The sequence below is a fragment of the Bidens hawaiensis genome, unplaced genomic scaffold, assembly GCF_021521415.1.
Source record: "Bidens hawaiensis isolate Kalapana, Puna unplaced genomic scaffold, B.hawaiensis_p1.1 tig00043639_1, whole genome shotgun sequence".
Lineage (NCBI taxonomy): Eukaryota > Viridiplantae > Streptophyta > Magnoliopsida > Asterales > Asteraceae > Bidens > Bidens hawaiensis.
Window position 1 is genome coordinate 96,856 of NW_027505851.1, and position 66,913 is coordinate 163,768.

The 66,913-nt window shown below is 37.0% G+C and overlaps 3 protein-coding genes and 5 pseudogenes across 5 annotated transcripts; 2 read left to right on the forward strand and 6 right to left on the reverse strand.

Annotated features, from left to right (window-relative positions):
• Positions 1-13,338: 13,338 nt before the first annotated feature.
• On the forward strand, positions 13,339-24,266 carry LOC143615623 (acetyl-CoA carboxylase 1-like; annotated as a pseudogene). The gene is made up of 31 exons (XR_013150507.1): positions 13,339-13,716; positions 13,786-13,992; positions 14,709-14,870; positions 14,978-15,070; positions 15,163-15,258; positions 15,341-15,514; positions 15,611-15,704; positions 15,900-16,087; positions 16,380-16,430; positions 16,508-16,547; positions 16,633-16,757; positions 16,986-17,102; positions 17,189-17,263; positions 17,334-17,390; positions 17,468-17,572; positions 17,803-17,889; positions 18,131-18,322; positions 18,413-18,601; positions 18,677-18,787; positions 18,885-18,971; positions 19,072-19,248; positions 19,396-19,473; positions 19,684-19,806; positions 19,892-20,164; positions 20,239-20,534; positions 20,612-20,848; positions 20,927-21,286; positions 21,360-21,570; positions 21,661-21,839; positions 21,928-24,042; positions 24,125-24,266. The product of XR_013150507.1 is annotated as an acetyl-CoA carboxylase 1-like (transcript).
• Positions 24,267-27,821: 3,555 nt separating this feature from the next.
• LOC143615615 (transcription factor MYB1 pseudogene) lies at positions 27,822-28,904 on the reverse strand (annotated as a pseudogene).
• Positions 28,905-40,699: 11,795 nt separating this feature from the next.
• Positions 40,700-41,011, reverse strand: LOC143615616 (protein ELF4-LIKE 3 pseudogene; annotated as a pseudogene).
• Positions 41,012-46,187: 5,176 nt separating this feature from the next.
• Positions 46,188-46,583, reverse strand: LOC143615617 (RING-H2 finger protein ATL52-like). Its single transcript, XM_077088705.1, has one exon. It carries the CDS (start codon positions 46,581-46,583, stop codon positions 46,188-46,190), a length of 396 nt encoding a protein of 131 aa, XP_076944820.1.
• Positions 46,584-50,128: 3,545 nt separating this feature from the next.
• On the forward strand, positions 50,129-50,498 carry LOC143615625 (uncharacterized). The gene has a single exon (XM_077088710.1). The coding sequence runs from the start codon at positions 50,133-50,135 to the stop codon at positions 50,472-50,474; it is 342 nt and encodes a 113-aa protein (XP_076944825.1). The 5' UTR covers positions 50,129-50,132; the 3' UTR covers positions 50,475-50,498.
• Positions 50,499-55,948: 5,450 nt separating this feature from the next.
• Positions 55,949-58,614, reverse strand: LOC143615619 (ribosomal RNA-processing protein 12-like; annotated as a pseudogene). Its single transcript, XR_013150506.1, has 6 exons — positions 58,601-58,614; positions 58,036-58,126; positions 57,744-57,952; positions 57,261-57,662; positions 56,995-57,173; positions 55,949-56,309 (listed from the first exon to the last, which is right to left on the reverse strand). The product of XR_013150506.1 is annotated as a ribosomal RNA-processing protein 12-like (transcript).
• A 2-nt stretch (positions 58,615-58,616) lies between these two features.
• LOC143615620 (kelch repeat-containing protein At3g27220-like) lies at positions 58,617-60,641 on the reverse strand. The gene is made up of 7 exons (XM_077088706.1): positions 60,459-60,641; positions 59,987-60,187; positions 59,661-59,890; positions 59,417-59,587; positions 59,225-59,330; positions 58,930-59,136; positions 58,617-58,831 (listed from the first exon to the last, which is right to left on the reverse strand). Exons 1-7 carry the CDS (start codon positions 60,639-60,641, stop codon positions 58,658-58,660), a joined length of 1,272 nt encoding a protein of 423 aa, XP_076944821.1. The 3' UTR covers positions 58,617-58,657.
• Positions 60,642-65,812: 5,171 nt separating this feature from the next.
• LOC143615621 (protein ELF4-LIKE 3 pseudogene) lies at positions 65,813-66,124 on the reverse strand (annotated as a pseudogene).
• Positions 66,125-66,913: the final 789 nt, after the last annotated feature.

Here is a 66,913-nt window from a genome sequence, read left to right on the forward strand (position 1 = left end):
TAGTCTGATTCTCACGCCGGAGGGTGGTCACAAGGAGGAACCCCCCCTTCTCAGTGACGAGCTTACGGTGTCTGTTTTGCAGGTCCCTTGAAGAACAACCTTCTCTACTGGACCTCATCCTCGTGAGAAACATTACTTAAACCCCAGATTATCTATAATCTACCCAGGGTTCACTTAGTGTTTCTTCATTGGCGCCATCCGTGCATAAAGGCTAGAACTAATTTAGTTTTTTCAAAATTTCTGAAGAAATGGTTAACGTTACTCCGGTCCCAAGGCCAGTAACCGACCAAGAAACCCCGGTAACCACAACCCCAGCAACTGGGGGGAACACCGGCGGTTATACAAATCTTACGAACACTACCCCGACTACCCAAGCCGGGGCAAGTGCAGTAAATATTCCACTGGGGTTCACTGATGCCCAGTTGGAAAAACGAACGAGGGTCCCTCGCCAAACACTAGATCAAGTGAAGGCGTGGGCCGAAGCACGTCAGAGAGAGTTCCAAGCTGAATTGGATGAACGCTTGCGTTCAGTTCAACAGGCTGACGAATTCGGAAGTACTCGCCAACATCTCAATATGAACAGTGAGTGCGAGTACTCAGACGACGAGAGGGAAGAATCCGATACCGACGCAAACCCTCGCCATAAGGCGAAAGGGAAGCGTAAGGAAACGGACTTCCAACCGAAAAGGAATTTTGGGGAAGCTTTTAAACCAACAAACGCGGAGAGAAACCCGCGTGACTTCTCCAAAACCTTTAGACCAACTGCTACAAATGCAGGAAAGTCAAAATTCGCAAGGGACATTGCGGAAGCAATCGCCCCAAGAAGTGCCAAACAAATGTCCAACATTGGCACTTATGGTCTATCCGACCCAGACGACCACTTGAACAGATTCATTGCGGGGGCAACCGTCAGTAACTGGACGGAACCCACGTGGTGCTATATGTTCCAGATGACTCTGGTTGGAGCGGCCAGGGCATGGTTCGACCGTTTACCGGTCCACCACATTTATGATTGGGCGGACTTTCAGAACAAGTTCAGCCAGCACTTCAGCCAGCAGAGAAAATATACTGAAGAACAGTGGACGATCCTCAACTGCGTTAGAGAGGAGGATGAATCTTTACTAGACTTCATCACTCGCTTCAACTCCAAAAAGCTAAGTCTCGGCAACATAAGTGAAGATCTTGTTCGCGCCGCTTTCATCCAGGGCGCCGAATACCCAGAGCTTATCCGCACATTGACGGGTAAGGATGGCATGCCATCAACATGGGATGCCATCATGACGGCGGCCAAGCGCTTTGCCGAGACGGATAAGCAACTGGGAAAGGATCTTCCCCAGAGTACACACCTCTACACGCAGAGGACAAGAGAGAACAATGTTCGGATCGCCCGGCAGAACAAAAAGAGGAAGCTAGGTATCTGGCAGTCAAGGGTAAACTTTGACACCTCATCCAGCTCTCACCCTCTTGTTGGCGGAAGAAATCACACACACCCTTCAAGCAAAAAGCACCGGTGGACGCCACTCACCAAAAGCGTCACAGAGATATTTGCCACTGAAAAGCTACCATGGCCAAAAGCTCCAATGATCCGACAGCGACCTAATGCGGATCAGAGTAAATCCTGTGACTTCCACGGGACAAAAGGTCATAGTACGGAAGAGTGTACATCCTTGAAGGATATTATTGAAGCATTCGTCAAGGATGGAAGACTGGCACACCTGGTGGCATCAATCAAGAAGGGAGGAAGAAACGACAACCGGTACCGAGGCAACGGACGAAAGCCCGTTGACATCAGCATCGACATGGTTCATGGTAAGTTCAGAGGAAGAAAAAGGCGAACGCCAGAACCATGTGCGTGGAAGGAAGCTGAGGTGCGCTTCCCGCGAGTGCCAGGAGGACCCAGCAAAGAAGGCCCTATCGTCATCAAAAGCCAGCTGGGGCACTACATCACTTCCCGCACTCTTGCTGACAACGGCGCCTCGTCAACGGTGATGTACAGGCAGTTCTTTGACAAGCTAGATGACGAAGACAAGGAACGCCTGGAAACGATCTGCGCCTCGATGGAAGGGTTTGATGGCAGCACAAACACCCCCCTGGGTATCCTATCTTTCCCCGTCACTCTTACGGATGGGAAACACTCCCGCACAGAAGATGTGGACTTTGTCGTGATGAGGAAGCCACACCACACATACGACATCCTCTTCGGGAGAGACGGGATGGCAAGATTCAACGCCGTGGTATCCTCAGTCCACGGCATGATGGGATGGCCAACAGCTGAGGGTGTAGCGATGATCACCGGCATTCCCCAGGTATGCATCGCATCTGTCTCATCTAAACCCAAACCAAAGATGGCTAAACCAACCATCACTGAACCAGAAAGATGGACCTTCAATGGCAAGTACCCTGACCAGGCCGTCACCATTGGCCCGACAATTGTTGATCCCACACGCACCCTACTCAAGCGCTTATTACAAAAAAACGCTGACATCTTCGCGTGGACACCAGCTGACATGACTGGTGTACCCCGAAGTAAGGCAGAGCATAAGCTCAAATGCGATCCGGCTGTTACGCCGATCGTACAAAAACGCAGAGTAATGGGGCCAGAACAAACTAACGCGTGTAGAACCCAAGTCAAGGAACTCCTTGACGCAGGCATCGTACGCGTTAGTAGATATCAAACTTGGGTTGCAAATCCCGTTATGGTACCGAAGAATAACAAACAATGGCGCATGTGCATAGATTTCAAAGACTTGAACAAAGCATGCCCCAAAGATTGTTATCCGTTACCTGAAATTGATCTTAAGGTGGACTCGTTGGCACCATTCCGCCTTAAATGCTTCCTGGACGCGTATAAGGGGTACCATCAAATACACATGGCCGTTGATGATCAGGACAAAACCGCTTTTCGGACGCCCGATGGCACATTTTGTTACCAAATGATACCATTCGGACTTAAGAATGCCGGGTCCACATACCAACGCCTGATGGACAGCCAGTTTCATGCCCAAATTGGGAGGAACTTGGAGGTCTACATGGATGACTTGGTCATCAAAAGCCCTGACCCAGAAGCGATGTTGAAAGACATCGAAGAAACTTTCAACACGCTCAGGAAGAAAAACATGAAGCTCAACCCGAGCAAGTGTGCCTTTGGAATGGAAGAAGGGAAGTTCTTGAGGGTCATCGTCACTAAATATGGCTTCAGAGCGAACCCTGAAAAGGTCGAAGCCATTATCAAAATGGAATCACCTACTACCATCAAACAGGCTCAGACACTGAATGGACGACTGGTGGCACTTAATCGCTTTTTGGCAAACCACGCGGATAAGTCGTTTCCCTTCGTGTCAACATTGAGAAACTGTTTAAAGAAAACGCACTTCCGCTGGACACCAGAAGCGGAAGCAGCTTTTCAGGAGATTCGGTCACGCTTGATCGAACTCCCAACGCTGACAGCACCAAAAGCGGGAGAGGAGTTAATCCTATACCTTTCCGCAACTGATAGAGCAACCGGGGCAGTCCTGCTAGTAGAACGAAAAGGCATCCAGATGCCAATCTATTATGTCAGCCGTATCCTAACAGACGTAGAAACCCGGTACTCTACCCTCGAAAAATTAGTCTTAGCACTTATACACGCTTCACGCAGGTTAAGACGATATTTCCAGGGTCACCCAATCACCATTCTCTCCAACTTCAAACTTGCAAACGTTCTAGGCAAACCCGAGTTATCGGGACGCCTAGCCAAATGGGCAATTGAGTTGGGGGAATACGCGATAAAGTATAAGCCAAGACCAGCCATAAAAGGCCAGGTTCTAGCCGACTTTATTGCAGAAGTGCCTGCATCGCGGGAAAAAGAGTGCCAGGAAGAGGCTCAACCCTCTCCAGCACAAGACATCAATGATGTCTGGCGACTCTACACTGATGGAGCAGCCAGTAACGAGGGTTCAGGCGCAGGGCTGAAACTAACCAACCCAGCGGGCCAAGAATACACTTACGCTATTCGACTGGATTTTCCAAGTACGAATAACGAAGCCGAGTATGAGGCATTCTTGGCTGGGCTGAGAATTGCGCGTAAGATGAGAGTGAAAAACTTGGAAGCCCACGTGGATTCCATGTTAGTAGCCAATCAAATCAACGGGACGTACACGGCCGTGAACGACACAATGGCCCTGTACCTCGCACAAGCAAAATCCCTTATGCGCGATTTCAACGACTGCAAAGTCATACACGTCAAGCGAAGTGAAAACAAATCTGCGGATGCGTTAAGCAAGCTTGCATCATTAGCCTTCACCCACTTAGGAAAGGATATCCGCATTGAACTCCTCGAGACACCTTCGGTCCCGCACAAGGAAATTTGTGTCATCCAAACCGGCACGGAAACGTGGATGACACCAATAATAAAATACCTTGCGGCAGGTACACTACCAGAATCCAAAACACAGGCAAGAAAACTACGCTGTAAAGCACTGAATTATCAACTCATCGATGACATCCTTTACAGACGTAACTTTCTTGGCCCACTCTTAAGATGCGTGGACAACTAAGATGCTGACTACCTCCTAAGGGAAGTACACGAAGGCATCTGTGGAGTACACGCAGGTCCCCGCGCTGTTGTAGCTAAGCTAAACAACGCGGGATACTTTTGGCCGGGGATGCATACGGATGCACTGGCATACATCAGAAAATGCAGGTCTTGCCAGCTTTACGCACCCAACACGCACCGCCCGAAGAATGAACTTGTTCCAGTCACTTCTTCATGGCCATTTCAGAAGTGGGCCATTGATGTGACAGGCCCATTTCCTACAGCAGCAGGAAATGTTCAATTCCTAGTGGTAGCCATCGACTACTTCACCAAGTGGATAGAAGCAAAACCCTTAGCCCAAACAACCGCGAAACATATCAAAAAATTTATTTGGGAATTTATTATTTGTCGTTTTGGACTTCCACAGAATTTGGTGAGCGATAACGGCACCAACTTTGCTGACAAGAAGCTACAACAGTGGCTGAAAGAACTTCAAATCACCCACACCTTTACCTCAGTGGCACACCCGCAAGGTAATGGTGAGGTGGAAAGCGCAAATAAGAGCATCGTCGAAGGCATAAAGAAAAGACTCTTGGAACACAGATCCGGCTGGGTGGACGAGCTTCCGCATGTCCTTTGGGCAAACAGAACGCTGAAGAAGGCCAGTACGAGAGAAACCCCGTTCAGTCTCACTTATGGCACTGAAGCCATGGTCCCGGTCGAAATTGGTTTACCCTCACCAAGGGTCTTGATTCAGCCAGAAGACAATGATGCGGAAAGACGGTTGGACCTTATGCTAACCGAGGAACGCAGAGATTTAGCCGCAGTGCGTGAAGAGAACTACAAGCGACAAATGCAAAAGTACTACAACACGCGGGTAAAACTCTGCAACTTCAATGTAGGAGACTACATACTGCGTAACAACGAGGCTTCGAACCAAGAACGCCTAGGAAAGCTGGCCCCGGTCTGGGAAGGGCCATACATTATCAAAGAAGTCCTGGGAAAGGGCGCATACCGGCTCGAAAGGCTCGATGGCACTCCCATCCCAAGAACATGGAACGGAGCTCAATTACGCAAATGTTATATGTAGATCAATTCCAAACTTGTAAAGAAAAGGCCTAGAGCCACTTCTAATGGAAATGATTCTCCTTTCACAATGTGTTGATAGCCTTACCTTTATACTTATGAACTTCCCACACTGGTGCCGGTATTCACCGCATAAATGGGGGAAGAAGTAAGTCGTTACGTGTGGAAGGCGGCAAAACCCGCATAAACACAACGCTAAAAATAAGGAAAACCTACACGCAGGTCAGATGTAAGTAAAGTTTAGCCATCCTTGTAAGTGCAAGTGACGGTCTTACCCGCACAATCACGAACAAGGAAGCAAAACTTCAACCTATCATCTACCACGTTCAAAGCTTAACTTATTCTGAACACTTAGAAAATTTCAAAGGAAAAGATGAGGAAAACTTCCACGCAGGTCAGATATAAGTAAAGTTAAGCCATCCTACTAAGTGTAAGTGACGGTCATACCCGCACAATCATGAAAGAGGAAGCGAAACAAACTTATAATTTACCACGTTAAAAAGGTAACTTATCCAAGTACTAAAGAAATTACTAAGTTAGATCAAAACATGCGTAAAATAAACAAGGCAAAGAACAAACACAATCTTTATTTCATTAAATTCAAATATTACAAAGATAGCTATACAAAAGCAAAAATCTACGCTAATGGTGGAAAGGGATCTTCAGAATCAGGCTTCAGGACCACTTCCACTTGGACCCGCTCCATCAGTAGAGCGTGGTGGTTCAAGGAAGGCTTTAAGAATAGCTAGCCCATCATCAGCGGCAGCGACTTCGTTCACCTTCTCCACCACAGGATGCGGGAAGGCGGCATACTGGTTCACTGCTTAGTCATAAATAGCTTCAGTATCCACATCGTACAAAGGGAAGTTGGAAGGCGGGATGCCTTTCTCAACAAACCCTAGACCAAGCAGGAAGCCGGCCTTTTCCCCATCCTCATGAGAAGCGTTGAGGGCTGCGCTCATAGCATCGTCATAAGACGTCTCTGAGAAGACCCGATGCACAACCTACAAAAAAAAAAAAAAAATACAAGTATCAGAACCTTTTCTATTTAAAAAGAAAAGCGTGAAGACATGAAGCTAGACTTACCCGAGACAACGCTTCTCGAAGAAGCCATTCCTTGGCAACCAGAGCTTTTTGGAGGGCGGCTTGAGCTTGGGTACAGGAGCGTTCGGCTTCACTTTTATTAAGGTTGGCAAGCAACACTTCTTTAGCCGCAGCCTCTTCGACGCCCTTTAGCTTACGCTCGGTATGGTCAAGCACCCCCCTCTGGTCCAGGATTTCTTGAAGCTTCTTAGCGTCCTCCATCGCCAAGGCATCATGAGCCTGCTGGAGAGCCTCTAATTTGGCTTTAAGCTCTTCATTCTCCAGGCGTAGAGGCTCAGCAACAGCTTCAGCCTTGGTGGCCCTTTCAGTCGCGTTCCTAGCAGTCTCCTTAGCCAGCCGAAGCTGTTCATTAACAGCTTGGGCAGCCTTGGAGCGAGCCTCGAGACGGGCCTGAACCTCGAATTCAAGGGCCTTGAACGCCTTCTCCTTCTCCGCCGCCGCGGCGGAAAGCCTCCTATTCTCCTCCCGGACAGCCCGCGCCTGAGCTACTTCCTGAAGGCGAGCTGCTTTTAACTTGTCGTTTTCACGACAAAGTAGCTCGACGCGCGGCTGCATCCGGGCAAGGAGAACCCGAAGCTCATTGCTTAGCCTACCCTCCTGGTAGCTAGCCATGGCTTCCCCCAACGCACCACTGGGAGCAGCGTGACGAGCCCACTCCACGCACTCCACAGGTGTGCGAAGGGTTGTTCCTCGGCGAATGTTCCATCGTGGAACATACACTTCATTGGAATCCGACACTGCAAAAAACAAAGAGCAGTTAGGAAAAGATGATTGACAAATCTAAAATAGGCCAAAAGAACCCTACGCACCTATAGGGTCAATAACAGGCCGATAGCCGCCGAACCCATCACCTGAACCCAAGGGAAATCCATCCAAGAGGTCAGGCAGATGGGAAGGTGGCAGAGTTTGGCGATACGCCCCATGCATACCTGAAGGATCGGCCGTCGTTGCCGATGACGGAGGAGGCACGGAATCCGCAGCAATAGTAACCGCCGGCTCGGTGAAAGATGCTGTAAAAATCGCACTCACGGCCGGCGGTGACGTCATCTCAGCTGGAACAGTCGGCTCAAAGGAGTGAGCAACTGAACCAGCGGAAGCAGGCGCAGGCGCCTGGGTCGACGCCTCAGGTAGGCTGACCAAGCCTACCGTCATTGGCGGAGAGGTACTCCTCTGCGCTCCACCTTGGAATGCGTCAACATCCACGCCTGCGTAAAGAAGATAAGTGTTAAAATGACATTAAGCTATGAAGATAAAAGCTAAAGGAAGTTGTACTTACGGGTTTTCTTGAGCCTAAAGGTACGGAGAGGCGGGGACGAACCCGATGGAGCCGGCCTCTTCACGCCGGTCACCGTCGTCATCCTGGGCTCTTCGGTGACAGTTGTCACAGCCTCCGGAATGGTGATCTTATCACCACCGGGATTCCCCGCCACCTCTTCGCTCTCGGTCTCCGAGTCAGACCGAGGCGCTGGATCGGCTGTGGAGGCCACCTTCTCCTTCCCCTTCCCGCCGGCAGCCTTCTTCTTCCGCACCAACGGAGGACCATCTGCGGATTCCTCATCAGAACATACGATTAGAGGAATTCCAGCAGAGGTTTCAACATTGAGGGGTCGAGGGTCGAATAGCGCCTTACCTGGCCGACGGGAGCTAAGGATCTCATGGCCTTGCGGATAGACCTCCACGAACCGATCCGCCGTTTGTTCTAGGATGGGCAACTCGTTCTCGTCCAGAGCACGAGTACCCATCCGAGCGGGACCGTCAGCCTCCCGCGGGTTCAGGAGCGACTGCAAGTCGTTCCCCTCTGAAATAAACAGGAAAGAAGTTAGAAGAAATTCAGAATCAACAAAAAGAAATAAAGCATACCGTAAGGAACAGAGTTCGAACCGTATTCGAGGACGATCGGAATCTTTCGCGCATCCGCCTCCTTCCACACCTGGCTCATCCCCAACATCACCATCCCGGACTCCGCAAACCGGTAAACCGGAGATTGGACCCGGGATATCTTCGAAAACCATTCCGCCTCCTCGTAGTTGGAGGCGTGAAGGCTGGGAAGTACTTGCCCGTTCTTGAATTTCATGGAAATGGGGATGGCGCGAGCGGATATGAAGAAGAACTCCCGCTTCCACGCGCGAAGACTGCGCTCGGTTGCCCAAATCTTTAAACCCTTGATCCGGGTTATCAACGTGTACCACCCCTGGATGCACCTCCAAGTGTAGAAGGTCATCAGGCGGTCAACATAGGGCTCAATGCCCAAAATCCGGCACACCCACTCGAAGTGGCGAATCTTGGCGATCGCCATGGGGTGCAACTCGGTCAAATGAACACCGTGCCTCTCAAGGACACGGTAAACAAACTTTGTCAATGGGAACCTAAGATTCCCATAAACAAAGAATGCAGCATAAACCCCGATCTTGCCTCTGGGGGCATCGTACACCGTCTGATGGGGTTCAGGAAACTCAGGCTCGAGAGACTCGAGCATGAACTTCCTGACGACGTACCGATACAGATCGCCAGGCAGAGCACACTGGCACTCGCCAGCAGTACTCTTGTCGTCAGCTGTAGACTCGAGATCACGAGACATCTTGAAAAAGAAGAAAACGATTTCGGGAGAATGCTTGCCTGAAAAGGTGAGTATTCGCCGGAAATAGCAAAGAAGATGAAGAGAAGAGTGAAAGTGTGGATTACAAAGAACCCTCTCCCCCTTTATATACTAATCGCAATTAATGCGATGAAATTAATGCGGAAGAGAGAGAAAACGAAGGTGCAATGAAACTATGACACGTGGCAAAAAGCAAGCTGGCAACAGCTGTTGACAGGACGCATACCATTAATTTCGCGGCCACGCGCCCGAAAAATCGCGCCCACGCGCCTGAGAAAGCGTCTGGAATGACCATGTACTGTCACGTCACCATAACTTCCTGCACGTCCTGACACAGTCAGAAGAAACCGTCGCACGACGTGTCAGAGGTTTTGACTGTTCTTATCCTTCCACCAACTCTTCGAATTTCAAAATTCAAAATTCAAATAGATTCAAAAGTAACCGGGAAAAAACCCCTTACCTTGGCAACCAAGTAACTGTAAGACAGGTGCGGGTACAGTGTTAAGGCAAAACCCTTCACATACTTAGCACCTGCAAGGAATTGAAGCCAAGAATTCCTCGGCAACCAAGTAACCGTAAGACAGATGCGGGTACAGTGTTAAGGCAAAACCCTTCACATACTTAGCACCCGCAGGGAATTGACGCCAGGAATACCTTGGAAGTAAAGTAACCGTAAGACAAGTGCGGGTACAGTGTCAAGGCAAAACCCTTCACATACTTAGCACTCTGCAGGGAATTCAAACCAAGAAGGATCTTCTGGGCCATGCTGGCGGGAACGGGAATAACATCCCCGCATGACGGGAACGTCGAGAACTATATTGTTCGAAACTCCATGATGGGATTGGTGGTTTTAGCATAATTGATCAGTATGTTAAAAACTACCAAAACCCCACGGAGAATCCACAAGTGGGACTCAACGCTCCTGACGTACGAGGAGGTTACAAACCTACCCGCTTCACACCCAAAGATCAAGCAGAAAAGTCGGGAATTTCTGCGTGACATCAGGAAAACCGCGGGAAGAATCACCACGGAAAACCGAAAAACTAAACCCTTTTCAAAAACTCCTTGCTAAGTCCAAAAGTTCACCTCACTTATTAATAATTCATGAGAAGAACATTGGACTGGGGGGACTTGAAGAGGTAGGTCCCAGCAGAGCCCAGTTGGACCCGCAAGACTCACCTTGAATAGGGACGTCTGCGCAATAACCAACTGCTCCAGCAGGGCCCACCATGCTCAGAGAACCTTACGCGCAGTACGCCAGCTGTACCCGCAGGGAAAGCCTCCCAATGGCGAAGTACCCCGCCTGTTCCCGCAGCTGCGGATACAAGCCATCAGGGAAGGCTACCCGCACTAACAGCAAGGCTACACACACAAGGCATTCGCTACTTCAGTAGTCACATGAAGGAATGAGCAAGGCGGGAATACTCCCGCCTAAATGAGCCAGTCCGTATGCTTCTGGAAGGTCTTTCGTACTATACCTACTAAGGTATGGGCGGAACAGACAATTTGACCAGAGCAGCCCATGAACCAATCACAGGGTGACAGCTCACCGACAACAATACGAGGAGGAGCACCCTCTAGTACTGTTTGTCACTATTAGCCGCTGCCTACTCACCAACCCTTACGATGGGACGTGCGCAGCCTACAGTTGGTGGAACAGTGCGTAGCCGGCAGTAAAGGAACAGTATACAGCCGACCTTTACTGTTGGCCGTAGCCTATCCACCAACCAGCATGGCCTGTGCGTAGTCCACTGTTGGTAGAACATGAATACTATTCAGCCGGCTGTACCTTCTAGGAAACCTACCTTCGGCTATAAATACTCCAACACCTTGGAATGGTAAGGACATCATCTGATATCTCAATCTTATCTAGCAATCTCTTAATATACACTTATATTCAGAGCAATCTAGTCTGATTCTCACGCCGGAGGGTGGTCACAAGGAGGAACCTCCCCTTCTCAGTGACGAGCTTACGGTGTCTGTTTTGCAGGTCCCTTGAAGAACAACCTTCTCTACTGGACCTCATCCTCGTGGGAAACATTACTTAAACCCCAGATTATCTATAATCTACCCAGGGTTCACTTAGTGTTTCTTCATCAAGCCATATGAATCTCAGGCTCAAGTGCTTTTCTCCTACTCCTCAGATGAATATGACAACCGATCATGTAGATCAGAAATCAAGAGATCATCATGTAAGTCTTAATGCCCATCGATCCATCCATTCTTTCTTTCTAATGTACGTATTGTATTATTCGCTCGCAGACGAAACGAAACATCCGCTGCGCTGTCACTCCCTACAGTTTCCTCACCACATCTTCGCCTACCCATGCAAAGGTATTCTTACATTCATTCAATTCTAAATTACATACATTGGTTTTAGGGTTTCTTTTAATTTTTGGTTTTTAAAGGCTAAGAAGGAGAGATTTGGAGAAAGAATTACAGCACTCCAAGATATGGTGTCACGTTATGGCAAGGTAATTCATTTCTATACTTCCATTCATTATTCACCATGCATTCTCTTCTCTTAATGTTACTAAATTGTCACATTACTATTTAACTAAAATGGACTCATTTTCCTACTAATTTGCAGGAACCGCCGGTGTGCTTTAGAGAAGAAGAGGCCCGAGTGCAAAGGTATATATATATGCAACGAACACCAGTTTAGTGTAATTGGGGTCAACTCAAACATGGCCCGTTTAACCGTCTTGTAAAACGAGTCATACATGATCGGTAATGTGCTTTATCAGTTAGTATGAGTGTGACAGGTAGATAATATAGTGTATCAAAACTACAAACCATCAAGTATGAAATTGAAACTTTTAGATTATTTGAGAATTAGACTTTTAGCATCTGCAAAAGAATATAAAAATTTTCTTGCAAATTGGTTTGGAAATTGCAATTTGTATTTGTCAAAAGAAGATAATTTTTTTTTCCTGTTTTTTAACTACTTAATCTGGTTAACGGGTCAACACGTTTTTATATGGTTCAACCCGTACATAACCCGGTTTTTAGTTGGGTCGTGTAAGTCGACTGATTTAGATCGTTACCTCACCATTCTCTTTGTTTACATGTCTGAACCATTAATTATACGCCTATTTGTTCACCACTCCTAAAAAAACGTATATTAGCTTATATGCCATATGATGCCAAATCAACTTTGATGCGCAGAGCATGCCACACCATACGGGTCGTCGTTTGGTACCGTCCCTACTCATTTGACCTTTTCTTGTTGTCATGTATGAGTAGTTAGTTAGTAATGCATGGATAAGTAAGGAGAAAACCGGCCATAAATATAATAATAATAATAATTTGAACAACTAAGTTGGTATAATGTAAAATAAAGTTGAATAGTATATCTTTGAATTCAATGATATGATGATAATAAACTAATAATAATAATAACTGCACATAACACAGATGATAGATGTGGGTCACCCATGTCACGTGGTCAGAGTATGAAGATGGGTCGGGTCCCCTTGCTATTTAAGGCGCCTCACCGATAAACAATAAACAACCAACCAGACCAAACCAGACCAGACCAAACCCCCAGCTAAATTTCACCCCAATTTTATTCACTCCCATCTCTTCCAGATTTCCATCAATTCAGTTTCTATTCTGCAACTTATCTTCTTCACGGTCAGTTTTTCTTTTTGGGGAATAATTAGTCAAGATAGTGATTAAAGTTTCAATCTTTTTAACTGTGCTGTTTAATTTAATTGACTTGTATTCTGTTTCTTATTTTCTTGCTATTCTTTCTTGGAGAATTCTGTTGGGTTGTTTTTGTTTTATCGGATTTTGCATTCATCAGCTGGATTTGAATAAAAAAGCTAATTTTGGATCACTTTTAGGCTGGATCAGTTGAATATAAAATAATCTCAGACATCAAGTTTACTTAATTTAAAACACCAAAGTACAATAAATCATACATACCTTTGTTGATTGATTTTTTCTCCAAATTCATGAGTTTTTTAGTCAAATAAAGGCTGTAAAAGTCAAAGTAATGCTGTTCTAAAGGTTGAATGCTCCGTTTGGCAGTGGAAACATGTCAGAAGTTCAGAGAATGCCTTTGAATGGAAGTTTTAATTACGGTGCGGGCAACATCAACGTCTCGATTTTGTTGAGGTCTTCTGCAAGTAGATCTGCCATTGATGAATTTTGTTATGCACTTGGTGGAAATAAGCCGATTCATAATATTCTGATTGCAAATAATGGAATGGCGGCTGTAAAGTTTATAAGAAGTGTGAAAACATGGAGTTACGAGACATTTGGTTCAGAAAAAGCAATTTTATTTGTGGCGATGGCGACTCCAGAAGACATGAGGATAAATGCAGAGCATATTAGAATTGCTGATCAGTTTGTTGAAGTCCCGGGTGGTACAAACAATAACAATTATGCTAATGTGCAGCTCATTGTTGAGGTAAGCAGGTTTTGTTTTTTGATTCGGGATTTATTTGTTTTGTTACCGAATGATAAACTTGTGTTTCAGACTGCTGAGATAACACATGTTGATGCTGTTTGGCCGGGTTGGGGTCATGCGTCTGAAATCCCTGAACTACCGGATGCATTGGAGGCTAAAGGAATTATCTTTCTTGGGCCACCTGCTTTATCCATGGCCGCTTTAGGAGATAAAATTGGTTCTTCTTTGATTGCACAAGCGGCGTCTGTACCAACACTTCCGTGGAGTGGTTCTCATGTAAATATTTTGCCACTTTAGTCTTTTTTAGTGATCTTTATATTTCATATTCTTCAAAATGGCATCTTTATGCGTTTTTATTCTCTTGAAAATCATGCCTTGCTACTTGCTACGTTTTAAAATGGCATCTTTATGCCTCTATGCCTGTAAAAATTGCATCTTTATAGCTTATGCATCAATTTTGAATGAACAAGTCCCTGAATTTTTAAACCATAAAGAAAAGGTCCTTTTTAGAAAGCTTATGGCTTAGTCATATAATACGGGACCCTTTCATTATTTTTGAAAACTTGAAAGGTTACTCATGCAAAAATAGGAAATTTTTGTTAAAGCAAATTCAAGTGCTTTATTATTGAGTTTTATAAGTCTAGGAATTTCTTAATGCAAAAATGAACTCTAGCACTTATGTATAAATTCAGTGAGAGTTCATATATCTTTTTGGCAATTTTCCTTTATATGCCTTATTGTTTAAAATCTGCATCTTTATACCTTCTATTCTTTATAATACATCTTTAAAACCCTTATTCGCTATATATTGCATCTTTATAACATTCCAAAATCACATCTGTATTCTTCTCACTTTTTATTAATTGTCTTTAGACATCTCTTTAAAAATCATTTTATGCCTTTTATTCCTTTGAAATTTTAACTTATACCTCTTTTAAGTATTTAAAAATTTCGTCTTTATACCTTTATTTAATTAATAATTGTTGCTTTAGGTGAAAATTCCTGTGGAAAGCTGCTTGTCCACAATCCCAGATGATGTCTATAGAAAAGCTTGTGTGTATACAACTGAAGAAGCAATTGCCAGCTGCCAAGTTATTGGTTATCCAGCTATGATTAAGGCATCATGGGGAGGAGGTGGCAAAGGCATAAGAAAGGTTTGCCCCTTTAAGTTTAATAAATTATTCCAAATTTGACCTTCAATAGTCAACACAATTGCCAATGACTTCGAAAGTCAAACCCGTATTTTGTTTTTAATAATTAGGTTCATAATGACGAAGAAGTTAAGGCCCTTTTCAAGCAAGTTCAAGGTGAAGTGCCCGGTTCCCCTATATTCATAATGAAAGTTGCTTCGCAGGTGAGGAAACCTGCTGTTTACTAATATGCCCTTAATTTGCAACTCGTAATATTATTATAATATTTTTAAAATAAATATAATTTTAAAAACAGAGCCGGCATCTAGAAGTTCAGCTGTTGTGTGATCAGTATGGCAATGTAGCAGCTTTACATAGTCGTGATTGCAGTGTTCAAAGACGACATCAAAAGGTAGCTTGAGAACCATACTTGTTTATTTTTCATTTATTTATTTTTACCTTGTTCTTGATGTAGTTATATATGTATTTTAAAGATTATCGAGGAAGGGCCAATAACCGTTGCTCCACCTGACACAATAAGGAAGCTTGAGCAAGCAGCAAGAAGATTAGCAAAATCGGTTAATTATGTTGGAGCTGCCACTGTAGAGTATTTGTACAGTATGGAAACTGGGGATTATTACTTTTTGGAGCTTAATCCTCGTTTACAGGTATACTTTATTATTGTAAATCGATGTTTCACTTTATACATGGATACAACTTTTTGCATATTATTGATGCATGATTGTTTTTTAATTAAATTTCAGGTTGAGCATCCTGTCACCGAGTGGATAGCAGAAGTTAATCTACCTGCAGCACAAGTTGCGGTTGGAATGGGAATTCCACTTTGGCAAATTCCAGGTAATAAATATAAACTTTCTAGAACTGAAAACAAACTAAGCATCATGGAAATGGTAATAAAACACACTATAATTTGCATTCATGCAAGAAAATAAGCAATGATGGTTTGAAAAGTCAAATATAATTTAACAACTATTTGTAGTACGCATTGGTGAATTTTCAACATGATTTTATATTCATGTCTTTTTGGTTTAGAAATTAGACGGTTTTATGGGATGGACAATAGTGGAGGTTATGATGCTTGGAGAAAAACGTCGGCTCTTGCAACCCTGTTTGACTTTGACCAAGCAGAGTCAGTTAGACCAAAGGGTCATTGTATTGCTGTTCGTGTAACAAGTGAGGATCCAGATGATGGTTTTAAGCCCACTAGTGGGAAAGTACAGGTTTGTTAAGATTATATTACCCCTAAATATTTGGATGCACTTTATATATTTCCTTCTAAATAAAATAAAACCAGTTAGTTACAAGATTCACTTGTATTTAATAAACAAATAAGAAATGAATGTTATTACTATTTATCATCTGATCATCTCAGCACATATTGTTATATAAGCAACTGATTTTTTTTTACTATTGAATGGATAAATTTGAAATTTTGAACTTTTGGAAGGATATAAACTATTCCAAAACATTATACGCCTTATTTACCATATTCATTTGAAATTCACTTTTCAGGAGCTAAGTTTTAAAAGCAAGCCAAATGTGTGGGCATACTTTTCTGTCAAGGTAAGACTTGTTCTTGAATTATATTATTTCGATTTCGTTTACTGTTTACAACATTATATTTGTGATGAAATTTGCAGTCAGGAGGAGGCATTCATGAATTCTCAGATTCTCAATTTGGTAAGAAAACCGAATCTTGTTTTGTTTCAGTTTAATAAGTCAAGATTCTTTACTAAAATGCGTATGGTTTTGTTCTATCCCTCAGGTCATGTTTTTGCATTTGGAGAGTCAAGACAGTTGGCTATTGCAAATATGGTTCTTGGGTTGAAGGAAATCCAAATTCGTGGCGAAATTCGTACTAATGTTGATTATACAATTAATCTATTACATGTGAGCATTTTCAGATAACTTTCCATTTTGTTCTGGTACAAATTAAAATAGATTTGTAGTTAAATATATGTTTAAAAATTATATAGAACGCATCTAACATTTTATGAAGTAAAGTTCAAACAAATTACTTCTAAATTTTGACAGTTTTAAGCGTGGAAAATTTGTTAAATTTATTATTTTTTCTTTAATTTTACATTTAATTAGTTTTTACATTTTTCTTGTTTGAAGGCTCCGGATTATAGAGAAAACAAAATACACACGGGGTGGTTAGATAGCCGAATCGCAATGCGGGTTAGAGCAGAAAGGCCCCCATGGTATCTTTCGGTAGTTGGGGGAGCTCTTTATGTAAGTACTTGCTAATAGTATGTTTTGGTTTCTAGATCCATCATCTTTCAATGTTCTGTCTCATTGTTGACTTTTGTTGACCTCAGAAAGCTGCTGCTAGAAGTGCAGCCATGGTATCGGATTATGTTGGTTATCTTGAAAAGGGTCAAATCCCTCCTAAGGTATTTGGCTTACCATTGACTTTTGTTGACCTCCGAAAGCACTTTGCTGATTTGTGTTTTTTACTTGCAGCATATATCCTTGGTCAACTCTCAAGTTATTTTGAATATTGAGGGTAGTAGATACACGGTAAGTAACATTATAAGTGGTGGTTGTTTTGGATTCTTTTTTTATTTCCGGTATGATTTAGGTTTTCTTTTTGTTAGATTGATATGGTGAAAAGAGGACCAGGAAGTTATAGATTGAGAATGAATCAATCTGAAATCGAAGCAGAAATACATACTCTACGTGATGGGGGTTTGTTGATGCAGGTACACGTTTTGTTTTGCTTTTCGATTTTATAAAAACTATTGCTCCATGTTTCACATAACTCACATAAGCATGCATCCAAACACCCTGGCTACAAAGTGAAAAATTTAAAACAAGACTTTTTTTGGGGATACATAATTTGCTTCACAAATCAGATCAAAAGATACCATTTTTTGACAAATATGCATGTTCTTATATAATTAATTTATTGTTGGTTAATTTCATATTGCAGTTGGATGGAAATAGCCATATTATATACGCGGAGGAAGAAGCAGCCGGTACTCGTCTCTTAATCAATGGGAGAACTTGCTTGCTTCAGGTGCCAACAATTACACTTTCAATTACTTTACTTTTACATTTGTTTATTATGAAGGTCGACCCGTTTTCTTATGGATGAGTGGATTTAAGTTATTTTTGTGTCTAAATGGTAAAATAAAATAAAATCAGGTTAAGAAGCTGGCCAGTTGGGTCTAGCAGGTTGTAAGTCAACCAGGCAGACCCATCCGTTTTTCCACATCTACTTATCACCTTGCTAATACTGATGGATAAATTGTTTGTAGAATGATCATGATCCTTCCAAATTGGTGGCAGAAACACCATGCAAGCTTCTAAGGTATTTAGTCCCAGATGGTAGCCATGTTGATGCTGACTTACCTTATGTTGAGGTGGAAGTTATGAAGATGTGTATGCCACTTCTTTCACCCGCTTCCGGAGTTATACAATTTAAAATGTCTGAAGGCCAAGCCATGCAGGTTAGATTTAAGATATCCTCGACGTATCTAGTGTTTATAGAAACTTTTACATATTTATTTATTTATTTTTTTGAAAAATACAAACTGTAGGCTGGTGAGCTTATAGCAAGGCTTGACCTTGATGACCCTTCAGCTGTAAGAAAAGCAGAACCTTTTCATGGAAGCTTTCCTGCTCTAGGCCAGCCAACCGCCATGTCAGACAAAGTTCATCAGAAATGTGCTGCAACTCTAAATGCTGCTCGAATGATACTTGCAGGCTATGATCACAATATTGATGAGGTAATCGTTTTCTTTTTCGTTTAAACATACCATATGAATCTTTTTTTTCTTAACATGTTTAATCTTTGATTTTAGGTTGTACAAAACCTGCTTCTTTGTCTGGATAGTCCTGAGCTTCCTTTCCTTCAATGGCAAGAATGCTTTGCAGTTCTAGCAAATCGACTTCCTAAAGATCTAAAAGCCAAGGCAAATTAACTTCTTGGAATTATATTGATTTTTATTTTAAAATTTATTGTTTTAATTTTTCTTGCTAAATTTCAGTTGTTGTATACTTGTATAACAGTTGGAATCGAAGTATAGGGAGTATGAAGGAATTTCCATTCAACAAGTTATCGAATTTCCTGCCAACGTGTTAAGGGGCATTCTGGAAGTTAGTTTTTTTTGTTAATTATTTTTTTAAATCAAATACTTCTTTTCTGACCTTTTTATGTTCAAATATATAATTTACTTAATACTGCACTTTTGTATAGACCCACCTTGGATCTTACTCAGAAAAAGAGAGAGTTGCGCAAGAAAGACTCATCGAACCGTTAATGAGTCTTGTTAAGTCATATGAAGGTGGTAGAGAGAGTCATGCGCGTGGGATAGTTCAAGCACTTTTTGAAGAGTATTTGTCCGTTGAAGAATTGTTTAGTGACAATATTCAGGTGCTTTCTTAACGTACTAATTTCATATATATTCTTTCATTTTCTTAAATATATATATATATATATATATATTTTTGAATGTTATATTTGTCTATTCCAATATATTCAGTTACATTTTGTATTAGAACGGAAGACTTTTCTTTGCAGGCTGATGTTATTGAACGTCTTCGACTGCAATACAAGAAAGATCTCTTAAGAATTGTGGACATTGTGCTTTCTCATCAGGTATATAGTATGTCAAATATGACAACCAAGTTTTTGTTATTTAAGTACTAATTTTATTCTTTTGAACAAAATTATTTAGAAGCTATTAATTTTTAAAAATTACAAATTGGCAAACTATCTGTGTTTCACATGTTTACTTGTATGAATAGGTCGAATCCTGACCGCTAGTGTTTTTTTTTGTTTAAACTATCAATAATAATCTTCATACAGGGTGTTAAGAGTAAAAACAAGCTGATACTAAGATTGATGGAGCATTTGGTTTACCCTAATCCGGCTCCTTATAGAGAGAAACTCATACGGTTTTCTACACTCAACCACACCAGTTATTCTGAGGTTAATATCGTCTTTTAACTTGTTTAAATTAGTATCTTTTGGTTTGGTTTAAACTGATCTTTTGCTTCTTGATTATTGTTGACAGTTAGCATTGAAGGCAAGTCAATTGTTGGAACACCCTAAACTAAGTGAACTTCGCTCAAGTATTGCTAGAAGCCTTTCCGAACTAGAAATGTTTACCGAAGAAGGGGAAAACATTGATACAACCCCTAAAAGAAAAAGTGCAATTAATGAAAGAATGGAGGATATTGTGAGTGCTCCATTGGCAGTTGAAGATGCTCTTGTTGGTCTCTTTGACCATAGTGATCACACCCTTCAAAGGCGCGTCGTTGAGACCTATGTTAGAAGGTTATATCAGGTATATTACTGATTTTACTTGTAAATTGATAAACAAGAGGCATATGAGTAATTTTACCTCGTGTCTATTGTTAGCCATATCTTGTGAAGGGGAGTGTTAGAATGCAATGGCACAGAGCTGGACTTATTGCTTCGTGGCGATTCATGGAATCAAATGCTTTTGATGATGAAACACCATTGGTTGATAAGAAATGGGGAGCTATGGTTATCATTAAATCTCTTCAGTTTTTGCCCGATGTGATAAGTGCAGCACTTAAAGAAACGACCCAAGGTCAAAGTCAAAATGGGTTAGCGGGCAGTACTAACCATGGTAATATGATGCACATCGTGTTGGCTGGTATCAACAACCAAATGAGTTTGCTTCAAGACAGGTATGTTATTATTTATTTTTTAAAAGGTATGTATTCTTGATGGTACGTTGACTTGTTATCTGATCAACCATTTGCAGTGGGGATGAGGACAGGCTCAAGAGAGAGTCAACCGATTGGCAAAAATACTTAAAGATAAAGAAGTAAGTTCGAGCCTGAAAAATGCAGGATATGATGTTATAAGCTGTATAATACAAAGAGATGAAGGTAGGGGCCCATTGAGACACTCATTTCATTGGTCAGAAAAGAATCATTATTATGTAGAAGAGCCGTTAATGCGTCACCTGGAACCTCCATTATCGATTTATCTTGAACTGGTTTGTATTTGTTATATTTACTTAAATAATATTAGGGGCACATGTCTATGAATTATAAATAGCTTCTTCTCGTTTCAGGATAAACTTAAGGGGTACAAGAACATAAAATACACTCCGTCATGTGACAGACAATGGCACATGTATACAATTGATGCAAAACCACTTCCTTTTCAAAGAATGTTTCTTAAAACAGTCGTAAGACAACCGACAAAAGAATGGTTTTCACCCTCGGGATACCAGGGTTCAGAAGTTGCAGGCCCGCGGTCTCAGTTGAATCTGTCTTATACATCAAGGAGTATTTTGAGATCTTTAGTGACGGCTATGGAAGAGTTGGAACTTCATGTTCATAATGCTACTGTTAAGTCTGATCATGCTCATATGTACCTCTATGTTTTGAAGGAACAACATATCAACGATCTCGTTCCGTTCTCACAGTAAGTGCCACCGCCATTTTTTCACCTTACAACATATGCCTGTCAGCTTGTTTACACTTATAATTTGTGTGCAGGAGGGTGGATATAGATTCGGGGAGGAAGAAGGTGTGGTTGAGGTACTTCTGGTGAAGTTGGCTCGTGAAATTCACTCTATGGTTGGTGTAAAGATGCATCGGTTAGGCGTTTTTGAGTGGGAGGTTAAGCTTTGCATGTCCTCGTCTTCTGGTCAGGTCAACGGTGCGTGGAGGGTTGTGGTCACCAATGTGACCGGTCATACCTGTATTGTACATGTAAGTTGTTAAGAAGGGTATTTTAGTCATTTCACAGCACTGTTACGTAAGGTTTAACTGATTGTTTGCAATTTTGTTTTGCTGTTTTATGTGTATAGGGAAGTCGAAGATAATGCTAAACAAAAGGTGGTTTATCATGCTACCTCGACAGGAGGCCCATTACATGGTGTACCTATAAACGCACCTTCTCAGCCTTTGAATCTACTTGATCAGAAACGTCTTCTGGCTAGGAAAAGCAATACTACATACTGCTATGACTTTGCACTGGTATAGTTATCATTTTGCCCTTTATGTTTTTTATGTGCACTTGCATGCTTTAATATTTTAATATATAAGTACTTATTGATTGCTGCAGGCATTTGAAGCAGCCCTTGAGAATATATGGTCATCAAAACTCCCTAATAATAGGAAGCCTGAGGGTAAACTTGTAAGTGCGACTGAACTCATGTTTGCTGACCCGGGAGGCTCATGGGGTACACCACTTGTGCCGGTAAACCGTGAGCCGGGCCTAAACAATGTGGGCATGGTGGCTTGGACCATGAACCTCTGCACCCCTGAGTTTCCTAACGGAAGGACAATTTTGGTGGTTGCAAATGATGTTACGTTCAGAAACGGGTCATTCGGCCCAATTGAAGATGCGTTTTTTGAGGCTGTCACCGATCTGGCTTGTGCCAAGAAACTGCCCCTAATCTACCTGGCGGCAAACTCTGGAGCCCGTATCGGGGCTGCTGAGGAGGTCCGCTCCTGCTTTAGAATTGGGTGGTCTGATGAATTGAACCCGGATTCAGGGTTCCAGTATTTGTACCTGACTCCCTAAGATTACAGTCGTATTAAATCGTCAGTAATTGCACATGAAATCAGTCTTGAAAGTGGTGAAACGAGATGGGTTATTGATACAATCATAGGGAAAGAAGATGGATTAGGGGTTGAGAATTTAAGCGGTAGCGGGGCAATTGCTGGTGCGTATTCCAAAGCGTATAAAGAAACGTTTACATTAACATACGTGACGGGAAGAACCGTAGGGATTGGTGCTTATTTAGCCCGTTTGGGTATGCGGTGTATACAACGGCTTGACCAGCCGATTATTTTAACTGGGTTTTCGGCGCTGAACAAGCTTTTGGGACGAGAGGTTTACAGCTCGCAAATGCAACTTGGTGGCCCGAAAATTATGGGGACAAACGGTGTTGTGCATTTAACTGTTTCCGATGATCTTGAAGGTGTATCAGCAATCTTGAATTGGTTGAGTTTCGTTCCGCCTTTTGTAGGTGGCCCACTTCCTGTTTTGGTGCCTGTGGATCCCGTGGACCGGCCCGTGGAGTACCTGCCTGAGAACTCATGTGACCCTCGGGTGGCTGTTTGCGGGATGGTGGATGGGAAATGGGTTGGTGGGATTTTTGACCGCGACAGTTTTGTGGAGACGTTGGAGGGTTGGGCCAGGACAATGGTTACGGGCCGGGCCAAACTTGGTGGGATACCAGTTGGAGTCATTGCTGTCGAGACACAAACAGTGATGCAGATTATACCCGCGGATCTAGGGCAGCTTGATTCACATGAACGGGTGGTCCCGCAAGCCGGGCAGGTGTGGTTCCCGGACTCTGCTAGTAAAACGGCTCAAGCTATAATGGACTTCAACCGAGAAGAGCTCCCGCTTTTCATCATGGCTAACTGGCGGGGGTTTTCGGCAGGCCAACGAGACCTTTTTGAAGGAATTTTGCAAGCGGGCTCGACAATCGTTGAGAATCTTAGAACTTATAAACAGCCGGTTTTCGTTTACATCCCGAAAACTGGTGAACTACGTGGAGGAGCATGGGTGGTTGTCGATAGTCGGATTAACTCAGACCATATTGAAATGTATGCAGAGACAACCGCAAAAGGAAACGTTCTTGAACCCGAAGGAATGATTGAAATCAAATTCCGTAACAAAGAGTTGTTGGATTGTATGTCTCGACTCGACCCACAAATTCAAAACCTTAAAGAGAAACTTAAAGCATCGAAATATGATCAAACTGTCTTTGACCAGATAAAAGCCCGTGAGAAACAGCTGTTGCCGATTTACACTCAGATCGCTACAAAGTTTGCTGAGCTTCATGATACATCGTGTCGAATGGCTGAGAAGGGAGTGGTCAAAAAGGTGGTTGACTGGAAAGATTCTCGGTTTTTCTTCTACAAAAGGCTCAGGCGTAGGCTGGCCGAGGCTTCTTTAATCAGTAGCATCTGTGAGGCTGCGGGTGACACACTTTCCTACAAGTCGGCTTATGATATGATTAAGAAATGGTTCCTGGAAACGAAAAGTGAAGACTTGTGGGTTGATGACGGTGCGTTTTTCACATGGAAAGATGACCCCAACAATTACACCGACAAGTTAACCGAGCTGCGTGCAAAGAAGGTGTCGAATCAGTTGTTAAAGATCGGTGGTTCACTGGCGGATTTGGATGCTTTACCGCAGGGGCTGGCTGCACTTTTGAAAGAGGTAATTGATTTTAGCATTTGTGAACATAAAAACGAGAATGTACGTTAGCTGTTTAGTAGTTTAATATTTGGTTTTGTTGCAGGTGGATCCGGCGACCAAAAGTAAGTTGATTGAACAACTCCGAGGGGTGATTGGGCCGAATTGAGTGTACATTATGTAGGCGATGATGAAGAAGAAGAGGAAGTAATGTGTATTATTCGAGATTCGAGTATTTATTTGTCATAATCTGTGGAAAACATATTTCAATGGTTTGATTCGAGTTAGATTACATGATGAACTCTTAAACTAGTTTATTAAAAGTATATCAAAACTATACTTTTGATACTTTGGATGGATCATATATATTAACAAAATTCAATACAAATGATTCATTGTATATCAAAAATAAAAAAAATCAACCATCTTTTCTCACATGAATAAACTTGGATTAGACCTATGGTAACAGGTAACTTACTAACTTTGATGTTCATGATATATACACATGCATCTAGGTTCTGAAACATTGGTTTTGTTTTTGGTATAATCTGGGTTGTGTTTCTTTTCGTTGCGCTTGTTTCTTCTTTGTTTTTCCATCTCTCTTTTTTTTCGCTTGTTTCTTGCACAGGTGTTGTTCTCTTGTCTTTATTTTGTCTTTGTCGTGTTTTTCCTTGTCTTTCATTTTCTTTTTCGTCGTCTTCTTCTTTTTCTATTTTTCGTCTTCTTCTTCTCTTTCTATAGCAGTATCCGTTTAATGATCTCCCAGCACATGATTTCCAAATGCAAATCGTCGTATGATACTCTACAGACTCTACAGAGTATGCAATGCATTTACTAGTCTGGTGTTTGAGCTGAGTTGTCAAGAGCTAAACTCGTTAGACATCGTACCCAATTATAAATTAATAAAATTTCGCATGCACATCAATTTTACCAAAAATTATTTAACGGTTCATTTTGGAAGGCACGTTGTATATTTTAGAAAATACAAACTATGAACCGTGTGTAGAATAATAATTTCCTCAGCAAACTATTCTAGAGACATTTTCCATGACTCATGATTATGCACACCGATATTTTCGATATAAGTTTTTAGTGTTTAATGTTAGTATGTTAAGTCTTAATAAGTTCCTACTTGCAACAAATGTTAGTGTTTTACAAGTTGCAAAAGGTTGTTTTCTTTGTGTTTAATGGTACATATATATAAATTCTGCATGATACTAAAATACTACTGATGTCCCACCGCGATAACCAATATCTCAAATATTGGTCCTCGACCGATATCCGCTATTTTTCCGCATTAAGGTTTTTTCTCAAAATAATTAAAAGCGTATATAAATGAATTAACAAACAATAAACAAGCCGCACTAGTCGAGCTCGTTTACACCCGTAAATTTCATTCAGTATATTTATATACCTCTAAATTAAGACCAACTCGAAAGCCTTGAATTTCTTCCCTGAACTTCAAGAACAGTTCAGAAGGCATTAAATCTATGGTGTATAACTCATCCCATGATTTGGGTTCTTGTCCAGCTTCCATCCAAAACAAAAGACACAATAATAATAATATATTCACTAATTCTAAAACAAGGGTTTAATAGTTTATTGGGACCGAGATTATGATCAATATTTTGCACAGTAACTAATATATCATTGATATATGATATATCGGCGATATCGACTGCATAGCGTGTAATGCCTTAAAACGAGTCAAAGCTCGGTTGTGTAGTGTGAAATTAATGCAAAGAAGTCCAATGGTGGCAAATCTTTAATATACACAAGGCTTGTTAAGGCAACGAGCCTAAATGAGCTTCCCGTACAAGGTCGAGCCTAGGCTCGAAAAAAAAATGGGCTTTATTTGCACCCTGAAAATAACTACCGTCTTTCATCAAATCACCAAGATTTTGACTTATTATTAAATAATATTATTGAAAATAATAATGAATTAGCAGTAGCCAGTAGTTCCTGATTTCAAATTTATGAAACTTAGGTTTTGCTTTAATAACATAATGTTTTAAAGCTGTGTATAACGATTCTGGTCCAGTGTTACAATTCCCCAATCAACGAGTTTGTGGGAAAGCTGGTTTTGAAGCCTTTATCATACGATCATGATGTGCACCTTGTTTCCAAGAAGATCCCAATAACCAGTCCAAATTCCTAAACCTTCAGGTCGGTCTGCTAGTTTAGTCAACAGCTATACAACTATACGTACATATCATGTATGATATATTATATCTGCTGGTTTGCAGGTAGGGATAGGTTGTCACACGCAACCGGTTGGAAATGGAAGCTTACAAGTTGCTTAGGTGGAGATGGTGTATCTAGAATCCGTAACAAAACGTCTGTTGATGTGTGCCCGGGTGTAGATCTTCGATTTGGATGGCGGGCAGACTATGTTCTTCCTGAATTTACAGGGTAAATTGTTATTATTATTATTATTATTATTATTAATATTATAATGCATGATGGTTTTTGTATTTCATATTGGTGGCTGAGAATTTGAAGTTATTTGCAGGGCTGTGGGAACTGGTGAAGCATTGTTTAACATGAACTCTGGTCGGTTAGAAGCATCGCTCGACAGAATCGAGACCATTTTAACCCATACCAGCGATCGGTCACCAAAGCTGGAGGACGTACCTCCTTAAGTGCTATTTAGTTTCTGTATAGTTCTGTCTGTTTGGATGAAGATAAACTATTGATTTTTCAAGGGTGATTAATTTAACCATATGTTTGCCACTGCAGTTGTTAGCCAAAATTATTTATTATTTTATCATATTTTTTTCAATTTTTCTTAGCCATGAATATTAAACTGGAATTAGTTTAGTTTAATAAATAATAACAATTTTATTGGTTACATTTTTTAAAATACCAGACATGAATAGCATAGCTGCAAAACTACTGTACCAAAAGATTGCTCAAAACTAATGTTCGCAAAGCTTTTGCGTGACACATTCCGCAAGTCCAACATTCCCATGGATTCTGCAGGCACTATGTAAAGCTCCCCATACATCTAAACCACATATTCTTAATAAACGCATAAGCTTCCGACAATCTACCATCGTGACCGAGAAGATCAACCATAGATGCACAATGCGCCATATCAGGAAGGATAAAACAGTCATTTAACGTGCTTTTAAAATACTTTCTCCCTTCTACAAGCCATGAATGTCTGCAAGCTGTCAAAACAACAATAAATGTGAGACTACTTGGTCTAATTTTATTGGCTTACAATTCAAGCGGCTATTCAGAATCAAACTGATCTACGACTAGCATACATTAGGGCTTTCTTCACGGAAAACCGTTGACCTAAGGAGATGACGCTTAATTAGGAGTATGCTAGTTTGCCGTTCATTAATAAATTTCTATTCCCTGATCCCTATATCTTGTCGGCACGACTCTAGTATAGAAAGCATTTGATACAAGTCTACAACTATCTCACGTAACAACTAACTGCGTTAAGTTAGCAATTACAGTCACTTAACATTATTTAACAGCATACAGATAATACTTTCTTCTGGAACAAATTTTACGCTCACCGTTAATATTTTATTTACAGTCACGTAACGTTATTTAAAAGCATACAGACTATGTAATAGAAGATTCATTTTTAACTGAAATGGTTAAATAGCCCAAACTGTTTTCATGAAATTATTAGCATAATTCGATGGCAATTGTTTACAAATTTACTTGAAACATAGTTATTATTCCTTAAATATATATATATATATATATATATATATATATATATATATATATATATATATATATATATATATGCACGATACAAACATAATTCATAATCATAATCAAGGCATCCATTCTCCACCAATTGAAGTGAAATAGTCCATAATTTCTTTCGAATACACGTGTGTTGCATCCATAGTAGCACCAGCAGCCGTAGTTATAGTTGAAGAACCCGATATCATATCATCTCCTTTCACCATTTGATCATTTAAGTTGAACGAATCTACGAAATCCAAATTATAAAGACCAGTTAAGGAACCCCCACCCACATTCACATCAAGACCGAAACTTGATTGATTATTATCGTTATTATTGTTGTCATGACAAAACGTAAATGCATCTGGCTGTATAAGTTCAGAGTTAGGGTTTGCCGCATCTTGAATCCCAATAGTTGCATTGGATCTTGGTGGCTCGGATATTTGTCGTGGGTGTGGGCTAAAATGTTTCCTAGAGCATCTCGCTGCCTTGGTTCTAACCACATTCGACTCGTTCACACATTCTTTCTCTTTCCTTTTTTTATAGTTTTGTTCGTGAGCCTGTGCCGACACAGGAACAGTTTCGTGATTATGATGAAGATCGTGCACCTTTTTGGCTAGTGTGATGTTCCAGTAGCTTTTTATTTCATTTTCTGTTCGTCCAGGAAGCCTCCCAGCAATAAGCGACCATCTAAACACACACAAGAAACCTCAAAATGTTTTCTTGACATTTAAAACACACAATGCGTATATTAATTAACGAAACAAACAAAACCTGTTTCCCAAGAGTTTATGAAGCCTGATGATAAGATCTTCTTCATCATAGGAAATGTTTACCCTTTTAATATCCAGTCTCAAGTAATTCAACCATCTCAATCTACAACTCTTTCCGCACCTCTTTAAACCTGCAAAGAAAACACACACATGCACTCAGTGTGACATATATATATATATATACACACGTACGCATGCACCCACGTACATAGGTAGTTAATTAAGTACTAGATAGATAGATTGATAGATAGATAGATATGTACCTGCTTTCGCGGGTAGCTGTCTTCATTTGCCTTCACCATGAAGCTTAATGTAGTCACTGAGAATCTTGTCTTCTGAAGCTGTCCATGAACCTCTATTCAGCCCCATAGTTGTACAACATGGGCTTCTACCCATCTTTCTTTGGTCTAGGGTGGGCACATCAAAAATATGATGGTTATATATATATATATATGACGTAGGAGATGCTTATATATTCAATATTCATGGTTGATTGGTTTCTATAGGTGGGTCCTTAATTATGACATAAAAGAGTGTGACAAAACACAAGCATCATAGTAAGTCAAGTGGGAAGAAATAGGTGTTTGCTATTAGTCTATTGCACATGTTTGTTTTGCTTTGCTTTGTGTGGGAACAGTGAACTTTTACTAACCATGCTCTTTCTTTCTTTGTTTCTTTCTTTATTAAATCAAATCAATGTGCATGGTACGGATTTGGGATGGAAAACATGTGTAACAATAGAAAGAAGATGAGCATGGTCCATTGTAACACCTTTTGCGAATTCCAAATAGGTTTTGGCCTTGAGAGATTCTCCATCAAGATAACCAAAAATAAATGTGCAAGAGCAAAATCTTGGATGGCTAATCCATCAGGGCGAAACAGACAATTTTGGTGGTAGAGGAGCCGGATGTTGTATATCATCCATAATATGATTATTACCAGCTGAGCATGCTTAACTGTGGAGTTCTTCTCAGTCCTCTACAATTAATTAGTAGTCCAAAACTCGTTAGTGATACTTGAGGCGGACATTTTTATGAACCCAATATCTCTTCTGTGAATAAACATAACAGAAAAATGTGAACTCGTCTAAGGTGTATCTCTCTCTCGGTGTCGGAGTTGATGGTGGCTCTATTCAAGGAGAGGGTGGTGCTCATGCCAGTTTCATATGTGGAAGTTTGTTATCATTTTCTAATGTTATTTCATTCTCGGGCATAGCTGTTCACGAAACGTGGCATGGGACATCTGTCGGCGGCGGGTTAATTCCGAGCGAGAGGTCAAACCAATCCCATTCATCCTGGTCTGATCCGAACGGATCTTGTTGAATGAATTGATCCATTGTTCTATGCCCTAATTCTTAGTTCATTTTTTCCTACTCTGACCCGCCGTACTTCCTTTGACTACTCCTGAGATATAGTGGAAACATTTGTTAGGGTGGAGAGTGGGGAGTGAAAACACCAATGCAACAGAGAACGACCACATGAATTGGAATCCGCTTAACTTATTAAGACAGATGACCGAGAAAGAAAGGCTCCGCGTTCTCCAAGTGGTTGATCTTAGCTTAGCGTGCTAGCCGCTGCTTCATTTTGGATATGTCATACTCGTTAAAAAAAGTTAACACGTATCATTTAAGGGGTTATCTTTTTTACGTTTGTGATGAGAAACAACCAAAAGTTAAACATATATACCTGAAGCGTCATCCGTGAAATTTACTTAAAAACATTTATTTAAAGAAGGTGGATGGAGGTTGGGAGAATTAATTAGAAAAGATGTATATATAATTAAAGTAGTGTACTGTGGTTATCATTTTTTAAAAAGAACGCATCAAATAAACTTTCTATATTTATCTTGATACCAATTTTGTGGCAACAAATTGATATACACATGTCCACATGAATTGATTATAATTTAAATAAATAGCATTACAACTCGCTAATTAATTTTATCATATTACATTAATATCAATCTGTATTTGAGATTTCGGTTGATCCAGACAAGTACTAAAAAAACGAAGAGATATAAACTTTTACTTTTAAAAATTGATAATAATCATAATAAAAGTAAATTAAACAAAGTTATTGTTTCGATAACCGGGTGAATATGATTGACTAAACAGCGTTTGTCACCGCTTATATTAGCATAATTAAGTCTTTTGCTGCTAAGTTAACGATTTTAGGACGTGTCAGGTGAAGGACCAAAAAGATCCATATGAATAAGTTCTAAAAGTCATTATCAAAACATTAAAGTTGATTAAAGTTTAAACCATTGTTTTCCAACAAAATGATTATAAAATCTTTTAATTCATTGAAAGATAAAAATCCTTTTTTCAAGTTTTGAAAAAATTAAAGGTATTTAACTGATAGTAGAGATTGCATGATATTGCCTCGTAGCAATTGTTTATGTTTCTTGACCTATAGTGTAAGTCTAGGGACAGCAAAATAACACGAACTCTGACGGGTATATTCAAAACCCGAAGCATTAGGACGGGCATACTCGAAGCCCGGCGGGTATTGGGCCGAGTAAGGGATTAGTTTTGAATTTTTTTTGCGGGTACGGGCTGGGCATGAGATTTGGTGATACCCGGCCCGATTACCCGAAAAGGTATCCTGCTTATATAAAGTTCTACAAAAGTTATGGTACTATTATTTATTTATGATAACGTTTATATAGATGTAATGTGTCATATTTTAGTTTGTAACAGTTTATATATAAATAAAATATACGCGATAACTATAATGGTAAAACAATATACTTAAAAATCCTAACGAATTTTTTTAATAATCTAATGGGTATACCCAATACCCGAGGGTATACCTGATACCCGACAGGTAATGGGCCAGGTATAGGACTGGATTTTATAACCGGGTACGGGTATGAGATTAACAATACCCGACCCGCTGCTATCCCTAAGTGTAACCATAGGTTTCGTATAAATCATTTAGGCATTTAAATGGTCTAGTTTTGTAGGCTTAAATCTTGTATAAATCATCGACTAGATATTTTATTTTAAAATTAAGGTTTAAATAGCATTAGACGAAATGTCTAATACTTACATAAATTTTCATTTGAAATAACTTTTAGATGAACCATCAAAATGATTAGACGACCTTTTTAATCATCCGGACTATCAAACTCTTTGGGTTTAAGCTTCAAATCTATTTTCATTCTTTGGCTATTCATCTTTAGCATACCAAAACTTTTTGTAAATCGTTTTTGTTATTAACTCGTGATTCTTACAAGGTTTTGAGAACCTAATCATAATCAAAACTCTTTACTTATGAAAGTCACATTAAAACATGATTTCTTACCACAAATTGCTAACCAAAACACTAAATAATGATTAGGGCATTGCTATGGTCTATGGATCGACAATAGGTTTTCAATCTTCTCAGCCAAAGCTTTCACACTCTAACTTACTAAAAATGAAGAAAAATCCTAAAAAAAACACCAACTTCATTCTAATTAATGTGTGTATATGATATATGGTGATTGTTAGATGGTTGCATGTTTGGTACGTCCAAGCAATAGTTTATATAACCTAAGTCTTTGTTAGATGGTTGCATGTTTGGTACGTCCAAGCAAGAGTTTATATAGCTAAGTCGAAAGGCCAGGATTAAATGGGGTTGTGCCACATTATGGGCTAAGTATAAAATTGCAAAATACCATTAAATGTGACATCTTTTACAAAGTAATGAAGCACGGATCCGAGCCGGATTAGGGTTAGATCTACGCTCCAACTGGGTGAGGGTTTAGAGATATAATAAGGTTTATTGGATTGAGAAGAGACTGAGATCTAGATCTGAATCTTGGCCGTGAGCTCGTTACGAGAAGGACAAGATGAGAGGTCTTCTCGTAACCACCTTTCGGCGTGAGAATAGTATTGTTCTTCTAGACAGAGAAAGTAATATAAGTGATTGATGTAATATGGAAGTTGTGAATGAATACCTTATGTTGATTGAGAAGGTATTCATAGCCGAGGGTGGGAGAGAATGATTGGTGGAGTTGTCGCTATCCAAAAGATGTTTCCTTGTACCTGGAGGGACACGCGACTGGTTTTGATAGGGTACGATAATAGGCCATGTGCTAGACTGTCAGGGAATATCCGACTGTCTCTTCCTTACTAGTTAAACCATCACATGCTCTCTATGAAGGAGGTAAACGTCGATATTAAGGAATATTTTGGTTATTAAATGTTTTTCCTTACAAGTGTGAAGTCATTCTTCTTTCTGCCTGCGGATGCCTCCCGTGAGCTTCTAGAAGAATGTTATTGTATTCACTTGTTATTCCGTCTGCGGGTGCCTCCCGTGGTTTATTTGATTCTATTCATTCATTCGCTTGTGGGTATCTCCCGCATGCTTCTAGAAGGATTGATTGAACTACTTTTTGGCGGGTGATTTCCGCGGGTATTACTTTTGTAAAATGACCCGTGGAAGCATCTAATGGGTTAAGAGCTTCAGGGCCTTTTTTCCTTGTTTTATGGCCCTACCTCTATACAAAACAACCCAATCACACTTGCTTTTCAAATTAGAGTCTTATATATGCATCAATTTTGCCCTATCATGGTAACGTTTAATACGGATTTTATTTAATCTATAAAATTGCTAAAGGTTAATGCAATGGCGAATTGCTTATGGCAAAATAAATTGTTACCAATACAATTTAATGTTTTTTATTTTTAACAAGCAAAGTTTTTCGAAGAAGCCAACTCATGGGTATCTACAAAGGGCCTGGTAGTGGCCCGTTAGTTAGCCTTTTTAATGGTGATACAAGCCCAAAACATCTTGGGGTCGTACTTAGAGGTGCACAAAAAAACCTGAACCCGGAACCGGACCCGAAAAAAATACCCGGAACCGTTTTTTTATACATGGGTTTCTAATACCCAAACCCGTACCCGACCCAACCCATAGGGTACGGATAGGGTACGCATTTTAGTACTCAAACCCGTACCCGGAACCGAGCCCGATTTACACCCGGTAATACCCGAAACCCGGAACCGGTTACATACCCAGAACCGGGTTTTTCCAATACCTGAGACCTGGTTTTTCAAATACCCGATCTATACCTGAAAAATACCCGAAAATACCCCTAAAAATTGTAACCCCTTAAAAAAATCCAATCTATACCCGAAAAAAACCCCAAAAAACCCAAAAATAGAGGTTTTTTCAATACCCGAAAATAGGGTATTCAAATACCTGGTTTTAGAATAACCGGTTCCATACCCGACCCGAACCCGATGCATAGGGTATGGTTTTTAAAGACAATACCCGGACCCAAACCCGACCCGGGTATTACCAATACCCTATTTTCCAATACCTGGTCATACCCGAACCCAGTTCCATACCCGAACCCGGGCATTTGAAAAACCCGATTTGTGCACCTCTAGTCGTACTTATAAGTAGAGGTGCACAAATCGGGTTTTTGAAAACCCCGGGTTCGAGTATGAAACCGGGTTCGGGTATGACCGGGTATTGAAAAATCGGGTATTGGTAATACCCCGGTCGGGTTCGGGTCCAGGTATTGTCTCAAAAATCCATACCCTATGCATCGGGTTCGGGTCGGGTATAAAACCGGGTATTCTAAAATCGGGTATTTGAATACCCTATTCCCGGGTATTAAAAAAACCTTATTTTTGGGATTTTTTGGGGGCTTTTTCCGGGTATAGATTGGATTTTTTTTAATGGTTACAATTTTTAGAAGTATTTTTGGGTATTTATCAGGTATTTTTCGGGTAATTTCGGGTATCAATCGGGTATTTGAAAAACCCGGTTCCGGGTATGTAACCGGTTCCGGGTTTCGGGTATTACCGGGTATAAATCGGGCCCGGTTTCGGGTACGGGTTTTGGTACTAAAATGCATACCCTATCCGTACCTTACGGGTAGGGTCAGGTACAGGTTCGGGTATTAAAAATCCGGGTATTAAAAAAATCGGTTCCGGGTATTTTTTTCGGGTTCAGGTTTTTTGTGCACCTCTACTCATAATACCCAATCACATGAAATGACAGTTTACTCGTAGTTAAAATCTGTATGTCCAATATTTTAATAGAAAATAATTTTGGTTTGCTATATATAAGTATAAAACTACAATATGTCAATACATAATAAAATGGATATATATGTGATTAACCATTGAAGAGATATGCTCCTAGATCCGTAACTTTTATCGTATAGTATTGGTTTAAAAGAAAAATAAAATTGCTAGAGGTTAATGCAATTGAAGAGTTACCAATATAATTTGATATTTATTTTGAAGAAAAGAAAATTTGTGCTAAAAGACAGAAATTGAATTGAATATATAGTTAATTAGATTTGATGATAGTGGAAGTATGGGCGATAAAAAAACGTGATGAAGGGGATATGCAGCAGGTATCTAGTGTAACCCTATGACTATATATAATAATAAAATTTAATAATTGGTGGAAAGCAAGAACAAGATTCCTATAGCACATGTTGTGTTTCTTAATTCCAATCTAGCTACCACTTCTATTTTGGCTTACTTGTACACCAAATTATTGCTCTATAGATTCATTATATTTATTTAGTAAAAATATATATATTAATGGTTTTGATCTAACACATATGACACCTACCTTATAGGTTAAGTTAGAATAAAAACCCACTTGAATTGTGAAAACTTTAGAAACTTATTCTCAATCATATGTTTTTAATTAAAAGTTAAATCTTGTGGTTCACAATTAAAATTAATAAAAAAATGTAAAAGTTTATTTACATTTTCTCTCTCATGAAAACATATATAGAAATTACTAAAAAAATGTAAAAAAGTAGCAAAACATTTTTTTATGTTTTCGATGTTTTGTATTAAATGTAATAACATATATTACATGTAACAAAAAAAAACGATGTTATATAGGGTTTTCGCGGGTTTTCTCAACTCAATAGGATTTTCAAACTATACTTCTCCCCCACCTTATTATGCATATATATTAAATAGTGACCTATTCTTCATTTATTTTAAATAGTGACCTATTATTCACCTAATTTTGCAATTTTTTAGTTTTTATTTTACTTTTTATGGCTTAATAAAATTATTAGAAAAATAAAAGGGAATGAAACTTGGAATTCTAATAGATTATTTTAACAAACTAATACATGTATCTGATACTTAGGGTCGTTCCTGAGAAATTTGGGGGCCATAGACGAGTGAAAAACATGACCCCCAAATCAGAATTTAATCAAATCAACAATTGGGTTTTTAAAATATGTTAGTTATAATATATATCTAAAAAATATAATATACATATACTAAAAAATTTTGTGCCTCCCGGAGGAGTGGGCTCTAGACGATTGACTATTACGGGGGTTAGAATAAGATGGACCGTGGGTGCTCTCGGTCATCGTCATTTTTTCGCCTCATAGTGTAAATTTTAGCAATTTCGTTCGGAATTTTTTATATGTATTGAGCTCAGCTATCCCTCATTAACTTCATTCACTCCTATGGCTCAGCACAAGTTTCGCCACTACGACTATTGTCGCTCAAACCTTATTATTGTTATAAGATAATAAGGGAATGAGGGATTCGCCACTGCGACTATTGTCGCTCAAACCTTATTTGATGGCCCTTCATCGCTCATTCCTATTCATATTTTATTTCTATAAACCATATTATAACTAGGGGTTTTCTAGGGACATCAAACACCCCCTAGACATTTCTTATGGGGCTATATGAGGGGCTATATCCCGTCCGTATAGCCCCCCCTCGGTATAGTCTTATACGGGGCGTATTGAAGGGTGTATCTAGTAGAACCTTATAATTATATACGTACGTGTACTTCTTGTATCAACGTGCAACCAAATATATTTATTAAAGTATTTAGTTATTCATAATATACACCAAATGACATTTGTTCAATGGTATCTTGATGCGTAAAAGGAGCTCTCTCATTCGAGGTGGATGAATAAAACCGGTGATGATCATTAAAGTAGTACTATTAGAGTATTAGAAGTAGATTAAATAGCCATTAGAAAAATGTTATTCATAATACGCATAAAACAAATAAATAAAATACAAAAACTAATAATAATTAAAACAAGGACTTTTGATATATAATATAATTTACGTAATGTAATATATAACCAAGTAATTTAATTTATTCTGAGAAGTTGGTTTAGTGACTAGTGGTAAGAGGTCCGTCTTCCTTTAGTGGAGACGTGTGCTTGATTTTCACTTGTGCCAGTTCAAAGGATATTTGGGTGAATAGACAAATAAGGGCTTTAATCCCGGGTTCGAACCTAACAGAGGGCGAGAGTTTACAGATTTCATCAGGTTTACACGTGAATTTTTTTGCCATTTAAAAAAAATAGTTAATTTTTTTTTAAATGTAGACAATCTAGTAACCTTATTTTTAAGAATGGCAAGAGTCTACTAACTACTAGTTAATGACCAAAACGATTTTGCATTGAAAACTTACTCGAAAATTTATTAGTCCTTGCTGTATGACTTTAGTTTATAGCTTAATAAATGTCTTGATTATTAATCACAGGGGCGGCCCTATAGTATTCCCAAGTGAAGCTAGGATTTGAGGCCCCCGAAAAAATAAGGCCCCAATTTAAGAAATTAAATATTTATATATTTGCATAAAACTATGTAATTGAAACTTAATAAAAAATGTGTGATAGCCGAGTGGCTTAATTAATAATCATCTACTTTTAACTTTTAATCAACGTTCCTACTCAGGTTCGAGTCTCTAGGACCGCTTTTCATTTTTTTCTTATATTTTAGTCGTTTAATTTTTTTCCATTTTCTTTCTAGGTATATTAACTAATATTCCTACCTAGGGCTCGAGCGTATAGGACTGCCATTCTTCTTCTTTTTTTTCCTTCTTATTAGTTATTTATTTTTATTTTTTTTTCCATTTATGTTTCTATCTTCTTCTCTTGGTATGTATAAAATTTTTCATTGTTGTTGAAAAAAGTAAAAGAAAAGTAGTTGTTATATGATTTGTACCGAACTCCTTTCTCAAAACAGAAACTTAAAATTTTGTAATTTCATATATGAAGCACGACAATATAAATTATAAAAATAAAAAAATTATAAAATATGTAATTCATCTCTCTAACTTTTGGTAAGGGCCCCGGGTTTTCTTTCGCTTTAGGTGTCAAAAATGATTGGGCCGTCACTAATTAATCGAATACTTGAACCAAATATACCTTTATCTTTCTCATGACATTGAGTAACTTGATATCCTAGATAATTCAATGGCTTAATGAGAACGTCGGAAGAATGGGTCTAGTCATACGCCACATGTTATATACAAGATTCGATATCCCATATTTGAATAACAATGAGGTATTTGTATATGACATACAAGACAACAACATTCCTTTAATATTAAATAACTAGAAAAGTAAGAATAAACATGGAAAATAGAAAGAGGGAACATAAGCACATATTAAAGTTAAATTAAAACATAAGGTTGCGGGCTCATCGTGTCTTGAGTTTGGGACTTGCCAAGTTATCATCATTATTGTGTCATATATTATATTTTATTTTCAATCCATAACTATCTACATTTTTAATAGTAATAGACAACACTTTAATATATGGATATATTGTAATAAGTAATGATATATAATGTTAAGAAAACATTCTATTTCTTTATGTGTAAAATGGTATTTCATAAAGATTTATATAAATATCCATTTGTGTAAGTAGATTTACATATAATTAAATGTCATTTATTTTATGATTTTCAACTTCAACTTGTTTTTGTTTCTCATATAAATATCCAACAATATTTACAAATGAATCGACTTAATTTCATATGTATTAACACTTGATTTTAAAGTTTTCTTGAATCTTAACCTGTTTATTAATGATATAATTTTTTAAAAGCAAAATTTTTCTTTGTAGACATTAGACCAATGCATCGTGGGTTATGATTTTAATTTAGACCGACCCATTTGGAATTAATGCTGATCGTTTATTAATTATTATCTTCTAATGGATATCTAGTTTTGTAGCCTATCAAACGTGGTTAACATCATATGATATAGAAGTATAGAATTACATATGCCATAATGTGATTTTCATACATCACTTCTATGGTGACTGTAAAAGTTTATACGGGTCGTATATATTATGCATAACTGACAAGTGTATGGAGGAGACACAAAACAACTTTTTGCAACCTATACAACCCATATGGCCTACTACGAGCTGCATAGGTCTTCAATAGCTAGTATAGAGCTTGATACGCTATAAAACATATACAACTTACATAGGGCTATATGACCACATAGAAATATTTAGTAGAAAACGTTAGACTAGGCTTTGACCGACCGTTACGTGCAATTTGAAAAGGACTTTACGAGCCTATACGACCTGTATAGCCATATACGACCATATTGACAGATTTTCAGATCTCTAAGCTTAAAACATGAAAGATTTTGTGATGGTCGATAAGATTAAGTTGAAAGTAATTCTCAAAGCTCCAAGGACTGAAGTGTTTAGAAGAGTTCTAGCTCCAATAGATAATAAATTCGACTTCCAAACCGAAAGACGAGTTTTGAATTGATAGCCTTCCAATTTTCAACCCTTTTCATACTTGAACCAACCGGTAAACCCAAATAGGTGAAGGGCTTTTTAGTCGGAAGACATCCTATCGAAGAAGCACGTAAAACCACCTCCTCATTTAGAACCCCCACTTCATAAGTGAGACTGGAATTTAAATCTTTTAATTGAAGGTTATACGCCTTTATCACTAAACAAAACTAATAATTGTACTTATTAGTCTTGAATTTCTTCAATAACTTGATTGGATATAAGATTTCTTAAAAAAAAGTAAGATAAAAGTAATAGATTTTTCTTTCGGAGTTCTTGCAGAATGAGCTTCAAGAGAATAGCAGAGTGGAACCGTGGAGTACTAGACACGAGATAGATCTTCCAACAAATAAAAGCAATAGATTTTCTTGAAGAGTTTATATATAGATTTGTCTTATCTTAATTTGTCTTAAGAGGTCTTAATTATCTTTACCTACATAATTCTTTTTCTTAGCTTTAGTTTTATCTCGTTATACAGATTTTTAACGAGAATGTATTAATCACTTCCAAGATAGTTAGTGCCACCTTTTCCTTCTATGCTCTATTTTCTATGTTACTATTATTAGTATATATATAACTACTTTTATTATGTTATTTGTAGTCTGTCACTAGTATCCATAGTTTTTACTTGGCCACACTATGTTTATTTATATCGTTATATTTTATCCTATATATCCTATATTTCGAGTTTGTATTAATAGGAGTAAACTCTATTTCCTGAGTTACGTGTAAATTGTCCCGTCTCATTCTCTTTAAACCTTACCAATACTTTGTTATAATGGGTTCTAATGTACGATCAATATTTTGATATTGATGGTATAACAAACTTAATTCACGATTCAAGACATAAAACAAAACTTCAACTAAAATGATATTCAACCTCTCCAAACCTGAAAAAGATTATTGAAAAATTATCATAAAAATATGTCATATATAGTATACTTTTTTCTCTACCCAACATCCACCTACTATAGTCTCGTTAACAGTAGACGCATCATGTCGATGAAGCAAAGGAGAAAAAACAAGCAACACAAAAGTACGTATCACTGGCCGCTTTTTTATACGAGTTTATAACATTGCAAGTAATAAACCGTGATGATACCGGCATAGAGTAAATACATACAAATATACAATGATTTGCCAAATGTAACAACTAGTGACTTGATAAGAAAACATGATCTATTCACTAGAAAATAAAAGGGTACGTTACCTCAACCAGACATTAAACAAGAATGCCAAAAAAGAGTGGAAAGTTGAAGACTTAAAATAATAATTAATAATAATAATAATAATAATATGATATTGAGTTGGGTGGTGGAGTGTGATTGGGGACTAAAAAGCTGCTTTTTTTCCTCTCTTCCAGTTTGTGTTACTGTTAAGGGCATCTTTGCAGAGATGGATATGCAAAGTATGGCTTTTGTTTCTGTTTCTGTGCCCATTCTTTTCTTTCACCAACAAATTATCAAAAAACAATAAAACTTTTCACCCTAAACAGATGAATATATAAAAGTACCAAATATCACAAATCAAGAAAAGCTTACTACTTTGAATGCATGTGTCACAACTCATAATAATAATAATAGTAGCATCTTTGGATAAAATAAAAATAACAAGTTTTTAATCTAACTAATAATAATTAAGCAGCAGGCCTACTCCTCTTGTGCAAAGCTTTGGCATCTAATCCTGACTCCCCTTGATCAACAATATCATCCATTGACTTTGAGGAGAAATTAGATGACAAATGAGAGTAAAGATCAACAACTTTTCTTATATTATTGTTAAGTTCTCTAATCAACCCTACATTTCTACCGAGTTGATCCGGTATCTTCGACTCATGATTCTGGTTAATCTCATTAATCAACACTCTATTTTGATCCAAGATGCTTTGCACTTGAACAAAACTCTTTTGAAATGTCTGCAATGCCTTCCCATCTAACTCACCCTCCATAATTAATCTTCTCATCAAATCAACTCCAACCCTACATTACACACAAACTCATCAATCTCCTTTGACTTTTCAATGTCAAAAATACAACCTTGACCTTTAAGTCAAAAGGCAGACAAGAAACATGAAAACTCTATACTTTGAGCAATAAATAGTTAAAAGACATGCTGTAGATATATAACAAATCATGACAATGATATCATATATATATATGATATGGGGATTTACACAAAAATATGAAATTGGTTGTAATTTTTAATCATTAACTTTTTTATTTTCAGCTAATAATACAGTATTATTGAAGTTATAACTTAAGGTATGATGAGATGTAAAAAGCAGATCTCATTTCCATAAAGGGAAAACCTTTTTCTTTTTGTTAAATGCACCTGGAAGTTAACAAATACCTAAATGGTTAAACACCAAAAGCCATAATTTTGTTTTCACAAGAAACATGCATATGCCTCATATTTTAAACCCAGTTAATATGAAAATAAAAAAAAAATAAAAAAAAACTGAAATGGGGTTTACTTGAATTCTGGGGAAGTTGAAGACCAGACAAAACTGAAAATTAAATGTGGGGGAAACAATTAAAAATAATTAAGAAAGAAAGAAAGAAAGAAACCGTACTTTAAAGCTTCAGTTTTGCAGAGGCATAAATACCCAAAATGGCAAATAAAGTTGAGAAAAAACCCTACTCATGACCAATTTGAAACCCAGAAAAAAGAAAAATATCTTTTTTAATCTTTAGAAAAACTTGTATTTGCAGTGTATCTGTGTAAAATAATAATTTGTTTTCAAGAGAAAAGAAAAAAAGATTATAAGTTTCTTCTGTCTGATCACAACAAACATAATAAGAATAATAATTGTTTAAATAAATAATAATAATAATAAGATGAAGAGGGAATTGAAGACAAGAAAATATGGAGGATGAGTGAATGTGTGTGTGTGAGAGAGAGAGAGAGAGAGAGAGAGAGAGTTTGTAGATTTGACAGTCACACTCACAGGCTGTTTCTAAATCTCTATCTCTCTCTCCACACGTATATACTCCGTCCAAAATATAGAATATTTCTATACACAGAACTAAAATAGAAAAATAAAAAATTATGATATTATTATGCATCTTAAGGAGTAGATTTATGCCTATATAGTGTTTTGTTATACTCTCTCTCCTCTTTTTTTCTCTTCTATCTTGTCTTACAAAAAAATAATAATACTGCAAATTATGCTCTTGGCAGGTGTGCAAACAAGCCGAAACTAAATTTGACCAGGCTTGGCACGCTTTAAAATATAAAAGCTTGAACTCCGTTTGGTTTAAGTTCTTTTTCTAAAGCTCAAGCTTAATTCGTGATCAGCCAATTTTCAAACTTAAGCCTGAATTAGGCTTGACTCATTTATTACGATTTATATCTTTACAGATTTCATAAACCAAACACAATCTAATTAAAAGGAAAGAAAAAAGAATACAAAAACAACCGGTGGGTTCAAACAAACTGAAAAAAAAAATCCTAAGACTCATTTATTAAATGCTAAATAAAAGAAAATCAATTAAAGTCTTTATACTTTTACTCTTATCACTGATTTCCCTAACCTCCTGGATTACCTATTAACAAAATAAGACAAAACACAAACAAGAAAATACGGCTGAGCCAAAAATTGCCCAATAATGAAAAGAACAACAGTACAGGTAAAAACGGACATACAGAAAAAGCAAAAGAAACAGAGCTGACACTAAAACCATAACTGAACTAACTGAAACTAATACAGATAATAAATACAAAGCTAATACAGACACTGATATAATCCAATTTACGAAAAACAGAATTGGATACTAAACAATAATCATAAACACATACGAAAACATATGCAGAAACATATATCAAACTATACGACAATGATATATCCACAAAGTCATGTACAGAGAAGCACCTAGAGCCAGAAAACATGGGGGTAAACAACTAGCTAATCCATACACCAATGAGATGATGTGTGTGACATACACACATTACTCCATCCCCCATAAATTAGAAGGCGGAACATAACTAGGATCGATCCATATGCCCCTAAGTGACCCTAATACTACACAAATACTGGTTAGAGACGCTGTTGGGCCTAGTTTTGTTTATTTATAAGTCTTTTGTATTGTAAGTTAATTGGGCTTGTCTTTGTTTTATTGTAATTGGGCCTAGGGCGATTTGTACATAAAGCCCATTGAGCTATGGTATAATACAACAATGTCTCATGCCATGTTTCCCTATAAATAAGAAGTATGTGCATGAGACACATAAGCTTTTGCCAAAATAACTCTCACAAGATAAACAAAGTTCTCTCAAGTTACAAAAACCGAAATAACATCCACACTAGCAAGATCCGAGATCTAGGTTCCTTAGGGTGATTTCTGCTAGCACTAAGTAGATTGATCCAAGACTTATTGTTAGATCCGGTTCGGGACCTACAGACGCCATGAACTTTACATACGCACTGTCTCGACAAGTGCCATGTTGTTGACGCCCCAACGACAAGTCACAAATGCTCGGGTAACAGAGTACTAAACTAAAACAATATGATTAAATATATTCAAATGGGAGCATGCAATAACGAGTACAAGAATTAAGGTTTATTGCATGCCACGAAACATATTTGTATAAAATAACTGAGCTCAAAATTTAACACATAACGAAAATCCGAACTACAAAGTAACGAAATAGAGTTTATGGTATGAGTAAACGAAAACAGAAACCATACCTTAACGTAGCAAAACGAAGCAAAAATGAACGAGCCCTCATTTTTTATCAAGACCCTACACTTTAAATATTATCTCTTAACAAATCAGATTCGTGGAATTCTTGTTTAGTGGTTAACCAATGCTCAGAAATTTATATATCTTTACTATCTAAGTATTGCTTTTATTATAAAAAGAGTTTCAATAAATCAATTAACCTTCTAGTTATTTATCTACTAATATAAATTACTTTCGGAAATAATTGCATATTTAAACAAATAGGTGTTAGCTAGAGGTTATATATATGTATATTCAGTAGAGAACTTAGTTGTTTCTAAACTTCATGTTCCAAAGAACTACTAGACAAGATAGTAAAGCCATGAATGCATGCACGTGTAGGTACTTACAAACAAATGTTAACAGTACACGGTTTGACAAAGTACGTAAACAAACCATATAGATTCTAATAAGGTTTGCATCACCGGAACAGAAACAAATAGATGTGATTAGCATGGATGTGAGCTCTTACCCCATGATAGTAGTCGAACAGAAACAAATCCGAGCACGAGGTAGCACGGATACCCGCGTTGGTCACCAAAATGATTCGACAAAAGATCAAACTTTCAAGGAAGTGTAATTCAAGGGAACAAACTGACTTAACTACCAGGTTCATGAACCAACAGAACCGAAGAAGAATAGCAGCGAGCACTACCGCTTGATGAAGGCGGAATGGTTATCGTTTCAAAAGTGAGGGTTTGACAGAATATAAATTGCCAAAAACAAACGCGATTAACAATATATTCATCCCGATTAGCGAAAGATTTTTATAATAGTAAAATTTTAACAAAAGCACATATATCACGCTTTTGGTAGGTTCTTTAGTTTGGTAATTTTAAAAAATATACCCTTAATGTTATACTCTATAGTTTGACTTTCCCAATATTCCAATACCATCTGGCACCAATTTTGACTCAAAAATAGTAAAACTTGACTTGATATAATATAGCATTCAAAAGGATACAAAAGTGAAACTTAAGTTAATATAATATAGCGTTAGAAAACAATGAGACTAGAACATTCATGGATTTGATTCACAAAGAATGTGTTGAATATGCAATATTATCTTTTCAAAAAGCTCAACTCCGTAATACCATTATTATTGTTTGTAACAGATGTAAGTTTCCACAATATTTTATCTAAGGTACATAAACAAATTAAAGAAACAAACTAAAACACAAGCCTTCCTACTTAATTCGTGAATCCTTAAATGTTGGGTGGTTGAAAGCCAGATTCAACTCCTAACCCAATAGTATATCCAAATTCCATTTAAGAATTTGAATCAGGGATGAAGAATTTGAATCGGGAGTAAAAATAAGATTGTAAAGAAACAAATTAAAAGACATACCTTCCTAATGTTGGGTTGTTTATCGATTGAACATGATAGCTAGATTGAACTCCTAACCCAGTTGTATCTAGATTGACTTAATTTGTTAGATGTCGTGTATTATTGAACATTGATTAAAACTGGCTATTAAACATCTATGAATTCCTTTATTAGGGAGAGGTGAAGAATATCGATTGAAATCAAGGGCGGCCTGTCGATTGAATCAGGTGTGAAGAATATGAATGGGGAGCAAAGATAGAACCTTAATTAATTATCATTAAGCAATGTAGTGATTAAGGGTTTACTGGATGATACAATACGAATCACCCGTGAAAAAACTAAGCCAAAATTGTATGTGCCGGAAAATAAAATTCTAGCTGATTGAAAAATAGGATTCTTTTATTAGAGAGGCATATTTGAAATCCTAATTGTTAGTTTTTAACAAACCAACTAACGTATATACTTGATGGCTAAAGGTATCCTGAATCTAATAAGTATATATCTTACGGGCATTCGGCCAGATATTATAACTAGGTTTGATAATATGAGATCCATGTGGATTAATTAAGATCTATTATTTATTGAAATATCTAAAACTGATATAAGGCCCACATCCGCCCGCCACTCAACAACATGCATTGTCTTCAACTTTCCCCTTTCATTTTCACTATAGAATAGCGTGCATATATATTTAACTCATCAAATTAAAAATATATATATATATAAAAGAAAAGAGATGAAAAATAACCAATTCTTTTTAACAATTAAGAGTCAGCTTCTCTATTTTCTCTCTTATATTCAATCAAATAATATTCTTTTACATCTCCATCATTATATTTTTTCTTCAATTCATCCACGACCACTTTCAAATATATTAATTAAAAAATAAATAAAGGAAGAACAGTATTCTTTCAAAATTTACAATCTCTTTAAACTTTTCTCTATTATTCACTCATAACCATCTAAAAAAATTAGAGATCTCTCTCGCATAATTATAGAGGAGCTATTGTGAATGCTCTAACTAGCTCTAAATCCACCTAACCCGTCTAGTCCTCAGTACGCCAGTGTTGGTGTCGTCATGGCGACACCATCACCGGGGCACGACACAATGGGCAGTCCATATGAGAATACAACCACATGTCTATACACGCAATATGAAACGAGTGGTTACACCTTGGCAACTTCCTCACTTCTTCGCCGTCTTCATAAACCGATAAGCAAACCGAGCACTCCATGTCGAAATCAGCATCTTCAAGTCCTTTTTTGTATCTAACACTTGATGTTAAACCAACGCGGGAATCCGGTGGCCGTGACAACATGATATTGTTGTTTCTCCGGTGGATGGGGAGGTGGTTAGCTTCACGTGAGCGTTGGGATTGAGTGGCGCACCAACGTACGACTATGAGGTTGTAGACGGCAAGGACGATGGCGGCGGTGGCGACAACAACAAGACCGTAGTATAAGAAGGGCATGTTTGATCGGATTGGTGGTGGTGGTGGTGATAATAATAATAATTGAGTTGGAGGTTTTGATAGCTTTAGAGAGTCTCCCATTCAATAATTGTTTTAGGATTTTTTGTTTGTGGTCATAACAAGGGTTATGCAAATTGAGTGTGAAATTTATATTTCATTATTATTATTATTATTATTATTATTATTCTTTTTTCTTAACAAACCATTGATATATTTATATAAAGATTTTAATTATTCTAGGCAGTTCTAACAATTGCAAATACCAGAATTAAATAATTTCGATTTTTTTTCTTTTGGTAAAAGTTATTTTATGGTCTATTGTATATACAAGTTTGGCCTACCAGTTTAAAAGCTACGAGTTGTATAGTTTTTATTCTATAAAGACAAGATCACTTGAGTATTTATGTTTTGAAACCAGTTTTTTAGTTTCCAGACCATCAAACACAAACTTCTACTTGTGCATGTGTGCAATTACATGCTAATCTATCTGCATGCATTTAGGATGTTTGGAGTGTATGGAGCAGTTGCCATTCTGATCATGATGCGATGACATATGGCAATGGTTAAAGCTATTCTCATATTTGAAACCTGACTTTATGGGGTTTTCTCCTAAGTGAGTCAGGTCTGGAGCGCTAAAATCAGTATGGACGTTGTCAACTTGTCATCCCATCTTGGTAAGGCTCACTTGGGTATTGGTGGTAATTTCAGACACTATTAAAAAACAAAATTATACGAAAAATGGAGGAATGGAGAATGAAATTGATCAATGAGGAATTGTCACGTCTTTGCTATGGAGTTTATGGAGATAAAATTAGGGTGTGCTGGGATGATGGAGAACATGAATAATTATTTATTTATTTATTTAGTGTAAAACATTTATCTTTTAACAAATTACAACACACATGGTTCACTACGAAAGTACACAAATTACACAGCATCCAAATCGGGTAAGTTATTGGACAGGATATGATGGTTTAGCGGAATTTTGATAGGGAGAAAAAAACCATATCATAACATGTGTACATAATTATTTTATTTTATTAGAATAGAGGGATATAAATTAGAACTTTCAGGCTACTTGAGAGACTGGGTCATGAGCGGTCGTCCACCTTGCCCCTTCCCTAGCTCGGCCCTATCCCCTCTATATTAAATGTGGAGGGTTTAAATTATATAAGATGCAATTTTAAATGGTTAATCAAAATATTTAATGTATGTTAGTTTGTCGCTTAAAATTTGAAACACGAATATAATAATCGAAACAATATTGAAATTTAATTATTACAAGTAGGATTCTCCCACGTAACGCGACAGATGTTTAGTTAATATTCCTTCGGTTTAATACGGTACAAGGCACTCTATATAGCAACAACAAAAGAACCTAAAAGATAAAATTGTGATATTTCCAACAAGATATTGATATATGTTTTATATTGACCAAAAACTATAAAAGCAAATGGAAGTATCGGTCTGATAATACCTACCACTGATACCTATGTTCAGTCGGCATCAATTTAGTTTGCCACGGTACAATTATAGTTCGGTATAGTTTACAATAAGAGAAAATTATAGCCTGTTCATACATTTGGGCTTTCTTCTGTTTTATTACGATCCAATTAACCCGGTAACTAGTGTTCTTCTCTTGATGTCTACCAACTACTAGAGGTGAAAAAAAAACCCGAACCCGAAACCGGACATGAAAAAAATACCTAGAACCTGTTTTTGTTATACCCGAACACGTACCCTACCCATAGGGTATGAATTTCAGTACCAAAACCGTACCCGAAACCAGACCCGATTTATACCCGAAAACCGGAACCGGTTCCATACCCGGGACCGAGTTTTTCCAATACCCGAAACCGGGTTTTTCAATACCCGATCTATACCCGAAAAATACCTTAAAATACCCGAAAATACCCCTAAAAATCTTAACCCCTTAAAAAAAATCCAATCTATACCCGGAAAAAACCCAAAAATAGGGTTTTTCAATACCCGGAAATACAATATTCAAATACCCGGTTTTAGAATACCCGGTTCTATATCTGACCCGAACCCGGTGCATAGGGTATGTTTTTAGAGACAATACCCGGACCCGAACCCGATCCGGGTATTACCAATACCCGATTTTCCAGTACCCCGTCATACCCGAATCCGGTTTCATACACGAACCCAGGTATTTGAAAAACCCGATTTGTGCACCTTACGGCTCTACCAACTGTCACCCACCTATATCAAATTAAATTCATTATAAAAAAAATAGAGGCAATCTTGAGCCAGATTTTAGTAATTAATTAATGTCAAATACCATACTTATTTTATTGAAAGTTTGAAACATTTGTGACTTATATTATAAAGGCTACAGCCTTTTTCTTGAAACATACTAATTTTATTGAAATTTGTGAGTTGTATTAGAAAGGTTGTGTTGTTAAACCTTAAATCCAATACTTATTTTTATTTTAGAAGGCTGCGTAATTAACTGAAAACGACAACAAAAATATAGAAGGTTTTGATTTGCAAATGGTAAAGCTTCTAAAGTTGTTTTTGGTGATATTCGATATTAAATTAGATACGCACACAACAAATTAATCAGAATTGTCCCCCTTTTGAAGGTGAAAATATGAAGCATATCAACCTGCTTGTTTCGGCTTGGGTTGTGTTCTATTCTAACATGTCAAATGGGTAAAATCAGTGGAAATATACCAAACTTGTTGAAAAACACTGAATATGTTTTTTTTAATTGCATATAAACTTAAAACTTGATTTTTAATACTAGTTATTTTTCAAAAAAATTGAACAAGATTGCATTAGGCCTTGTAAAGATTGCATTAGGTCTAATTCAACTGCTTCTAAGCCCCCGACAAAATATTACATTAGACTTGGTACAACTTTTTCAAGACGTAATGCAACCGTTTTACAGGGTTACATTAGGATCATTTACTTGTAATCATCTCCTTCAATATAATTACACTACTATTTTCTATCATAGAAGATAAACATGTTTGGCTTAGAGCATTTGTTTTAGGAACATATGCATGTAGAACATGAATTTTATCGGGTTAGTTTGCTTAATTACTTGGTATTTTATATTATGTTATAATTCGTTTCATAATTATTATTATTGTATTCATAAGAATGATGGTTTATTTTAGTTTAAACTTGATCTTATGAAATTACATAATAGGTAAGTAGTAGTAATTACCCATAACACAATACTGATATGTAAATTATCTACCAAGAGTAATCGCTAGATTTTAATGTGGGATGAGTTAAAGGATGGTAACGATAAATCAAGAATATGTATTTTAGAAATTGATATAAATCATATAACATGAGATGAGATGAGATGAGATGAGATGAGATGAGATGAGATGAGGATTGGATGTGTAGATAAGGCTATCCACCAATACCTAGTGGAGAAACTGCCAACTCAGATTCACAGATATTATACACCTCTCAACCTTCCTTTAACTTAACAACCATCATCACCTTCTTGTTTTAATTCTCCTCATCCACCACAAAGCTAAGCTACCATACAAAGTCTCTTGGTCATCAATGGCTTCCACTTGTGCTGTCTCCATGGCCATGCCATTGACCCACAAGACCACTCTCCCACCCACAGCCTCCTTGTTCAACCCACGATCCTCAAAGACACCAAGCAAAGCACGCTTGGTGGTTAAGAGCTCTTTGAAAGATCAGAACACTACTGTGACGGCGTTGACTGCGGCAGTTGTAGCGGCGTCCATGGTGGTTCCCGAGGTGGCACAGGCGGCGTCCGGTGTGACTCCGTCGTTGAATAACTTCCTGCTGAGTATTGGAGCCGGTGGTGTTGTGCTTGGTGGGATTTTGGGAGCAATCATTGGGGTTTCTAATTTTGATCCTGTTAAGCGTGGTTGAGCTATCAACTTAACTAAATTTGTGCTTCTTCTAGTGATTTCTTTCTTTTCTCTCTGTAATTTCTTTATATCATATTTATATATAAACTTCTTATGATGGATCTACTTTCTTAATCCTTCTCTAACACAACCCATGCATGATTATTAATTAATAATCATTTTTTTATACAATTTTAGTTTAGTGAATTATTCAATTCTTCCACCAATTATCTCAAACTAGTATTCTTACCCGTTAAATGCATTAGATGTATTACCAACAAAATGTAATCCGACCCGTTGTCGATAAAATATATAAATTGCCGGTTGTGATCTGACCCGTTACGAGTAAAATACAAATCCAAATTCTTTACAGTGTCAACGAAATGGGAAAAAAATGTGACAGTCTAGAATTTGAGACTTTGTAGCAAAGGAAACCACAACAAAAACACACTCCAGATCTGAATTTATTACCTGAGAACGAACTAAAGCTGAAATCGAATCCAAAAATTCACAGAACCTGCAACCGACTGTCTGATACACCCATATCAGCAAATTATACTACATGTTTGACCATTAACATATATGACACCGGCATACGGAACCCAACCTTTCTCAAGACTCTACCTTTAAACAAAAGTAGATATGGCATTGGCAACCAAGATCCAAAGGCCTATTTGAGCACAAAAGCAAATTGTTGCAAATGAAATTAAACAAAACAATGAATATAGTACAACCTATTTAAAAGCATGAACTGGTATAGATAACGAGGTTATTATCCTTTTAAATCTGCAAATTTACATTAGAACCGTGTTAGTAGATCAAATGGTCATACGAGGTGATTTTTTATTATACGGGCCATATGGTTCGTCAAAACTCTTATTTTAACGATGATCACGGTTTAAATGTAATGGACCGAGTCTAGTAAGCTTAGAGCATACAAAAGGTTTGTATAATGTGATGAACCTAGGAACTTTCTTGTCAGCAATCAAGAGATAATTGAGGCCAAACAAACACTCGATTTGAGCATCTTGTCTAAATTCACATTTAAATATTGTTTTGGGACCTAAATACATGTAAAATGATGCCTATCGACTTCATGGAGTATCTTGATTAAATTGAATGCATGCTAATCTTTTAAGATTTGTAACTCGGGGCATGTATACATGTACTCGGTGCTATTGTTTTAACCAAAAGTACATTCTTAGACAGAATTGCCGATTTTTGTGACATCATGATGGAAGTTGAAAATTAGACCATGGACATATGAACATCATCTATGCAGACCCAAACCCTTCAAAATCAAACACCTTCAAAAAGCATATATAGATTTTATGTACAACAAATTAGGCATATGTATTGGTATGTTTTATTCGTTTATGACCTATAGATCTGTGAAGCCAATAATGTAGATAACACTTTGGAACTCCTACTCAAAAATGAATACAACATTGTCCTGCATTGTTTTTTTCCATCACTTTGTATTTATTTGAAAAAAGATGGATAAACAACAACGCAATGTCAGGAGATCGGCTAACCTGTATACAAGCATATATGTGCTGATCTTAAATAATCAAATTCAACTAATGCATATATCAAGAAAGAGGCAAACTTAGTTTTGTTCTCCACATCTCTCCAATGACCTTTTTGGGTGTAGGATCATCCGGTCCTCTATCTCGTTGTCCTGAGGTGAAGTACAACCATCCATCCCAGAACCCTACCAGTGTGGTTTTCACACGATAAGGAAGCTTCCCAACAACCGCCCATTTCTGCACAACAAAGTAGTATTCCTAGTTAGTATTAACCACTATTTTTAACAAAACAACCATTCAAACATGATTACTTAAAAGAACATCTAAACTAATTACCAATGTATCTAAGTGAAACTGGAAGATTTCTCCAACGAGGATCATTTTCTTGGTTTCAGGGTGTTTTTCGGTAGTGCCACCCGCAATAACAATAGAATTGTTGACAACTGCCCAAGCAAATTCTATGTGAGAGTCCGGCTTAGGCATAGGAGGTAAAACCTTCCACTTTATCTCATAATCAAGTAAACACACAAGTCCATGATACGAATCGCAGTTTTGTAAACGAATAAAATAAACAGTTGGTTGAATATGATATATATGCTACCCCCAAAAGTATAAAAGCGTTAAAAATGGGGTGTGAGAAACTCATTTTTGAGATTGGAGATAACTTGAAAGAAAGCCAAAAGCGAGTTTAAAGAAAAACCGAAGTGGTCAAACGTCACGAACTATAAATGAAAATGCAAAGACAATCAAGACTAGCTACCGGGATTGAATTAACTTTGGTTTTAGATATGCTGCACTGTTTTAATACGTATTTTAATATCTTAAAGCATTAATATTATTTTTAAGTTTTAACGGATTTTAACGCTTTAAATTGTTTTAGTATTAATTAATTAATAACTTAATACCAACATGAGAATTATGACGTTTATGAACATCGATTTTAACAAAAATTTCATCTTGAAACGGTTACATTAGCGTATATAAAGTTAACGAAACGAATAAATAATATAATATTACTCGGGTTTTACGAAACTTAACGAATGTTAAAAAAAACTTGGTTTTTGGATGAAAAATGATTAAATTTAATTTAAGAATTATATTATTTATGGACATGAATTTTATCGGTCTAAATTTTATCACAAATATGATTATTTAACATATTTTAGGCATTAACGGAAAGTAATAAAATGTTAACGGTTTGTCGCTAAATGGAAACGAAAAGTTAATTTTTAAATGAAAGATGATAAAATTTAGTTTATAATTAATTTTATTTAATTTAAAGTATTTTTATTTGATTTATGATAATTTTCAATTAATTTATTTGATTTATAATATAAAAGAAATAACTTAAAAATGAACAAAAATCAGGTCCTGATCCGGGTTCAAACCCAGGTCTCCATGCCCACACTTACATGGTTTTACTTGTTGAACCAGCTTGAAAGTTGTTATTAGGATAGAATAAAAAATATCTAACTTATATCTCATATTCATCATCCTCATCAAAATAACCCTAGGATTCAATCTAAAAATTTTTTTCCATGTTTGTTTAAATTATGTTAGGGGTTTTGTTTTGTGGCTTAAAACAATTATAATGCATATAATAATTACCTGTAAGTGTTCTTGTTTGATGATGAACCATAGTTGGCCGAAGATGAACTTTGAGGGATTATTATGAGATAAATACAATTGATAGAGGGCTTTTGTTATTTAGATAAAACCCAACATTTTTCATGAAGACAACTTACCCTGGAACATAAAGGAGAGATGGGAAAAGACGAGTCAACGAGTCTTGAACACCAAAGTAAAACCGTAGTTGAAAGAACTTGAACAATTTTTATGAAATTGATAAAGGAGAAGGGGGATTTAGATTTTAGGAGATGGTGGCTGATGTTTAACTAGTTTTTAGGTTTAGAACATGTCTTGATTAAATATTAAAGGTTAAAACTTGTTTATTAGATAAACAACTCGATTATGAAACGAAATAATCAATAAATGACAAAATCGGGTATACTAACTCAAAGATTTCGGCTTGGACAACAAGAAAACGAATTGGGATGTGCTATAACATTTATTGGAACTTAAGTTTCATTAATTTAGTCAAAAATAGAAAAGAATTGGCAAAATTAGTCCATGTACTTCCATAAACGCGATTTTAAGAGTTTCTAAGCATTGTTTCACGAGTTTGAAAGTTATGAGAATCTACCTATATATTAAAGCAACACAAGTTTTCCACTTGTCATTCAATTAGACCCTTCACATAGGCTCCAAGTGTACAAGTTTCCATTTTTACAATTTTTCTTTCATGAATGATAAAATAAAAAATATGTTGTTGGTGGAAATTAAACTCAATACCTTACTTTTAAAATGTTTATGGCTTACCAACTCAACTAGGATTAATTGATGTTAGTCTTCTCTTTTTCTTAATTGCTATAAATTCACAACCTTCCATTTTATTACTTTTAAAATGCAAATACAAATTATTCTTAATAATTTATGTATTTTAATAAATTATTTATATCTTATTAATTCATAAGATATGTTAATATGTATATTATTAAGTTTAAATTTTTTATATTTTAACAACCCGTGTATTACACGGGCTCTATCCTAGTATATAATATGTTAAACCAAGTTAAATACTAATAAATACAAAATTTAAATAATTCGTAAGATCCGTATTTTATTCCCGAGTCGGTTTAAACATAAATGAATTCAAATACGAAAAATCCGAGATATTACATCATCATTTACAACTGAAAGCTCATGAGGGGCTCGCTTTTGAAGAACCTTTACGATACAGGAAACTTGTTGGTAAACTTAATTAACTTACTCACACAAGTCCTAATATTGCTTTTGCGGTCCAATTTTTGAGTCAATTCATGCAAAATCCAAGGATGTCTCATTGGAATGTCGCTCTTCATACTCTTTCATATGTCAAGGCACTTTATCTCAAAGATTATTTTTCAATAACAATCATTCTTTTGACTTACAGGCGTTCTATGATTCGGATTGGGCGGCTTGTCCTAATACTCGTCGATCGGTCAACGTTTTTTACATTTCTCTAGGGGGTTCTCCGATTTCTTGGAAATATAAGAAACAACATACTATTTCTTTAAGTTCCATTGAAGCCGAATAGAGATATCTACGACGTATAATTGCCGAACTTGCATGGTTGACAAAACTTCTCTCTGAGTTTAAAGTTCCTAGCATTACTCTAGTCAGACCGCAATTTATATTGCAAATAATCCTGTCTTCCATGAACGAACTAAGCATATTGAAATCGATTGTCATTTTGTTCGCGAGAAGTTACAAAAAGGCCTCGTAACTTTAGTACATACAAAGATGATTGATCAGCTTGATGATCTTTTTACCAAGAGCTTATAAGGGTCTCATTTTCACAAGCTTCTGCGCAAGTTGGGGTTTTCTCAACCTCCAACTTGAGGAGGGTGTGAGCGCATATGTTGTTGTGCGCCGCATATGCGTGTGTGCGTGTTTATATTCGTTTGTTAAAGCTACTCAATAAAAACCCAAATGGTAAAAATATAATGAACATAAGAAAGTAATTATACGTATCAAATCAAAACAAGACTACATTATAAAAATAAGACAAATCATTACAATATATAAAATAACTAAACAATTAAAAATAAAAACTTAAATAAACCCGGTTAATTAATATTCCATTCTATTAGGTAAAGGTAAAGTCATTCAACCTTCAATGGAGAGAGACACTCACCACCCACAAAGGACTGATGTAGGATTGGGAGGATTTGTGGCATGCAGAGCTCTACCTGAGAGAAACAATCACAATCAAGTCTAACATAATAAAACCATTTATATTCAACAAATGAAAGTTGTGAAATCTCGACTCAAACGATTGTTGTAGAATCACGTAATCGTCTTATGTTTTTTGCATACACAACAATCAAACTGAATATTTAGTGTCATTTTAAATAACACACAAAATTTAATATCTTTGTCCTTGAACCACACTGGACATACCCTTCCTTGCAGCCGCCCGATGCTCTGGTCTATGGCTAACCAGCTTACGGTCCAGTGGCCAATAAGCATACGGCTCAAACTTCCCCTTCCTCTTCAAATCTCCACCTGCCTTCTTGCTCGAGTATTCTGAACCCGTGTAAGCCCAACCAGACTGGCCCGTTTTCCTTTGCTTTTCTGTTCTTCGAGACGCCACACTCCTTGTCCTTTTCAGACTGTCACCAGATCTTAGGGACGATCTTGTCCTTTCACGGTCAAGCAAGTCGAGTGGCTCGTCTTCTAACTCTTCATACCCGTCTTCTGCCAACCTCTTCCTTGCTCTTTTGGACCTGCATTAAAATTATTAAAATAAAATACTTTAATCTATTATATATGTTCCGTCACACATCCACGCAGGCATGCCCAATTTGAACAATAATCTCATATGCTTTGTTTCTCGTTTTCTTGTTAGACTGCATGCAAATCATAGATTCAGATAGATGAACAAGTGGGGATGTTAAACGAGTCATGTTCGTGAGTTGACGGATCCAGCCAAAAACGAACCCGAAAATTTGACACAAACCCAAATACAAATGACCTGTTTAACCCCTCTTTTTTGTGTTAACATACTAATACTTTAATTTTATAACTTTACAGCAAAAAAAAATACAAACTAATACAAAATAATTATATTTTCATTTTAAAATCTTATGTCAAACTTCCCTTTTTGTTTTAAATTTTAGCATAAGATACCCATACCAATTAAAATTTATTACATACACATTTAAAAAAAAAGTAAATGGGTTAAACAGGTCAAACCCAAACCCGCAAATTTCATGATAGGTTTGTGTTGTGTTCTGTTGTATCATATTTTAGGCATTTATTTTCTGTATCATATATACTAGAGCTGGGCGTTTATTTCCACTTTGTTTCCGGCATCGCTTTTTTTATAAAAAAAATGTTAGCCGATACGACTAAATCCGCAACGCACAGGTTTTGTTAACTAGCTGTTTATTAAAACTAGGAGATCCTTACCGAGTTTGTGCCAGTGAAGTTTCATTTGACAAGTTATCAATTTCCATAGAACTGGAACCTTTGGTATCTTGTGTTTTGCCAGCCTCCTTTGTCACCTTTAGTAATTTTTGCATCGTGCTCTTAAACAGCCTCGAGACGACATTTTTGTCAGCAATAGATGCAAACTCACCAATTGTTCTCTTCAAAATGGAAATTTAGCAAACTCTTAGAGACGATTACGAGACAAATTTTGTAAATATACAAGACATCAAAGTCAAACTTGCTACCTGCAAAGATCCACCGTCATCTTTTGAAGATTTAACAAAAACTCCTGATAGTGTAGACAAAATCTCATGTGCAGAGGATCTTAAGGCGTCCAAATTACGAGCTACAAATTCTGAAGTGTAGAGGGAAACTGCTCGCTGTTGACTAACGCTGACTTTATCAGAGGGTTCATTTTCAACTTCCGTTACTCTTTTATTCTGTTGAACGAGAATCTGCAGACTGGAGCATGTTACTCCACAAAAATCAGGGTCTTCGCGAAGAGAACGGCATATTTCGTTTTCTAAATCCTTAAAACTCTCAAAAGTATCCACAGGATAGTTGCAAAATGAAGGCAGGAAAGACCATAGAGAATATATGAGCCCGTCAAGACTCCTGGCAGAATGAATACGTCCTTCTTGCTCATGCTAGTACAAGCAAACATGTCAAAAGTCAAAACACTGGATGAAACTGAACCGTGATATAGGAGAGTACAGAAGCACCTGTACCTTTGCAGATTTCAGCTTCAAGACTCGAATATTTTCCAATAAAGATTCATTAAAAAGCTTAACTTAGCACCGACTATGTTCTGCTTCAATATAGGGAGTAGCCATACATTGACATCAGACGGATCTTGAGCTTCTACATTCAAAGGCAGGAACTTTAAGAATGTTTCGGGCCCTAATGCAACGATAGCTACACCGATACAATCATGCAACTGCAAAGAAACAACTAGTACTTTAATGCAATGATAATAACAAAACAGTGAAATGCGAATACATTAATGCTACTACAACGCACCTGTTTCCTGTAGAGGAAATCTTCATCTGGCAATTTGTTATTATAGGAGAGTACAGAAGCACCTGTACCTTTGCAGATTTCAGCTTCAAGACTCGAATATTTTCCAATAAAGATTCATTAAAAAGCTTAACTTAGCACCGACTATGTTCTGCTTCAATATAGGGAGTAGCCATACATTGACATATACTCTGTGCTATTGTTGTAACAAAAAAAAGTACATTCTTGGACAGAATTGTCGATTTTTGTGACATCAAGATGGAAGTTGAAAATTAGACCATGGACATAATAACATCATCTATGCAGACCCAAACCCTTCAAAATCAAACACCTTCAAAAAGCATATATAGATTTTATGTACAACAAATTAGGCATATGTATTGGTATGTTTTATTCGTTTATGACCTGCAGATCTGTAAACCCAATAAAGACAATAATGTAGATAACTCTTTGGATCTCCTACTCAAAAATGAATACAATATTGTCCTGCGTTGTTTTTTAACATCACTTTGTATTTATGTGAAAAACGATGGATAAACAACAACGCGATGTCATGAGATCGGCTAACCTGTATACAAGCATATATGCGCTGATCTTAAATAATCAAATTTAAATAATGCATATATCAAGAAAGAGGCAAACTTAGTTTTGTTCTCCACATCTCTCCAATGACCTTTTTGGGTGTAGGATCATCCGGTCCTCTATCTCGCTGTCCTGAGGTGAAGTACAACCATCCATCCCAGAACCCTACCAGTGTGGTTTTCACACGATAAGGAAGCTTCCCAACAACCGCCCATTTCTGCACAACAAAGTAGTATTCCTAGTTAGTATGAACCACTACTTTAACAAAACAACCATTCAAACATGATTAATTTAAAGAACATCTAAACTAATTACCAATGTATCTAAGTGAAACTGGAAGATTTCTCCAACGAGGATCATTTTCTTGGTTTCAGGGTGTTTTTCGGTAGTGCCACCCGCAATAACAATAGAATTGTTGACAACTGCCCAAGCAAATTCTATGTGAGAGTCCGGCTTAGGCATAGGAGGTAAAACCTTCCACTTCATCTCATCATCTAACATGTAGACATCACTATATACAACCTATCACCATTTAAATCAGAATTAACCAACATTACCTACCTCATGGAACACCGCACAAAATTCAGAAATTACATCTTAACCACGCTACCTCATTCCTTCGGGAGCATTTGAAAATAGGCGAATTTGGTTTGGCCATAAAATCACCTTCTTGACCACCAATCATATATAGCCTATCATCCACCACAACGCAAGCCCTGAAACAAAATTCAAAAAAGAAAAGAAAAAGGATAATGAGTTAGCACCACAATACAAGCCTCGAAGCAAATTGAGAAACAAAAACCTGTGGGGGCCACCACGAGGAATGGGCATTTCAGTTCGCCATTCCTTTTCTAAAACTCTCCCATCCTTGACAGCAATGCTCCAATGATCTACTCCTGGTGTATAGCGATCTTCTTTGCTCCCACCCATTACATGTAGCCTGCCTCTCCAAAGTTGAGTTGCGGGCGCATACCTGACACATTAGAGCATTTTATTATAGCATCAGTAAGTCACAAATGATCTTGAGTCACAAATAAATATAGTACCTGGGAACTGGTAAAGGGGGCATGTCCTGCCATTTCTTGGTGTTGGTGTCAAGCACAAAAGTATGTGCAGTAGGTCCTCGACACTGCGGGCCATATTGTCCGGTGACTATATAAATGTATCTTCCATCGGTAACCATTCCTAGATGTGAATGTGCCATTTGTTTCGGCATGTCAAATCTTCCAGCCCAGGTGTTGCTTGTAAAATTGTATATGTCAACATGAGAATGCACCTGAAATCATAAAATATATATATATATATATATATATTTGAATACTAGAATAATAGGGGTAAAGACTTTAGGAATAGAAATGAGAGACTGACTGACAAGATCAATGGTTCCATATCCGGCAAAAACAAAGAGTTGGTCGTTGATCTGTATTGCTGCTCCGTCAAGACGGGGCACTGGTGATTCGGCCATCTTGTCCCATTTGAGTTGTGGTCCAGCCAAATCAGCAAAAGTTTTGGATAGAGATCTCCCACGAACAGCATCTTTTTTGTTATGTTGATGTATTATTACCTCCTCGTCCTGTAATAAAAAATGACATGAGGCATTCAATTGATTTAAGTAAATAATAAGATCTTCTCCTTGTATCCTATTTGATCTAATCTAATCTACTACATGTTAAAATATCATCCAAATTGGTAATATAAGGAAGGAATCCCAAGCATAACCTATGTATTGATGAAAGAAGGAAGGGAAATCCAACCAATAGTTACTTGATATGAATGATTATGTAATGTAAAAGGTAGTAGTAGATCCATGTCATGTTGTTATTAGATGGATGAAAGAAAGGTACCTTGGCAGCAGCTGCAGAGTAATTGGAATTGGAGTGAGATGATATGTAATTGTAAAATGTTGAAGTTGAAGGCCAGTAGAGTAGATCTGCAGCAATTAGGAGGAGAAGCCCAACGCATATCAACACAACAACCACCTTTGTCGCCGGTGGTGCTGGTTTCCTATTATGCTTTCCCCTACCCATCTCATCTGATTTCTTTCGTTGGGACTCCGGCAACCAGTCTCCTCTTGTCTTTTATTATTATTATTATTATTATTATTATTATTAGCAGTCGGTGATCATGCCAGCCCATCTGCAACAGGGCTAAATTAGTCTTTAATATTAAATAAAGTTAAAAGACCAAAGTGCCCCTGACTTAACGTTAAAAGCAAGCTGATTGTGACGAATTTTTTACAATAATCGTGAAACCTCAAGGTTACAAATACAAACAAACAAGCATTTTGGACAAAACTCACATAAATGAGTGGCGTGACGTGACATAATCAAGTAACAACAACAACCCAGGAAAGCAAAGGAGAGAGGGTGTCAAACTCCTTGACGTGAGACGGCGGGGAGGATGAAGGAGAGAATGGCAAGGAGAGCGTCAACGACATGGTTAGGGGTTTCGGAGGAGGATAATAATAATACTCTGTCTAGAGAAGAAGAGGTGACGGTGAGTGGGTGGTGGAGATGTCGCCGATGATGCCGTGGTGGTTGTTGAAATGGGTCATGAGTGTGTCCATGGTAGCGGCAGCAGCAGTTAGTGTCGATGTTTAATTTAAAACCCGATGTCTAATTATATTTATATATCAGATGAATATTGAACGGGGTGCCACAAAAATTGTGAATTTTGAATCTTACAGACTATAAAAGAATTAATTAATTATATATATATGATTTCAGGTGCATTCTCATGTTGACATATACAATTTTACAAGCAACACCTGGGCTGGAAGATTTGACATGCCGAAACAAATGGCACATTCATATCTAGGAATGGTTACCGATAATATACACCAAATGACATTTGTTCAATGGTATCTTGATGCGTAAAAGGAGCTCTCTCATTCGAGGTGGATGAAAATAAAACCGGTGATGATCATTAAAGTAGTACTATTAAAGTATTAGAAGTAGATTAAATAGCCATTAGAAAAATGTTATTCATAATACGCATAAAACAAATAAATAAAATACAAAAACTAATAATAATTAAAACAAGGACTTTTGATATATAATATAATTTACGTAATGTAATACATAACCAAGTAATTTAATTTATTCTGAGAAGTTGGTTTAGTGACTAGTGGTAAGAGGTCCGTCTTCCTTTAGTGGAGACGTGTGCTTGATTTTCACTTGTGTCAGTTCAAAGGATATTTGGGTGAAGAGACAAATAGGGGCTTTAATCCCGGGTTCGAACCTAACAGAGGGCGAGAGTTTACGGATTTCATCAGATTTACACGTGAATTTTTTTGCCATTTAAAAAAAATAATTATTTTTTTTTTTAAATGTAGACAATCTAGTAACCTTATTTTTAAGAATGGCAAGAGTCTACTAACTACTAGTTAATGACCAAAACGATTTTGCGTTGAAAACTTACTCGAAAATTTATTAGTCCTTGCTGTATGACTTTAGTTTATAGCTTAATAAATGTCTTGATTATTAATCACAGGGGCGGCCCTATAGTATTCCCAAGTGAAGCTAGGATTTGAGGCCCCCGAAAAAATAAGGCCCCAATTTAAGAATTAAATATTTATATATTTACATAAAACTATCTTAAAACCATGTAATTGAAACTTAATAAAAAATGTGTGATAGCCGAGTGGCTTAATTAATAATCATCTACTTTTAACTTTTAATCAACGTTCCTACTCAGGTTCGAGTCTCTAGGACCGCTTTTCATTTTTTTCTTATATTTTAGTCGTTTAATTTTTTTCCATTTTCTTTCTAGGTATATTAACTAATATTCCTACCTAGGGCTCGAGCGTATAGGACTGCCATTCTTCTTCTTGTTTTTTTTTCCTTCTTATTAGTTTATTTTTATTTTTTTTCCATTTATGTTTCTACCTTCTTCTCTTGGTATGTATAAAATTTTTCATTGTTGTTGAAAAAAGTAAAAGAAAAGTGGTTGTTATATGATTTGTACCGAACTCCTTTCTCAAAACAGAAACTTAAAATTTTGTAATTTCATATATAAAGCACGACAATATAAATTATAAAAATAAAAAAATTATAAAATATGTAATTCATCTCTCTAACTTTTGGTAAGGGCCCCGGGTTTTCTTTCGCTTTAGGTGTCAAAAATGATTGGGCCGTCACTGATTAATCGAATACTTGAACCAAATATACCTTTATCTTTCTCATGACATTGAGTAACTTGATATCCTAGATAATTCAATGGCTTAATGAGAACGTCGGAAGAATGGGTCTAGTCATACGCCACATGTTATATACAAGATTCGATATCCCATATTTGAATAACAATGAGGTATTTGTATATGACATACAAGACAACAACATTCCTTTAATATTAAATAACTAGAAAAGTAAGAATAAACATGGAAAATAGAAAGAGGGAACATAAGCACATATTAAAGTTAAATTAAAACATAAGGTTGCGGGCTCATCGTGTCTTGAGTTTGGGACTTGCCAAGTTATCATCATTATTGTGTCATGTATTATATTTTATTTTCAATCAATAACTATCTACATTTTTAATAGTAATAGACAACACTTTAATATATGGATATATTGTAATAAGTAATGATATATAATGTTAAGAAAACATTCTATTTCTTTATGTGTAAAATGGTATTTCATAAAGATTTATATAAATATCCATTTGTGTAAGTAGATTTACATATAATTAAATGTCATTTATTTTATGATTTTCAACTTCAACTTGTTTTTGTTTCTCATATAAATATCCAACAATATTTACAAATGAATCGACTTAATTTCATATGTATTAACACTTGATTTTAAAGTTTTCTTGAATCTTAACCTGTTTATTAATGATATAATTTTTTAAAAGCAAAATTTTTCTTTGTAGACATTAGACCAATGCATCGTGGGTTATGATTTTAATTTAGACCGACCCATTTGGAATTAATGCTGATCGTTTATTAATTATTATCTTCTAATGGATATCTAGTTTTGTAGCCTATCAAACGTGGTTAACATCATATGATATAGAAGTATAGAATTACATATGCCATAATGTGATTTTCATACATCACTTCTATGGTGACTGTAAAAGTTTATACGGGTCGTATATATTATGCATAACTGACAAGTGTATGGAGGAGACACAAAACAACTTTTTGCAACCTATACAACCCATATGGCCTACTACGAGCTGCATAGGTCTTCAATAGCTAGTATAGAGCTTGATACGCTATAAAACATATACAACTTACATAGGGCTATATGACCACATAGAAATATTTAGTAGAAAACGTTAGACTAGGCTTTGACCGACCGTTACGTGCAATTTGAAAAGGACTTTACGAGCCTATACGACCTGTATAGCCATATACGACCATATTGACAGATTTTCAGATCTCTAAGCTTAAAACATGAAAGATTTTGTGATGGTCGATAAGATTAAGTTGAAAGTAATTCTCAAAGCTCCAAGGACTGAAGTGTTTAGAAGAGTTCTAGCTCCAATAGATAATAAATTCGACTTCCAAACCGAAAGACGAGTTTTGAATTGATAGCCTTCCAATTTTCAACCCTTTTCATACTTGAACCAACCGGTAAACCCAAATAGGTGAAGGGCTTTTTAGTCGGAAGACATCCTATCGAAGAAGCACGTAAAACCACCTCCTCATTTAGAACCCCCACTTCATAAGTGAGACTGGAATTTAAATCTTTTAATTGAAGGTTATACACCTTTATCACTAAACAAAACTAATAATTGTACTTATTAGTCTTGAATTTCTTCAATAACTTGATTGGATATAAGATTTCTTAAAAAAAAGTAAGATAAAAGTAATAGATTTTTCTTTCGGAGTTCTTGCAGAATGAGCTTCAAGAGAATAGCAGAGTGGAACCGTGGAGTACTAGACACGAGATAGATCTTCCAACAAATAAAAGCAATAGATTTTCTTGAAGAGTTTATATATAGATTTGTCTTATCTTAATTTGTCTTAAGAGGTCTTAATTATCTTTACCTACATAATTCTTTTTCTTAGCTTTAGTTTTATCTCGTTATACAGATTTTTAACGAGAATGTATTAATCACTTCCAAGATAGTTAGTGCCACCTTTTCCTTCTATGCTCTATTTTCTATGTTACTATTATTAGTATATATATAACTACTTTTATTATGTTATTTGTAGTCTGTCACTAGTATCCATAGTTTTTACTTGGCCACACTATGTTTATTTATATCGTTATATTTTATCCTATATAAATATTTCGAGTTTGTATTAATAGGAGTAAACTCTATTTCCTGAGTTACGTGTAAATTGTCCCGTCTCATTCTCTTTAAACCTTATCAATACTTTGTTATAATGGGTTCTAATGTAAGATCAATATTTTGATATTGATGGTATAACAAACTTAATTCACGATTCAAGACATAAAACAAAACTTCAACTAAAATGATATTCAACCTCTCCAAACCTGAAAAAGATTATTGAAAAATTATCATAAAAATATGTCATATATAGTACACTTTTTTCTCCACCCAACATCCACCTACTATAGTCTCGTTAACAGTAGACGCATCATGTCGATGAAGCAAAGGAGAAAAAACAAGCAACACAAAAGTACGTATCACTGGCCGCTTTTTTATACGAGTTTATAACATTGCAAGTAATAAACCGTGATGATACCGGCATAGAGTAAATACATACAAATATACAATGATTTGCCAAATGTAACAACTAGTGACTTGATAAGAAAACATGATCCATTCACTAGAAAATAAAAGGGTACGTTACCTCAACCAGACATTAAACAAGAATGCCAAAAAAGAGTGGAAAGTTGAAGACTTAAAATAATAATTAATAATAATAATAATAATAATAATATGATATTGAGTTGGGTGGTGGAGTGTGATTGGGGACTAAAAAGCTGCTTTTTTTCCTCTCTTCCAGTTTGTGTTACTGTTAAGGGCATCTTTGCAGAGATGGATATGCAAAGTATGGCTTTTGTTTCTGTTTCTGTGCCCATTCTTTTCTTTCACCAACAAATTATCAAAAAACAATAAAACTTTTCACCCTAAACAGATGAATATATAAAAGTACCAAATATCACAAATCAAGAAAAGCTTACTACTTTGAATGCATGTGTCACAACTCATAATAATAATAATAGTAGCATCTTTGGATAAAATAAAAATAACAAGTTTTCAATCTAACTAATAATAATTAAGCAGCAGGCCTACTCCTCTTGTGCAAAGCTTTGGCATCTAATCCTGACTCCCCTTGATCAACAATATCATCCATTGACTTTGAGGAGAAATTAGATGACAAATGAGAGTAAAGATCAACAACTTTTCTTATATTATTGTTAAGTTCTCTAATCAACCCTACATTTCTACCGAGTTGATCCGGTATCTTCGACTCATGATTCTGGTTAATCTCATTAATCAACACTCTATTTTGATCCAAGATGCTTTGCACTTGAACAAAACTCTTTTGAAATGTCTGCAATGCCTTCCCATCTAACTCACCCTCCATAATTAATCTTCTCATCAAATCAACTCCAACCCTACATTACACACAAACTCATCAATCTCCTTTGACTTTTCAATGTCAAAAATACAACCTTGACCTTTAAGTCAAAAGGCAGACAAGAAACATGAAAACTCTATACTTTGAGCAATAAATAGTTAAAAGACATGCTGTAGATATATAACAAATCATGACAATGATATCATATATATATATGATATGGGGATTTACACAAAAATATGAAATTGGTTGTAATTTTTAATCATTAACTTTTTTATTTTCAGCTAATAATACAGTATTATTGAAGTTATAACTTAAGGTATGATGAGATGTAAAAAGCAGATCTCATTTCCATAAAGGGAAAACCTTTTTCTTTTTGTTAAATGCACCTGGAAGTTAACAAATACCTAAATGGTTAAACACCAAAAGCCATAATTTTGTTTTCACAAGAAACATGCATATGCCTCATATTTTAAACCCAGTTAATATGAAAATAAAAAAAAAATAAAAAAAAAACTGAAATGGGGTTTACTTGAATTCTGGGGAAGTTGAAGACCAGACAAAACTGAAAATTAAATGTGGGGGAAACAATTAAAAATAATTAAGAAAGAAAGAAAGAAAGAAACCGTACTTTAAAGCTTCAGTTTTGCAGAGGCATAAATACCCAAAATGGCAAATAAAGTTGAGAAAAAACCCTACTCATGACCAATTTGAAACCCAGAAAAAAGAAAAATATCTTTTTTAATCTTTAGAAAAACTTGTATTTGCAGTGTATCTGTGTAAAATAATAATTTG

What these genes read in the sequence shown, in the direction of transcription:
- LOC143615617 (XM_077088705.1), bottom strand. Translation starts at nt 46,583, where the DNA reads ATGCCCTTCTTATACTACGGTCTTGTTGTTGTCGCCACCGCCGCCATC.
- LOC143615625 (XM_077088710.1), top strand. Translation starts at nt 50,133, where the DNA reads ATGGCTTCCACTTGTGCTGTCTCCATGGCCATGCCATTGACCCACAAG.
- LOC143615620 (XM_077088706.1), bottom strand. Translation starts at nt 60,641, where the DNA reads ATGGGTAGGGGAAAGCATAATAGGAAACCAGCACCACCGGCGACAAAG. An exon ending in GATATGGAACCATTGATCTT is followed by an intron (nt 59,891 to 59,986) that starts GTCAGTCAGTCT and finishes TTATGATTTCAG; the next exon opens with GTGCATTCTCATGTTGACAT. An exon ending in CCTCGTGGTGGCCCCCACAG is followed by an intron (nt 59,331 to 59,416) that starts GTTTTTGTTTCT and finishes ATTTTGTTTCAG; the next exon opens with GGCTTGCGTTGTGGTGGATG.